Raw genomic sequence first — 62,254 nt, forward strand, 5'->3', positions numbered from 1 at the left:
CCCCAAGGCCCCCTGGGAAAGAGGGCACCTGCTGAGACCGGACTCCCCAGAAGGAAAGGGCGGTTGGGCGGGAGAGGGACCAGGAAGCCCCATCTGGGAGCGCAGCGGCCGCCTACTCAGGTCCTCTCAGGAGCCTTTCATGTCCCTCTCCCCCTCAGTGCCCGGACCTGCTGCCAGCGGCCTCCTCGGCCTCCCTTCCCTCCAGTAATTACTGCGCTAATTACAGCCCTTTGATCTGGTCCTTTTGAAGTGGCAACAATTGTCCAGGAAGGGGCCCCGGAGCAATTAGGCCGGGGAGCTCCTGGGGCCCAGGCAGGGGACCCAAGCCCGGGGATCCATCGCCCAGAGGAGCTTCCAAACCATCAACATCACAGCTCTCGAGGGACCGTCGGGGGAACCACAGCCCGGCCACAAACGGAGTCAGAATGGAGACCCAAAGCCCGGGTCCCGGTTGTAGACCCGGCCTTCGGCGCTGGGACAGGCGCAGACCCCTGGGGGCGCTGGCCCGTGGCACAAATGTCCTTGACGCAAGCTCATGAACAGTGGCCAGCCGGGAGGGCCTGGGTCTCCCCCCTCCTCCGGCCCCCCAGCTGGCCCCTGTGGGCCGCTCCGGGCTGGGAAGCTGCAGTCCTGGCGGCCGGGCCCCCCTCCTACTCACTTCCAGGGCCACCAGCCCAACCGTTAGCCAGCTTCCCCCCTTTGATGCCCCCTTTGATGGGCCTGGGGAAACAAGGGCCCTTTTCACACAGAGCCCTGAGGACAGACTTCAAAGGCCAGGCCTGGGGGGGGGGAGAGAGGGCCCATCCCCACCCACTCCCTTCCCTCGGCTGGCATCTTGGAGGGCCCCATTTATGACCCTGAGCCGGACTCCGGGGCTGTGGAGAAAGGTTCGTCCAGCAGCCCTCGGTGCCCGGGCCCTTCCAGCTCTGCAGGCGAGTCCGGCCAGATAGCGTGGCCAGCGAGGTGGGAGTGGGGCCCGGCTGGGGGGCCGGGGGAGGGGGCTGCTCCTCCGCTGCTCCCCGAGCCCTCGGGCACGATGCTGCCAGTGGTGCTGGGGCTCCTGGGCCTCCTGTCCCCCTGGGCCGCGGCGGGGGTGGGGGCTGCAGCCCCCCGCCAAGAGTGCCTGGACAGGCCCACGCTTCGAGGTGAGGGGATCCCTGAGTACAGGGCGGGGTTTGGAGGGAGAATCCATGAGTGGGGGGCAAGTGGGGAGAAGTGGGGGGTTGGGGAGAATCAGGTTGGGGGAGACTAAGGCTCAGAAAGCAGAATGAGAGTCAGGGTAGAGTGAAGCAGTGGGAGGGGAGGGGCCCCGTTGTCACTGGGGTGTTTTTTCAGCCGTGACCCCCCCGCCCGGATTTTCTTGGCAAAGACTCTGGGGTGGCTCCCCATCGTCTCCTCCAGCTCCTCGTGCAGAGAGGGAAACTGAGGCAAACGTGCTGGGGCTCTCACAGCCGGACGGGGTCGGGGGTTGCATTCAGGTCCTTCCCAGTGCGGGCCTGGGCCTCCTGCTGCCCAGGGGGAGTGAGGGCGGGAGTCCCCAGGGCAGGAGAGGTGGGGGTCGTTCAGGGCGGAGGTCACTGAGAAACAGGTCGGTGCTCCCGGGCCGGCAAAGGCACCTTCGATCCAGCTGGGGGGGCAGATGGGAGAAGGGCAGAAGTGTCCGTGGCGGCCCCTTGTGGAGTGGCGAGGAACAGCAGCCGAGGGGGGCCGTCGGTGGGGACTGGCAGAGAAGGTTCTGGCTGTGTCAGGGAACGTTGTTCTGTAAGGGAGGGGGGCCCAGAGACCGGCAGGAGCCGGGCCCAGGGGCCGAGCGGGACCTGGAGCAGCAACGAGACATACAATGATCAGTTCCAGCGGCTGTGACTCTCCAGCAGTGAGAGGGTCCGGGCCTGGGGTCCTGTGAGGGCGAGCACCTGCCCCGGGGGCCACGGGGACTGGGGGCGTGGCCTGGGTTCTGGGGGCGGGGCCGAGGGGACTGGGGGCGTGACCGTGGGTTCTGGGGGCGTGGCCGTGGGGACTGAGGGCGGGGCCGTGAGAACTGGGGGCAGCCCCGGCAGCGCCCTCCCCCTCTCCTCGGTCTGCGATCGCTCTTGGTTTTCTTCCTTTCTCGGTTTTTTTCCCTTTCGGCCTGACCTTCCTCGCGCAGCCAGAGACTTGTGGGAGGCGGGCGGGAGACTGCACACGTCTGACTTAGGTTGGATCCCCCGCCGTCGGGGGGGGGGAGGGGAAACGGAGGGGGGGGGCATCTGGAGCGCGGGTTTTCAGAGGGGAACGTTGAGAACCATCCTGCGCGCGCCGGGAAATAAAAGGCTTTAAATAAGAGGAAAAGAAAAGGAAGAAACCAAGGTTGGGGAGGAGGGCGGGAAGCCTCTGAGCCCCAGCTCCGTTCCTGCGTGGGGGGGCTCGGCAGCCGGGGCTGGCTCTTCCCCGGGGTGGCCGGCCTTGGAAGAGCCCACGGGCAGCGAGGGAGGGGGCGTGACCAGCCCCCGGGCCCGGAACGGGAGACGGCACCGCGACACAGAAGGGGAGACAGCACTGAGAACACAGAAGGGCTGACGGCACCGGGACACGGAAGGGGGGACGGCACCGAGACACAGAAGGGGGGACGGCACCGGGACACAGAAGGGGGGACGGCACCAGGAATACAGAAGGGGGGACGGCACCGGGAACACAGAAGGGGGGACGGCACCGGGACACGGAAGGGGGGACGGCACCGGACACGGAAGGGGGGACGGCACCGGACACGGAAGGGGGGACGGCACCGGGACACAGAAGGGGGGACGGCACCGGACACAGAAGGGGGGACGGCACCGGGACACAGAAGGGGGGACGCCCCTGAGAACACAGAAGGGGGGACGCCCCTGAGAACACAGAAGGGGGGACGCCCCCAGGCACTGTTTCCTAGATTAACTTGGCGCCGCTTGGGTGCTGAGCGCAGAAGTCTCTATGCTGCTTGAAAAGCAGTATCCGCTGTCTCCCCCTCCACACTTTGCTGCCCTGGGACAAAGGGCTCCTGGCTCTGTCTTAGTTCCGTTTATTTCCTCCCCCACACCCCGACCAGAGTCTCCTCCCTGAGCCCGGGTCTGGCGCTCACTGTCTGTGGGGCCTCGGGTGGGGCCGGCCCTCCCTGTGCCCGTAGGAAGGAGGGCACGGTCCTGATTGCCCCCCCTTGCCACAGCTCTGTCCGAACAGGGGACCCTCCTGCTGAAGGCCGTGCAGAGAAAGGCTTCCCTGGCCATAGAGCGGGCAGCGCGGGAGTACGGACGCAGGCTCCGGGGGTGCCAGGCCTGTGCCAGCCACACCCGGCCTTGTCCCGGTGAGCACCGCGGGGCCGGGAGCCCTTGCCGGCTGTCCCGGGGCTGTGCTCCTCAGGGCCCCTCCTCATCCTGATCCTCCCTCTGAGTCCCCCTCTGTCCTCCTGCTTAGAACAAGAGCCAAAGCCAGGGCTTCACCAATCCTTCGGGCCCTCGTCCCCCCCCCTCCTCCCTAGCTGGACCCCTCCCTTCGCAGGGGATCCCCAGGGCCCTTCCCCCCTCGGTTAGCCCAAGGGCAGGGTCAGAGGCCACTTGGGGGGGTGGGCACCGGGCTGGTGCAGAGGATTCCTGCTCAGGGACAGGAGGGACCCGGTGGTCTTGGAGGCCTCAGGGATGCTGGGATCCCGAGATGGGGCTGGGGGCTGGGCAGAGGTGACGGCCGTACCTTCCCCCATCCCCAGGGCTTCGGAGCCAGCCGCCTCACGGCCACAACCTTCCTGGGCAAGAGAAGCCAGGTGAGGGCTCCAGGGGTGGGCAGGGGGCGGGAGGGGGGGACAGCGAGACTCCCAGGCACCCCTCCCAACCCCATTCCCTCCCTGCCAGTGACTTGTGGCCTTCCGAGCCGCGGAGCCGCCAATGTGACGTGGGCCCGGGGCAGAATCGTGGGGGGCAGGGCGGCCCCCCAGGGCTCCTGGCCCTGGCTGGTGTCTCTGAGGATGAACGGGCAGCCCATGTGTGGGGGAGTCCTGGTGGGGGACACCTGGGTCCTCACCGCCGCTCACTGCTTTGCAAGGTGGGTCCCTGGGGTGTGGGGGAGGGGGGAGGAATGGGCACCCAGGCCCACGGCCCCAAACCTCCACCTCCCCCCAAACTCTCCCATCCCCCAAACTCCCCCCACCCCCACTTCAGGGCCTTAAAAAGACCACGGCAGTACAGCCTCCACTAGATGGTGGTCTTTGCTGCTCCCTGGTGGACGAAAGAAGCATCCCTCAGACCATCCAAAAGCTAAGCCAGGAAGGGGAGGTGGACCCAGGAAAAGGTTCGGACCCAGTAGGAGCTCAGGGAGAACCAGGAGACAGAAGGGGGTCTGGAGGGACCTTCGGCGCCCAGCTCTGGGGCTCCTGACTGTTGGCTTTAGACAAGTCACTCTTTTCTGAGACTCAGTTTCCTTGGCTGTAAAATGGGGATAATGATAGCTGATGTCCCCACCTCCGGGCTTGGCGGTCAGCTCGGGTAACAGAGATCTAGTGCTGAGGGATGGGCAGAGGGGCCAAGCAGGAGCCCCTTGTGACAGTCCGGATGTAGAGCCTGAGCAAGTTGACCAGGGGCACCGGCCCTCTCCCTAACTCTCCGGAACCCCATGGACACCTGGGACAGCAGGCAGGTCCTCCATCCGAGTCTGACTGCAATAAAGTCACTCATCTCCCTCCCTCCCTCCTTTTCTTCCTTCCCTCCCTTCCTCCCTCCCTTCTTTCCTTCTTTCCTTCCTTCCTTCCCTCCCTCCCTCCCTCCCTCCCTCCCTTCCTTCCTTCCTTCCTTCCTTCCTTCCTTCCTTCCTTCCTTCCTTCCTTCCTTCCTTCCTTCCTTCCTTCCTTCCTTCCTTCCTTCCTTCCTTCCTTCCTTCCTTCCTTTCTTCCTTCCTTCCTTCCTTCCTTCTTTCCTCCATCTCTTCATCTCATCTGTAAAATGAGGACATTGAGATTGCTCTGGGGTCTCTTTCAGCCCTAAATCGAGACCCCCAGGTCCTCCTGTGCCATGAGAAGGGAGCGGGAGTGTCAGTCCCTTCCTCCCCCCTCCCTGATAATCCCACTTCCCGCGTCCCTCCACAGCCTTCAGAACGAGCTCCTGTGGTCAGTGACCCTGAGCAGTGCCCCCCGGGAGGGCCAGGAGGAGGGGATCCCTGTTAACCGCATTCTGCCCCACCCCCAGGTAAGCCCCCAAGCCCCCTCCCCGCAGGCTGCCCTGGGCTCCCCGGAGTTCTGCCCCCCCCCCTCACACACCCCTTTCTCGCTCATAGTTTGACCCCAAGACCTTCCAGAGCGACCTGGCCCTGGTGGAGCTGTGGGCGCCGGTGTCCCCGTCGGAGGGGGCGCGGCCCGTTTGCCTGCCCGAGGAGCCCAAGGAGCCCCCGGCAGGCACCGTCTGCTCCATTGCTGGCTGGGGAGCCGTCTACGAAGGTGGGACAGAGCGGGGCCCTGCGCTGGGGGCCGTGGGGGCTGCCGGCTCACCCTCACGCAGCCCGCAGGGACGGGAGCCGGGAGGAGGCGGGGGCACGGCGGGCGGGAGGATCCCGGGGCGGAGCCGGGGGTCCCGGAGCCCCCGGGCCCACGGAGTCTGTCCCTCCCCTCAGACGGGCCTGCGGCCCGGGCCGTGAGGGAGGCCAGGGTGCCGCTGCTCAGCCTGGGCGCTTGCCGGGCGGCCCTGGGGTCTGCGCTGCACCCCCGCACCATGCTCTGCGCCGGCTTCCCCTCCGGAGGCGTGGACTCCTGCCAGGTAGGGGGAGGGGCCGCCGGAGAAGTGGGGCCGAGAGCGGGAGCGGCTCCCCTGGGGGGAAGGGGGGGGACGCTGCGGGGGCGGCCCAGACTCAGAGTCCCCGAGGACCCTCCCCTGCTCCGGCCGGCGCCCTCCCCGTAACTGAGGGATAGGACCAGGAGCTCCCGAGGTTCCCTTCGGCCTCGGACCCCACGACCCCCTGACCCCAAGAACCCCAGCAGGGACGTGATTATCCCCTGTGAGTCCCAGCTTATGGAAGAGCCTGGAACCCTCCGGCCCCCGCCCCCCATTTAACAGGGTGACCCAGAGAAGGGCAGCAATTGGGCCGGGCTGCCGGTGAGTGGCGGGGCTGAGGCTGGAAGCCCCCGTTCCCCACGGGGAGGAAGAGCTCCCTGGCTCCGGTGGAGAAGGGCTGGCGACGTGGCGGCCGAGGGCCCGCCAGCTCCTCCTCCCTGTGCCCACAGGGTGACTCGGGGGGTCCTCTGACGTGCTCCGTGGCGGGGCCCCCCCTGAGGGAGACCCTGTACGGCATCACCTCCTGGGGGGACGGCTGCGGAGAGCCGGGAAAGCCCGGGGTGTACACCCGCGTGGCCGCTTTCGGGGCCTGGATCCGCCAGCAGATGAGTGGTGAGCCCGTCGCCCTTCCCCCTCACCGGCCTTTCCCAGGTGTGCTTTGGCCTGGGGGTTTCCCACACCTTCCACCTGTCAGGAACTGGGACAGAGGGGGAACCTTCAAATTCATTTTTTAGGCCCCTACTGTGTGCTTAGGTCTTAAGTGCTGGGACGCAGACATGAAAGGAATCCTCCTAGCCCCAAATGGATGTAAATTCTTTGGCCTGGGGGTTTTCCATTGGCCCATTCAATGAGCAGCTATTAAGCACCTACTGTGTGCCAGGCTCTGTATGGGATACACAGACAGCAATGACCCCGGTTCTGGGCTGGAAATCCAGCCTCAGGCTTCGTTCCCCTCGGCCCCTGCGGGACAAACCCCCGTTTTCCCGGACAGACTCCCTCCCTCTCTCGTAGGATCAAGGCTCTGAGCAAAAAGGGCCTGGGAGACCACGAGTCCCCCTTGTACAGATGAGGAGACTGACCCCGGAGCGGGCTTGCGGCCGGGTCTCGCGGGCTCCGTGGGTGCATTTATGGGCGCGTTGTCCCCGCTAAAGGAACACAGGCAGGAACCGCCCGGGGTCTATAGAAAGCCGCGGACCGACTGCTTGGGCCGGTGCCCTGAGGAGGGCCCGGCCCGGCCCCTTCTGTCCTCCGCAGCCCCTCCCTCCAGCCGCGAGCCCAGCTGCCGGGAGTTCCTGGCCGCGGACGCCCAGCGGGACCCTGCTGCCGAGCTGGGCCGCCTCTGCGCCTTCTACGAGCGCCCCTGCCCCGCGCGGCCGGTGTCCGGAGCCTGCGCCCGCCTGTCTCAGAAGAAGTGCCAGCTGCACAGGAGGAGATGTGGTCAGCTCCCCTCGCTGCCGGGGGCGGGGCGGGGGGGAAGGGGGAGGAGCAGGGGGGGGGGGCTCAGGGCAGAGGGGGGGCTCAGGGCGGAGGGGGGCTGCGGGGCAGAGTGAGGGGGGGCTGCGCCCAAGTCCTCGGGGGAACCTTGGAGGCCTCCTCCCACCCTGGCCCATCCTGTGCCCCCTCCAGAGCTGCGCTCTCTGGTCCAGGGCCTGCTGAGCCTGCTCCGAGACGCTCAGGACTTCTTCTCGCGTCCCTTGAGCCGGCTTCGTGTGGCCCCGCCGCCGCCTCCGCGGGGTCCTGCGCTTCCTCCGGAGGCTCCGGGGCGGGGCCAGGGCACAGGTAGCTCCGCCCCCCGACCCGGCGCCCCGCCTCCTTGCTCCTTTACCCTCCTTTTCTGTGGCATCTCGTCTTCCTCTCTTTGTTGGGATGGGGGAGCTCCCTCCCCGTCTCCTCCCAGCTTTCCCCTTTGGCAGCCTCCCCGGCAGCAGCCACGAGAGAGAATCTCAGGGTCCTGTCCCCCCCCAGACAGGTGAGGAGCACCCCCCTCCTCCTCCCAGAATAACTTTCCTGCCTCTGGCCGTGAGCTGTGGGGCTCGCCCCACTGAGGACAGGTTTCCCCTTCCTCCTCCCATGAGCAGCTGCCTTTTCTGTCTCTCTGCCTCTCTCTGTCTCTCTTTTTCTTTGTCTCTGTCTCTGCCTCTGTCTCTCTGTGTCTCTCTCTGTCTCTGTCTCTGTGTCTCTCTCTGACTGTCTCTCTGTCTCTCTCTGTCTCTGTCTCTCTGTCTGTCTGTTTCTGTCTCTGTCCCTCTCCTTCTGTCCTTCTCCCCCTACTTTCGGACAAAGTCTTCCCGCTGTTTCCTTCTCCCTCAGCCCCCCAAGGAGAAGCCCCCCTACCCCAGGGGGAGCAGGAGGCAGGAGTGAAAGGTAAGGGGACGGGCCCTCCTCGGGTCCCCCTGAAATCCACCTTGTTCCCCTGGTTCCTTCCCAGCAGAAAGCCCAGGGAGGCGGGAGGAGAAAGGGGGGAGACATGAAGTCGGGTGGGGCCTTGAGTTGGAATCTTGGCTGAGACTCATTAACGTGCCCCTGGGTAGGTCCCTTCCCTCAGGTACCACAGGGTAGATCTAACCCTGAACTTCCTAAGCCTCAGTTTCCTTAACTGTAAAATGGGCCCATCTATATCAGAGAGTTGTAGGAAGGAAAACAATCTTAAAAAGAAACATTGGAAAGGAAAGGGCAGGAGACAAGGGCCTTGGAGGCCCCATCCTCGGTTCTGAGCCTCTGAAGCTTGGGTCCTCGGGCTCTCTGGGTCTCCCCTTCCCCATCTGTAAAATGAGGGACTGGGCTAACCAGCCCCCAGCAGCTTTCTCAGCTCCAGGCACCCGTAGAAGTGGTCTCCGGGCCGGGCCGGGGGAGGCGGCGTTCCGAGGCCTTTCTAAGCTGGCCTGTCCCCCCTTCCCAGGCTGCCCCGGGCTGGAGGCTCTGAGCCAAAAACTGGCCGGGCTTCGAGGATCCTACACCTGGATCCTGCAAGTGCCCCGTGACCAGCTGGCTATGGACTTCCAGGAGGTAGGGACAGAGCCCCGGGCCCCAGGCTGCCCCTCTCCTTGCCCAGGCTGCCCCTCTCCTTGCCCGGACCCCCCTCCCCCCCAGAGGACAGGCTCTGGTCACCCTGCCCAAGACCCCCTGCACTAGTCCCGGGGACCTCTCAAAAAAGAAGGGCCGAGAGAGGGGGAGGGAGGAGAACGCTGGGGGGGGGGCCTCTGCCTTCCTGACATGCCCTTTGCCCTGAACAGATCCTGGCCGACCTGGGCTCCGAGACCGAGCAGGGGCTGTTCCAGGCCCGAGTCAGGGCGGCCGTGGGGGGCCGGAGGGTGCTCTTTGCCGCCATGATCGGGCGGGAGCCGGCCACCCTGGCACGAAGCCTCCCCGGCCTTTTGGCCCAGGCCCTGAGGGCCTTCCGTGCCAGCCCGACCTAGCCGAAGGCCTTGGGCCAGGGCCCCTCTGGGCTGAGCAGGGGCTCCCTCCTCCCCGACGGAGACGGGGGAGGGGGGCGAGGAGAGCAGCAGGGAGGGGCCTCTTGAAGACCCCTGAGATGGGGCAGAGATTCCAGCCTGGGAGCACTCCTACCCCATCTTCCCAGCCTCCGGGTGCGGGGCCCTGGGACTGGGCCCCCGGGGGAGGCTGCGGCCCAGGGGCCTTAACTAGCGGGGGCAGGGCAGCTATCTATCAGCCGATTTGCTGGGGGCCGGGGGAGACATCACGCCCAGTCACCCCTCCCTCACCGCCACTTTCCCTGGCAAGTCGGCACAAGGGGGCGTCACTCCCCATTTGGGGGAGTTTGGGGGAGCCACGGAGGACGCGAGAAGGCCGCAGAGGCCCAGAAAGTGTTTAAAAACTCAGCGATGCACAAACTGTGGTAGAGTGTGTGTGACAGCGGCAGGTTTCTTTATTTTTCCTGAGGCAGTCGGGGTCAGTGACTTGCCCAGGGCCCCACAGCCAGGAGGCGTCAGTGTCTGAGGCCGGATTTGGACAACGGTCCTCCCGACTTCGGGGAGATTTCATCTGTTAAAGCCATGATCGTTCAGACTGCTCTGGTCAGATGTGGATCGAAGGCGCCATGTCACCTCCTTCCCCCGCCCGCCTCCGCCACCCCACGGCACCCCCTGAGAACTTCCATGAGAAACCCCGCCCATCCCCCCTGGAACCGCCCCCCCCGGGGGCTGGGAGAGCCCCGACCTCCATCGGAAAACAGAAGGAAGCGCCTCCGAGCAGCGGCCGGGCGGGGTCTCTGGGGGGGAGGGAGTCGGGCCCTGCTGGTCCTTCTGGGGGCGGCTCCCCTTGCACTTTGGTCTGTGTCCTGAGTGGGGACGGCGCCGGGGGAGGGGCTGCGGGAAACGGGCCACGTTCTCGCTGGGATGGCCTGGGGCCCGGCCTTTGTAGCCAATGGGACGTTGGGGAACATCGGCTCCTCTCCCTCTCTCCCAATAAACGATCCTGTGCCCGCGTCTCTTCTCGTCTGTATCCGGGCCCGGCACATCCCGGGCGTCTCAGGGAGTCGGGTCCCCGAGGTCGGACGGGGCGGGGGCTCGGGCCTGGCCCCGGGGAAGGGCGCCCCCCCAAGGGTCCCCGGGGTCCCGCCCCCCCGCACGCCTGAGTGACTGCCCCAGCTGGCCTGGCCCTCTCCCTGGCCCCGGCTCTGAGGCCGCCCCCCCCTCCTTCTGGAGCAGCCGCTGCCCCCGCCCCGGAGCCTCCCGGGGTATCTGGTTGCGGCTCTAATCCCTTCGTTTCCTCTGCCCCTCCTCCCCCCGGCCCCGCCACCTGTTGCTGGCTTCCTCCCCCCATCCCTCCGCATTCCCCGGCACCCTGTCTAGGACAGTGGGGGTCAGGTCCCGGGGCTGCAGACGGACGGACGGAATGGGGGGCTGGAGCCTGGGGCTGGGGCTGCTCGTGGCTCTGGCCACCTCCGGTAAGGACCCAGCCCCTCGCTGATCCCCGTCCCCCCCAGCACTTTCCCAGCCAGGGGGCCCCCCACCCCCCACCCCTATTCCCCTCACTCCCTTCCCAGGACCTTCCTTCAGCCCTGACACCCCTCCCCCTAATCCTGCTCAAGGACCGGCCTCTGGGGGCCAGCCTCAGCCCCCAGACCAGACCCCCTCAGCCCCCCAACCCCCCCCAGGCCAGACCCCCCTCAACCTCTCCTAGGGACCTGAGCCCCCCCCCCCAGGCCAGACCCCCTTAGCGCCCCCCCCCAGGGCCTCAGCCCCCGCCCCCAGCCTCCCAGCCCCTGCTTTCCCCAGGAGCCGGCGCCCTGAACGAGGAGGAGCGGCTCATCCGCTACCTCTTTGAGGAGAAGGCTTATAACAAGAACCTGCGGCCGGTGGAGCGCCAGGGGGACAGGGTGGACATCTCCTTGGCCCTCACCCTCTCCAACCTCATCTCCCTGGTGAGTCCCAGGCCCGGCCCCTGCGCTGAGAGGCTCCGTCGGGGCTGACTGAGCCGGGGCAGGGAGCGGGCCCCACCCCCCCCCCACCCCTGGCCGCCGGAGCTCCTGGGGCAGAGCCTGGTCCCCCCCACCTTCCCCTCCCCCGCACCCAGCCCAGGCAGGCACCGGGAGGGGGAGGGGGGCAAACCTGGTCTGAGCTGGAGGGAGAAAGGGGGGCAGGAGCTGGGGAAGAGCCCAGAGTTTGCCCCCTCAGTGGCTCAAATGGACTGAACAAATAATAACAATAACAGAAAGACAGAGCAGCGGATGAGCCCGCAAGGAGAGGGGAGGGGGCGAGACGGAGAGACGCCTGCTCCTGGGGGGGGGGGGGGGCACACAGAAGTTCTTTAAGGAACAAATGCCCCCCCTTCCTGGCTCGGGCGGGGGCGGGGGCTGCCGGGGCAAAACTGTGCAGGGGCCATCAGATACGGGTCCTTGTTATGGGGGGGGGCTGAGGGAGGAGCGGTTGGGGGATTACGGGTCACGTGAAAATCAATCCTGGCCAAATGTGTTAAAAGTGCCTGAATTAGTGGGTCAGAAGTAAAAGTCTGTGCATCAGTGGATGAGAACCCGGGCCTGAGTCAGAAGGCCTCCCATCTCCCGGGCTGGTGGCTTCTGCCTTAGTTTCCCCATCTGTAGAATGGGGGCAGCACCGCTTTTCCCACAAGGAGGGTCTAGTGCAAAGATTCCCTGGGTTTGGAGCCCAAAAAACATGGATTCGAATCCCAGGATTCCCGCCCCCCCCCATGCCCCCGGGCAAGGCTGAGGGAGGCGTTTGTGGAGCTAAATTCCGGAGCAAGTGAAGTAAGTCTCCTGGAACACCCTTATTATCATTATTTCACCCGGTCTGGGGCAGAGGGGCCGAGGGGGCCGGGCAGTGTTGGGAAACGCAGCCAACAGACAAGCTGCCTGTGCCTTCCTGGTCACGTGAGCCCTCGGGGCCCGCCCCTGTTTGAGCAGCCCCCCGCCCGGGCAGATCATGGCCCAGCCGTGTCCCAGGCCCCCCATCGGCTCTTCCGTGACTCTCGCTGATGGTGGTTCTGAGGGCTGCGGTTGGGACCCCTGGAGTCACAGCCCCCGAACAACCCCCCCCACAGCGGCCTGGGATCGGGGGCCCGGACCCCTCTCTCAGACCCAATTTGGGGCAGAGGCCCTGGATCCAAATCTGCCCTGAGACACCGACCAGCTGCGGGACTCTGGCAGCTCATCTACCGCCAGTTACCTCCCAGAGAAGGCCTCGGCCCCTCACCCTCGGCCCCTCAGACTCGGCCCCTCAGACTCGGCCCCTCAGCCCTCGGCCCCTCAGCCCTCGGCCCCTCGCCCTCGGCCCCTCACCCTCGGCCCCTCACCCTCGGCCCCTTGCCCTCAGCCCCTCGCCCTCGGCCCCTCACCCTCGGCCCCTCACCCTCGGCCCCTTGCCCTCAGCCCCTCGCCCTCGGCCCCTCACCCTCGGCCCCTCAGACTCGGCCCCTCAGCCCTCGGCCCCTCGCCCTCGGCCCCTCACCCTCGGCCCCTCAGACTCGGCCCCTCACCCTCGGCCCCTCAGACTCGGCCCCTCGCCCTCGGCCCCTCACCCTCGGCCCCTCAGACTCGGCCCCTCAGACTCGGCCCCTCAGCCCTCGGCCCCTCGCCCTCGGCCCCTCACCCTCGGCCCCTCAGACTCGGCCCCTCAGACTCGGCCCCTCAGCCCTCGGCCCCTCGCCCTCGGCCCCTCAGCCTCGGCCCCTCACCCTCGGCCCCTCGCCCTCGGCCCCTCAGACTCGGCCCCTCAGACTCGGCCCCTCAGCCCTCGGCCCCTCGCCCTCGGCCCCTCAGACTCGGCCCCTCGCCCTCGGCCCCTCACCCTCGGCCCCTTGCCCTCAGCCCCTCGCCCTCGGCCCCTCACCCTCGGCCCCTCAGACTCGGCCCCTCAGCCCTCGGCCCCTCGCCCTCGGCCCCTCACCCTCGGCCCCTCAGACTCGGCCCCTCAGACTCGGCCCCTCAGCCCTCGGCCCCTCGCCCTCGGCCCCTCACCCTCGGCCCCTCAGACTCGGCCCCTCACCCTCGGCCCCTTGCCCTCAGCCCCTCAGACTCGGCCCCTCAGCCCTCGGCCCCTCGCCCTCGGCCCCTCACCCTCGGCCCCTCACCCTCGGCCCCTCACCCTCGGCCCCTTGCCCTCAGCCCCTCGCCCTCGGCCCCTCACCCTCGGCCCCTCAGACTCGCCCTCAGCCCTCGGCCCCTCGCCCTCGGCCCCTCACCCTCGGCCCCTCAGACTCGGCCCCTCACCCTCGGCCCCTCAGACTCGGCCCCTCGCCCTCGGCCCCTCACCCTCGGCCCCTCAGACTCAGCCCCTCAGACTCGGCCCCTCACCCTCGGCCCCTCGCCCTCAGCCCCTCAGCCGCGGCCCCTGCTCTCCTTGCAGAAAGAAGTGGACGAGACCCTCACCACCAACGTGTGGATCGAGCATGTGAGAATCTGGCTCCCGAGGGGGGAGGGGGAGGGGGTGGATCCTTCCCCAAGGGGGGCCCCTTTCTAGGCCCCGCCATTCCTGGGCTTTCCCGGGGAGAGGGGCAGGCCCGGGCCGGGGGGGCCTCCATGATCCTCTGGCTCTCTAGGGCTGGATGGACAGCCGGCTCCAATGGGAGATGGCCGAGTTCGGAAACATCAGCGTCCTGCGCCTGCCTCCAGACATGCTGTGGCTCCCAGAGATCGTCCTGGAGAACAAGTTAGGCCGGAGACCCCTCCCCCTCCTGATGACTCATTCCCCCCCACCCCGAGCCCCCAGCCCTCCCCATTCTCAACTGGCCGGGGGTGGAGTCAGGAAGCCCAAGGCTCGGGAGCCACCTCAGGCGCTCTGCCTTCTCAGCGCCCACAATAGCGCTTACGTCCTGGGGTCCCCATGACCTCACGCCTCCCATGACCTCACCCTTGGCCCCCTCCCTCTGTGACTCTCCTCCCCTTCCGCAGCAATGACGGCACCTTCCAGATCTCCTACTCCTGCAACATCCTCCTCTACCCCTCTGGTTGGGTTTACTGGCTGCCCCCCGCCATCTTCCAGTCTTCTTGCCCCATCACCGTCACCTACTTCCCCTTTGACTGGCAGAACTGCTCCCTCAAGTTCAGGTTGGACCCCGGGGCCTCCGGCCTCCGACCCCTGGCCCCTTTTTCTGGCTAGGAGCCCTCCCCCCCCCAGGAAGGAGCAGCGTGGCCCTGGGGGACGAGGGAAGGGGTGCCCAGGGCCAGGGCGCTGGGAAGGGAGCAGAAAGGGACAAGGCCCGCCCTCCCTCAGGAGACACAGTCCTGACTTCTCCCCAGTCCCTCTGCTCCGGGGGAGATTCCCCATCGGGCCCTGACCCTCCCTCCATTTCCCACAGCTCCCTGACATACACGGCCAAGGAGATCAATCTGCAGCTGAAGCAGGAGACTGATGGAGAGGGGCGCTCCTACCCCGTGGAGTGGATCATCATTGACCCCGAAGGCTTCACGGGTACCCAGCCCCCCCTGGGACCCCCAGGAACCAGCCCCGCCCTCTCCCGCCTTCCCCTGCTCCCGTCCTGGCCCTTGGCCCAAGGGGCCCCAGTCCTCTCACCCCGTGGAAGCTGCTGCCCCCAGCGCTCCTCCCTAGCACCTGCAGCCCTCCTCCCCAACCCTCCTCCCTAGCCCCTGGCCCTCCTCCCTAGCGCCCCCGCCCTTGTCCCCAGCCCCCACCCTCCTCCCTAGTCCCTGCTGCTCCTCCCTAGTGTCCTCCACCCTTCTCCCTAGCACTTGCAGCCCTCCTCCCCAGACCCCACCCTCCTCCCCAGTCCCTGCCCTCCTCCCTAGCACCTGCAGCCCTCCTCCCCAGCCCCGCCCTCCTCCCTAGCCCCTGCTGCTCCTCCCTAGTGTGCTCCGCCCTCCTCCCCAGCCCCTGTCCTCCTCCCCAGCCCCTGCTGCTCCTCCCTAGTGCTCCCCACCTTCCTCCCCAGCCCCTGCCCTCCTCCCCAGCACCTGCAGCCCTCCTCCCCAGTCCCTGCCCTCCTCCCTAGCCCCTGGCCCTCCTCCCCAGCACCCCCCCCCCGCCCTCCTCCCTAGCACGGCTGTCTGTCACTTCCAGAAAACGGGGAGTGGGAAATCGTTCACCGGCCTGCCCGGAAAAACATCGACCAGAGCGTGTCCCCGGCCAGCACCAGCTACCAGGACATCACCTTCTACCTCATCATCCGCAGGAAGCCCCTGTTCTACATCATCAACATCCTGGTGCCCTGCGTCCTCATCTCTTTCATGATCAACCTGGCCTTCTACCTGCCTGCCGACAGTGAGGGAGGGGCCCCGGCCCCAGCCCCCCTTCCTCGGCTTCCCCCCAGCCGGCCCGGGTCTCAGCGCCCTCCAGGCCGGTCCCCTCAGTTTGCACGGAAGGAAGCTCTGACAAGCCCCGTCCCGAGCTTAGAGCGGGATCAGCCTTTTCTTTTCTAGATGAGGAAGCTGGGGCCCAGGGAGGTCACTTGTGAGGAGGTCGGGGTTAAAGGTCACAAGCCTAAGGCCAGTCTTTTCCCCAGGTGGTGAGAAGACTTCAGTGACCATCTCAGTCCTGCTGGCCCAGTCTGTCTTCCTGCTGCTCATTTCCAAGCGTCTGCCCGCGACTTCCCACGCCATCCCCCTCATTGGCAAGTGAGTGGGACCCTGCCCTCTGTCCCCTGCCCCCTGCCCTCTGTCCCCTGCCCTCTACCCCCTGCCCACTGTCCCCTGCCCCCTGCCCTCTGTCCCCTGCCCTCCTCCCCCTACCCTCTGCCCACTGCCCCCTGCCCTCTACCCCCTGCCCACTGCCCTCCGCCCACTGCTCTTTTCCCTCCCCCAATCCTCCCTGTGGTTGGATCTGGGGCTCGGGTTCGAGGCGGGCTCTCCCCACGGCAGGTTCCTTCTCTTCGGGATGGTCCTGGTCACCATCATCGTGCTCATCTGTGTGGTTACCCTGAACATCCACCACCGCACGCCCAGCACCCACGTCCTCTCGCAGGGGGTCAGGAAGGTGGGTCTGCGGGAGCCGCGGGAGAGGGGGAGACGCCGACCCACGGGTCACTTGATTGTGTGCTGCCCTGGCGCGGTGCCTGTCCCTGCCCCCGGTGTGGTGCCCATCCCTGCCCCCAGCATGGTGCCCGTCCCTGCCCCCAGCGTGGTGCCCGTCCCTGCCCCTGGTGTGGTGCCCATCCCTGCCCCCGGCGTGGTGCCCATCCCTGCCCCCAGCATGGTGCCCGTCCCTGCCCCCGGCGCGGTGCCCATCCCTGCCCCCGGCCTGGTGCCCATCCCTGCCCCCGGCGTGGTGCCCGTCCCTGCCCCCAGCACGGTGCCCATCCCTGCCCCCGGCCTGGTGCCCATCCCTGCCCCCGGCGTGGTGCCCGTCCCTGCCCTCGAGGAGTTTACATCGCAGTGGGAAAAATGGTGGGGGGTGAAATTCATGTGCTGGAGGGGCTGGAAAATCTGGAGGTAGAGGAGGGGCCCGGGAGGGAAGGAGAGCCAGGGCCAGGAGAAAAGTAATAGGAAAATCTGGATTAAAAAAAAGGAGGAGAGATGGGAAGGGGCCGGGAGGGAGGGGAGAAACCCCGGGGCGGGGAAGGGGCCGGGGAGAGGCAGGAGGAGCCGGGGGTCTGAGCCGCCCCGCCCCCCCAGATGTTCCTGGAGACCCTGCCGCGGTGGCTGCACATGTCCCAGCCCGAGGCGGAGCCCGCGCCCGGCTCCCAGGTGCGCCGCAGCAGCTCCCTGGGCTACATCTCCAAAGCGGAGGAATACTTCACGGTCAAGTCCCGCAGCGACCTCATGTTCGAGAAGCAGTCGCAGCGCCACGGGCTGGCCAGCCGCGTCACCCCCGCGCGTGAGTGTCCGGGGGGGGAGGGGGGGCGGGGCTCCGTGGGGGCGGGAATGGGGCGGGGCTCCGGGGCGGGGCTCGGGGGGGGGGGGACGGCCGGCCCTGGCTCCCCCGCAGCCCAGCCCAGCCCCCGTGTCTCCCCGCAGGGCGGCCCCCGCCCGGGTCCGAGGAGTCCCAGCAGGAGCTGCTGAATGAGATCAGGCCGGCCGTGGACGGGGCCAACTTCATCGTCAGCCACATGAGAGACCAGAACAACTACAACGAGGTGAGGGGGCCCGGGGCCCTGGGGCTGGAGAACGTGGGGAGAAATCTCCGGAGAAGCTGCGCCCCCGGGCAGCATCGGCCTGTCCCACGGAGTCCCCCAGCCGCAGGGGCTCCCCCCCCCCACCCCCCGCCCCCCGGCATCGGCCCGGCCGCGGAGTCACCGAACCGGGCGTTTGCAGGGAGGCTGAGAGCCCGGCAGAGGCTGACGGTCCGGCAGAAAGAGCCCTTGGGCACCAGCTTGGCCTTCTGCCATCTCCTCCCCACCCTGGGGCCCAGGATCCCCTTCTCCCGCTCCCCTATCCCAGCCCCAGAGTTTACAGAGAAGGAAACCGAGGCTGAAGAGTTAGAAACTGTAACTAGAAGGCGTCCTGTCACCCTCCCCGTGAAAACGGGGCCCAGGCCAGCTGTGACTGGGGCTTGGAGCCCCCTCTTGGGCGGGCCTGGCGAGCAGGAGCACAGGGAGCGGGAGCACGGGGAGCACGGGGAGCGGGGGCACAGGGAACAGGAGCACGGGGAGTGGGAGCACAGGGAGCGGGAGCACGGGGAGTGGGAGCACGGGGAACGGGAGCACAGGGAGCGGGAGCACGGGGAACGGGAGCACGGGGAACGGGAGCACGGGGAGTCGGGAGCACAGGGAGCACGGGGAGCGGGAGCACGGGGAGCACAGGGAGCGGGAGCACGGGGAGCACGGGGAGCAGGCAGCCTCCATTAGAGGCTGGGGGCGCATCAGGCGGCTTGGGTGGAGGGTGGGGGAGAAGATCAGGGCAGAAGCCAGAGTTCTGGTTGCTGAGGAGTCAGCATGGGGCTGCTGGGCAGGAGGTGGAGGCTCTGGGGTCCAACCTCAGCTCCCCCATTTGTGGCCAACAGCCCCTTGGCCTCTCTTGGACTCAGACAAAAGGAAGGGTTCTAGCTCAGAGCCTGTCTGTCGGCCTGCGGAGTCACTTTACTGCCTTAAGACTCCGTTTCCTCATCTGTAGAATGGGGGCGTGGGTGAGGCCTTTTGAGGCCTCAGCAGTCCCTTCCAGCTCAGAAATCAGGGGTCCCTGAGCTGGCCGAGGATAGAAAGAAGGAAGCTTAAGGAGGAGCCGGGGAGGTTTGGCCCGGGAAGGGGAGCCTGGTCAGTGGTCCAGGCTCGGAAGCCGAGTCCTCAGCGGCCTCGGGGGGTGCAGGTCAGGACGGAAGCCAGGCCCAGGGTCCCGGAGATGAGGCCGGCAGGGGAGGCCGTGGGGAGGCCGTGGAGCCGCCGGGGGAATCGAAGGGGGGGGTCTCAGCCCGCTGGTCCAGCCGCCGCTGTCCCCCAGGAGAAGGACAGCTGGGGCCGAGTGGCCCGGACCGTGGACCGCCTCTGCCTCTTCGTGGTGACCCCGCTGATGGCGCTGGGGACCGCCTGGATCCTCCTGCAGGGCATGTACAACCGGCCCCCGCTCCAGCCCTTCCCCGGGGACCCCTTCACCTACGACGAGAAGGACAAACGCTTCATCTAGGAGCCGCCCACCCGGGGGCCCCCGGACCGGTGGTCCCATGGCCCCTGCCCCGGGGTGGGGGGCAGTAAGGGGAGGGGAGGGGTAACTGCCCTGAAGTACCAGAGCCAGGGGGAGGGGGGAGGGACAACATCCGCAGCTCCTTCTGGGGTCCCGAAGGGCCGCCCTTCTCAAAGGCCAGGCCCTGACTCAGCCCTGGGGAAGGAGGGCGCCAAGGCCGCAGTCTGTCCACTGAGGACTGAGGAGCCACTAACTGGCAGGCAGGGCTTTAGCTAGGAAATGAAGGAAGGAAAAGGGGGAGGGAGGGAGGGAGGGAAGGAGAAAGAGAGAAAAAGAAGGAAGGGAGGAAGGCAGAGGGAGGGAGGGGCAGTGTGAATAAATAGTCATTAAATTAAGTCCTGATTGCCACACCGTGTACCCAGCTCTGCTCGATGCTGGAGTGGGGGAAAGTACCATTTCTGGAGCATGCGAGAGTTTGCAAATAGTTTTGCAGCCATTCTCTCATTTGGAGATCAATTAAATCATATTTCAAACCAAGAGTCAAATCAGAAAATTGCATTTGAGTCTCACAATAAGCCTTTCAATGTTGGTGCTGTTGTTATACCCATTGGAAGATAAGAAGACTGAGGTTTCGGGGAGGAAAATAACGCGTGCAGTTTCCTACAGGCCGAGCTGTCTGAGGCACGTGCACACTCAGGTCCTGGTGCCGGGTGCTGGGCGGGCATGTGGAGAGCGCGCCCTGGCTCACCCCCTGCTGGGCCTGGCTGGGAAGCCAACCTTCCATCTCTGGGCCTGTCTCTTTCTTTGTTAAATGAGTGAGTTGGACGGGCGGAGGCCCCTTCCTGCTCAGGAGCCCGTGAGCCTGCAGGACGTGGCTCCAGATCCTTCCAGCAGCCTCGGAAATAAGCCGTCCCGGGGCCTCAGTTTCCTGGACTGTCATTGAGAGGGCCGGGCTGGGTGGCCTCCAAGGGGCTTGGCAGCGCTAATCTAGGCTCCCCAGCGTGATCCCGATGGGCCTTCCAGCTCTCCTCACCCTCTGGGACAGAGGAATGAGCCGGGCTCCCGGCCTCCTCTCTTCCCTCGTTTCCCCTCCTTCCGTATCCTCGGCACAAAACAAAGGGACAGGATTGGAGCAGGGCAGTGAGGGTCGCCATGGTCTAGCATCCCCAGCTTCGGGGGTCCATAGAGGTCTGGGGAGCGTCTCCGCTGGTCCTCTGGGCCTTCTTTCAGCCCTTCCAATGCCTTTCCCTGGCTGAGCTCCCACTCCGGGAGGAGCCCCGTGATCGCTCCCGCCTTTCTCTGATTCTCCCACCGTCATGGCCGCTGTTCCCCTCCGGCGGTCCCCTCCTCCCGTGTCTGTGACTGACCGAGTCTAGAACCCTGCTATCTGACAGGCGGAAGGAGCGCCAAGGCCGGGGACCTCCTAGTATTAGAACTGAGAGGGCCCTTCAATGTCCTCCGACCCCTCATCGTAGAGAGCAGGAAATCCAAGCCCAGCCAAGTGAAGGATTTCCCACAACCACAGAAAGCTGGGATTTGGATCCAGAGCCAGTGTCCCTTATTCACACTTCGAATTGTCTCCCGCCCCGTGTCTGAGCAAAATGTCACCAGCCACGGCCTCCTGGGGCCTGCCTGAAGCCTGCTAGACTTGGATTACTCACCTCCCAGCCTTCTGGGTCCTCCTGGAAGAGCTCCATGGTCAGAGAACCCGCTACGGAACCCCATTTCAACTCAATCTAAAGGTTTATTTTAAATTGAAAACCCAAATCGATTTCTCTGCAAATTCTGCCTGTTGCGGCCAGTTTTGCCCTCTGAGCCAGGCCTTCCTTTTGTCCATAGGGCTAATTTCCATTTCTCTCCCAGAATCCCCAGCGCAAGGAACGGCATCTTTTTTAAGGATTTGCTTAGAATGACCAAGGGGAAGAATCAGAGTTGGAAGGAACCTTAGCATCCATCTAGTCCGACCTCTCCATCTTTTAAATTGAGTAAAACTAAGCCTTGAGTGGTTGAATCACACAAGATCACATCAGAGATAGGATCTGAACTCATGTGAAAGGAAAATTTTACAAAGTGGCTGTGACTGATCTAGATCCTCATCAAGGCTAGAACCACAACGATTCACATCGCCGCTTAGATTTTTTTTCCCATCCCCTGCCCCCACAATATTTTTATTTTTTTCGTTAACGATTTAGATGTAAAAAATTTTAACATTCATTTTTCAAAATTTCAAAATTCAAAAAAAATCCCCTTTTCCCTGCTCCCTCCGTAAGAAGACTAGCAATTTGATATGTTACCCGTGTGCAATCGCTGTTTCCGGGAACGTGTCAGCCACGTTGCAAAAGAAAAAATAGACAAAAACCCCAAGAAAAATAAAATTAAAAAAAAATACACTTCGATCAGCATCCAGACCCCATTGGCTCTTTCTCCAGCATGGGCCGCATTTGTGATCCTCTTCCTCAGAGTAGTCTCAGATCATCGAATTGCTCAGAATAGCAAAGTCTTCCACGATGGATCTTTATACAGTAGTGCTGTCGTGTTGTACAATGTCCTAGTTCTCTCACTTTCCTTCACGTACGTCTTTGTGGATTTTTCTGAACTCACCCGGCTCGTCGCGCCATTGTGATTTTTTTTTCTAGTCTATTTATTTTTGATACACATCATTTTATGAATCATGTTGGAAGAGAAAAATCAGAGCGAAAGGGAAAAACCATGGGAGACATTAAAAAAAAATAGAAAAAAGAAGTGAACGTAGCATATGTTGATTTACATTCAGTCTCCTTAGTTCTTTTTCTGGACACAAACGGTGTTTTCTAATCCCAAAGTCTATTGGGATTGCTTTGAATCATGGAACCACTGAGAAGAACCAAATTTGCTGTCACCATATACACTGTATTCCCAGTTCTGCTTGTTTCCCTCAGCATCAGTTCATGTAAATCCTTCCAGGCCTTTCTAAAATCAGCTCGAACATCATTTTTTTGTAGAACAGTAATATTCCATTACCTTCATTTGCCACAATTTATTCAGCCATTCCCCAACTGAGGGACATCCACTCCTTTTCCAGTTCTTCACCACAAACCTTTTGGCACATGTGGATCCTTTCCCCTCCTTTATGATTTCCTTGGGATACAGACCCCAGTAGTGATGACCCTGCTGGGTCAAAGGGCATGCATAGTGTGATAGCCTTTGGGCAGAGTTCCAGATAGCTCTCCAGAATGGTTGGATTCCTTCACAACTCCACCAACAATGCATCAGTGTCCCAGTTTTCTCACACCCCTCCAACATTCATCATGATCTTTTCCTGTCATCTTAGCCGATCCGACAGGTGTGATTGTCAGTTAGATTTCTAACCACACTGGCCTAAGTACAACCGAAATACCACGAGAGTCTGGAGTGAGCCTTCATCTCCCCTTCTGGCCGACTTATGCAGGGATCAAACTTCCAAAATGCCACAGGAATTGAGTAGTCAACAGAAGTGCTCCAGGACAGCCAATAGCTGGTCCCAGAGCTTGTACATTTTATTACACAAGAGGCTTTCACCCAGACAGGTGGGAATCGGTCACTCGGTTGAGTGCCGGGGATTCACTGACAGTAAGGAGAGCCGACAGCTGATCCTGGGGAAAGGAGACAGGAATTTTAAAAAGCAGACAGAACTAGTGAGGGCCGGTGGCCTGGGGCGGGGGAGGGCTAGCTTAGGGGCAAACTTCTGTACCTCTCAATAACCCCCCAAGGAATTCTAGACACGCTGAGGCTTAAAATGTTTAATATTAGAAAACTGTTGTTGCCGAGAGATCCAAATTCTGGTTATCTGGAAAACTCACTTCCATAGAAATCCTTCTGACAGGAATAAGTCACATTTTCATAGACTTCCCAGGTTTACCAAGCTCTTCCTCTATGACATCCTTGGAGGGGTGGGTCACACAGGTACTGGGTGTATTCTGCAGACAAGGAAACTGAAGCTCACAGATTTCAAATATCCAGCCCACTGACAATCTGTTAATAAGTGTATGGATAGATAGATAGATCACCTGCCCTGAAGTCAGGAGGACCTGAGTTCAAATCTGACCTGACACTTAACACTTCTTGGCTGTGTGACCCTGGACAAGTCACTTGACCCCAATTGATTTAGCAAAAATAAATAAATACATGAATGAACAAATAAATAAGTGGGTTGATTGTTGATCGATTGAGCAATTTGCCCCATGATGAGCCTGCTAGTAACTGTCCCCAACAATAATTCGATAAAAAAAGTGTCACTTGTGTAGGCTTGTGCCACCGTGTCCAGCGTTCTCTCCTAAACATTCTAGTCTCCTGACACTCATGGGAGAGCTTTAGGATGCACAATGAGACAGATATTCTTCTGTTCAGCTAATGGAGGGATGTTTGGCGGTGGGAGAGGGGAACTGGGAGGAGAGAAAATAGATTTCTGTTAATTAAAAAACTTTTTTAAATTATAAAGGTGAGAGGGATGCTGCAGATGGGGTATGTTACCTGTACTTTCAGATGTATTATTATTATTGTAATATTAATTTTATTTTATTACTTTACTTTATTACTCTCCAGGAGTAGGGCTTATATGTAAAATATTTTAAAAGTAAAATCAAAACATATCAATAAGCCTTTAAAAAATTCTCCCCTCTCTGAAGAATTGTCCATTCTTGTCTTGAAAACCAAAAAGCTTTAATAATAATAAAAAATAGAATTGTGATTATACCACTACAACAATTAGTGTTCTTAACACTTTCAAAATGTTTTTGTTTGTTTTAGTTCTACTTTGTCGTCGTTGGATAAATTGTTTTCATGGTTGTGTTCACCTTTGGATAAGCTCATCCCAAGCCAATCCATTACCTATTCTGTCTCAGAAATAGGTTGATTTTCCTTCTGACTGCTATTCTCTTCCTGATTCTTTACTCTTTGGGTATCCACTTGTTTTGCTGTGAGTTTAATAAATTTCTATACTTAAAAAAAAATTCTCCCCTCTCCCTCCTACTCACTTATCAGTCAAGGAGAATGCAGAGACCCCATTCCCCACCCCACATACTGAGCCACATCCAGGATATCCTACTATGTGCCAACATGGATAGTAGCCTGGTTGGGGATTCTTAAACAGGAGCTTTCCAAGACACAGAATCAGTCATCAGACTTTTTTTTAAAAATTAAGTGCCTACTATGTTCCAGAGGTGACTATTTCTGCCAAAGTGGAAGCAATATGGCAGAGAGAGCTGTACCAGGTGCCCTCAAGAAGTTTCCATTCCATTCTAACTTACATGCACACAGCCATCCAATAACCCACAAATGTGTGTGTGTGTGTGTGTATTATTCCCCTTCCTCAAGAAGTGGTCTAGAGGGTAAGTTATAATAAAAATTGACCACATGTTGGTTTCTAAGCAAAAACCCATTTTAAGGAAGGAGGAAGAAGGAAGATCAGGAGAAGGAGAGTTGGGGGAGAAAACAATTGAGCATTCTAAGCAAAAAAAAAAAAAAAAATAAGGAAGCAAAAAAGCACTGAATGTATTGGGAAAGCACTGTAGTGAGAAGGAAGAACCAATGTAGACAGTACAAAGAGTTCTAGATTTGGAGTCAGGATCTGTGTTCTCTTGGACAGGTCATTCCAGTTCCATAGACCTCAGTTCCTTCATCTAAAAAATGTAAGTGCAGAATCCATAAGGTTCCTTCTAGTACCAGACCTCACAAAACCAAGAAGCAGAAGGAGATAAGGCTGAAAAGGAAAGTTGTGGCCAATTCATCTGAGCCTTGAATGCTAGGCAGAGGAAATTTGGACTCTATTCAGAATTTTGGACTTTATTCAGAAATACACACTCACACACACACACACACACATGCGCACAAATGCATGCACATATACATGAATGCATGCACACGCATATATGCACTGCACACAATGCAATACACATGCACAATGCATACTCATGCACACACACAAACACATGCACATACACATGCACGCACACACACAGCCCCCTGGCCTCTGACTGGCTTCCAGTGCTCCTTCTGCGCCCGCCTGTTCTGGAGCCCACCATGGCAGCCCGTCGGTCCTTGGAACTCTCTTCTGGCAATCTTTCACTCCCTCTGTCTAGGAGGTGAATCCTCGGCTCCTGCCCCTGAAAATGGGGTGGGGGAGATAGAAAGGGGAGAGCTTGGAAGTGTCTGGGGCCCTCCCCACCCCTCATCCCCCTTCCGGTAACTCTAACCTGGCATTGTGTCCCAGGCTGAACAGCTGACAATGCTGTGGCTAGACAGCTGGGCAGGGGCTTGCGTGTATGGACGGGAGTATGAGACAAGAGGAGGGAGGGGCCTGGGATGGGGGGGGTGTTGTGGGGGGGAAGCCAGCCAGAGGAGGCGACAGCCCAGCAGAAGCCAGGATCTGCCCCCGGAGCTGGGAAGCTGCCTTCTCTTCCCCACCCCAGTCCCCGTTCACCATGTCCTGGCTGGGAAGGCTGGAGCTGCTACTGCTGGCCGGCTGCCTGGGTACCAAAACTGGAGGGAAGGGGGAGAGGCTGGCACAGGACAAGAGGGTCAGGGTTTGAGGGCAGAGCCGGAGAACAGGTACTAGGCAGGGGGCACCCCTGCCCAGGAGTCCCCTCGTCTCCTCATCCCACATGTCTACCTTGTCTTCCTTCTCTCCTTCCCCTTCTTTTCCTCTTTCTTTTCTTCTTCCTCTTCCTCTCCTTCATCTTCCTCTGCTTCCTCCTCTTTTTTTCCTATTCTTCTCCTTCCTTCTCTTTTTTCTCCATCTTCTCCTTCTTTCCTTCTTCCTTTTCCTCTCCTTCCTCTTCTTTTTTCTCCTTTGTCCTCTCCTTCCTCTTCTTCTCCCTCTTCCTCTCCTTCCTCCTCTTTGTTCTCCCTCTTCTCCTTCTTCTTCCTCTCCGTCCTCCTCTTTTTTCCTCCCTCTCCTCCTTCTTCCTCTTCTTCTTCTTCCTCTTCTCTTCCTCCTCCTGTCTCTCTTCCCTTCTCCCTCTTCTCCCTCCCCTCTCCCTCCTCTGAATCCACCCTCTCCCCTCCTGGCTCAAGACCCTTGGTTGCAGGAGTCCAAGGCCTGAACCAGGAGGAGAAGCTTCTGAACGACTTGATGAGAAATTACAACCCGAACCTGCGGCCCGCCGAGATGGACTCGGACGTGATCAACGTCAGCCTGAAGCTCACCCTTACCAACCTCATCTCCTTGGTGAGCCGGCCGGGGAGAGGAGGCTGCTGCGTTTGCCCACCACGGTCAGGGAAGACGGGGACTTAACTGGGCCCTGCTGGGGAGAGGGCGGGAGGGGGAAGGGCTCAATCTTTTGGCCTTCAAGAAAGGCGGGGGCTCATTGGCTTCCCCATTGGGGCTGGGAGCTGGCAGGCAAAGGCAGGGTGCTGAGGGTTCCTTTACATCCCCAGAATGAGCGGGAGGAAGCCCTCACCACCAATGTCTGGATAGAGATGGTAAGAACCCCTTGCCCGGCCCTGGGTTAGTAAGTTCCCCATGCCCTCCTTTCCCAGCTTTGGCTCCCTTGTCCCGGGAGGGCTGGGGTCCTGCCAGCCAAATGCCAGCCCGGGCAGCTAGCGAGGGGCCGGGCCCCACAGAGCTGGGCCCCAGGAGCTGAGGCAGGGGGAGGGTGGGCAGAGGCGGCATGACCCGGCTGCCCCCTGCTCCCCGGCCCCCGGCCCTTCGTTACCGTAGCAATGGTGTGACTACCGCCTGCGCTGGGACCCCAGGGACTACGAGGACGTGTGGGTGCTGAGGATCCCCTCCACCATGGTGTGGCGGCCGGATGTCGTTCTGGAGAACAAGTGAGTGGTTGGGGCGGGGGCCGGGAGGAACTGGGCCTGGGGTTCTGGGGGCCAGCGGATCCAGCCGTTAGTCAGGGGGCTTTCACCCAGCGCTCTCTCTGCCTCTGCCCTCACCCCGATTCCCTGCTTCTGGAATTCTGGGATGATTTGAAGGGGGCTGGGAGTGGGGGCCTGAGGGGAGGACGGTGAAGGCAGAAGGGTTAAAAGTGGCTAGGGATCAGGGTGGGGGAAGGATAGAACCAGGGCAGAGTTAGTTCTTGTGGAGACGTCGTACAATTCAGCCCCGCACCCATTAAGTGCCTGTCCCGTGCCCAGCGCTGTCAGGGGAGACGGGGGACATGGAGGACAGGCCCCGGCTTCTAGGAGTCGCCTTTCCTGGAGGGGGCAGGGGCTGGGCTGGGTGCCCATAACCCGCGACTGGGGGGGTCAGTTTGAATGAGACAGAGAGAGGCCCCCGGGCTGTCTGGGAAAGTCCAGGAGCGGCGGAGAGGAGGTGACCCCTGGGCTGAGGCAGGATGTCTGACTAGAGGGGCCGGGAACTGGGGGGCGGGGTGCAGGGAGCCCGGGAAGGCTGGGAGCCCCAAGGAGGGGAGGATCCCGAGGCCGGACAGCGCCTGGGCCCTCACGGCCCCCATCGTCTCACAGTGTGGACGGCGTGTTCGAAGTGGCCCTCTACTGCAATGTCCTCGTGTCCCCCAATGGCTGCATCTACTGGCTCCCGCCCGCCATCTTCCGCTCATCCTGCCCGGTCACCGTCACCTACTTCCCCTTCGACTGGCAGAACTGCTCCCTGGTTTTCCAGTGAGAGGCTGGGGCTGGGGTGGACGGGGAAGGGGGGCAGCTGGAAAGTGGGGGCTGGGGGAGGCAAGATGTGGCCCGGAGGCCCAGAGGCCCAGCTCCGGGCCTGGCCGGCCTCCCACTGGCTGGCTGTCCTGGGCGAGCTTCCCGAGTCTGTGTCCCCGCTTGTGAAATGGGACAGAGAAGGGGGATCACCCGGCCTGGTCAGCCCTCCCTGGCCCTTCCAGCAGGATTGCTCCAGGCCGCTGGAACTTTGATGGGAGCTGCGTGGGAGTGGCCCTTACTGGGGGGCTCCTGACCTTACACAAGTCATCATGCGTGGGTGCACCCCTCAGACCGCTCTCTCTCCCGCTTTCTGGCTCTCTCACTCTCTCAGAGTCTCTGTCTCTCTTTGTTTCTTTCTCCCTCTGTCTCACTTGTTCTCTGTCTCTCTGTTTTTTTCTCTCTTTTATCTTTTTCTGTCTCTGTCTCTGTCTCTCTATTTCTGTCTCTCTCTGCATCCGTCTCTCTCTGTCTTCGTCTCTCTGTTTCTGTCTCTCTCTATCTCTTTGCCTCTTTCTGTGTCCGTCTCTCGTGTCTGTTTCTTTGTTTCTCTGTCCATCTGTCTGTCTCTCCTCCTTGTCCTCCTACCCCCTTCCTTTCTTCCCCTCCCCGCTCCCTCCTCACCTGGTCTTCTTTCCCTCGGCCGAAGGTCCCAGACCTACAGCTCAAACGAGATCGATTTGCAGCTGAGTGAAGAAGACGGCCGGACGGTGGAGTGGATCTTCATTGACCCCGAGGCCTTCACTGGTGACCGAGCCCCTCCCTCCAGTGACTCCCCTCCGGTCCCAGTCCCCCGCTTCTCGGAGCCTCCCACTACCCCTGAGGCACTTCTGAGCGACCCCCTCCTCTCGCATGTGGGCTCCCCTCTTTGCTCCCATTTCCCCGAAGCTTCCTGGGGCGTGGTGGGCACTGACACAGCAGGCAGGTGGAGAAGGAAATCGGAGGGGGCCCCCAGCAGAGCCCCCCCTCCCTCTGCCACCCACAGAGAATGGGGAGTGGGCCATCAAGCACCGCCCTGCCAAGAGGCTCCTGGATCCTCCGGCCGCCCCCGGGGAGGCGGGCCACCAGCGCGTGGTCTTCTACCTGCTCATCCAGAGGAAGCCCCTCTTCTACATCATCAACATCATCGCTCCGTGCGTGCTCATCTCGTCCGTCGCCATCCTCATCTACTTCCTGCCTGCCAGAGGTGAGGCCCCGGCTCTGAGGAGCAGCTCCTGGCCTCCGGGCAGAGGACTCGGGGGTGGGAATCCAGGGACCCTCCGAGCCGTCCCTCCATGTCTGAGGGCACCTGCTGGGGCCGGGGAGGGGAAATAGCCCCACATAGGTAGCCAGAGGCCCTGCATTCAAATCCTGCTTCTTTTGGCTATGGGAGGTCCAGGGCAAGTCACCTTTCATTTGTAAAACGAGGAGGTGACTCCTAAACTGGTGCTGCAAAGGCCAGAGAACCCACCTGCAAGTCAAGGTCGGACGCTCCCTAAACATTTACAAGCTCCTACTGTGTGCTAAGCTCAGCATACAAACAGCATCCCGGCTTTTCTTTCTTGTCATTTTTTTCACTGATGTCTTGAGTTATTTCCATCTCCTGCTCTTCCTTTGCATTCCCAGGGTTTAGCCTGAAGCCTGCTTAGCACATCATGATAATAATAATTTTTAATCCATAGATACTTAGTGGCCACAGGGAAACAGAGACTCCAAGAGGCGAACTTGCCTCAGTTTCCTACTCTGCACAAGGGGGATAACAGCACCCTAATTTTATAGAGTGCTTTATCCACTAGGAGCTCATGGGTTGTGAGAGAGGGGAGCTCCCCCCCATCCCATCCCAGGGGGCCTGTAATAAATAAGAGAAGCAAGTTAATCCAAATGAAGCCTGTCCCGTCTGCTGCCTCAGTCATTCCATGCTGAGGGGTCCCATTAAGGGAACATATTCCAAAAATGGCACAGTTTAGAACTTTGTTCCATCCTGCTGAGGTGACTTCTGGGAAAATCCCTGGTTGGAGTGTGAGGTTAGAAGGTGGGGGTGGGCACGGGGGAAACGAAAACCACTGTGTCGGCTGCTCTGACCTGAATCTTCTCTGGGGGGCCAGCTGGGGGACAAAAGTGCACTGTCTCCATCAACGTACTGCTCGCCCAGACCGTCTTCCTCTTCCTGGTGGCCAAGAAGGTGCCAGAGACCTCACAGGCTGTGCCCCTCATTAGCAAGTAAGGGTCCCCTGGCTCCGTCTTCCCTCCTTCTCCGTCTCCTCAGGCAGGACTCCCTCCCCCACTTTCCAGGCTCCCCACTATGACCTCGGAGCTCTGGGCAGGGTCTGTGAGCTGGCTCCCTCTTGCCACACCAGGGAAGGGAAGGGGCTGGGATTCTGGCACTCCTGGGAAAGGGCTGGGATCCTGGTGCTCTTAGGAAGGGGCTGGGATTCTGGTGCTATCAGGAAAGGGATGGGATTCTGGCGCTCTTAGGAAGGGGCTGGGATCCTGGCACTCCCAGGAAAGGGCTGGGATTCTGGCGTTCCCAGGAAAGGGCTGGGATTCTGGCAGTCCTGGGAAAGGGCTGGGATTCTAGCACTTCTGGGAAAGGGGCTGGGATCCTGGTGCTATCAGGAAGGGGCTGGGATTCTGGCACTCCTGGGAAAGGGCTGGGATCCTGATGCTATCAGGAAGGGGCTGGGGTTCTGGCGCTCTTAGGAAAGGGCTGGGATTCTGGCACTCTGGGAAGGGGCTGGGATCCTGGTGCTATCAGGAAAGGGATGGGATTCTGGCGCTCCTGGGAAGGGGCTGGGATTCTGGCACTGTCAGGAAAGGGACGGGATCCTGGCGCTCTTAGGAAGGGGCTGGGATCCTGGCGCTCCCAGGAAAGGGCTGGGATTCTGGCGCTCCTGGGAAGGGGCTGGAATTCTGGCACTGTCAGGAAAGGGATGGGATCCTGGCGCTCTTAGGAAGGGGCTGGGATCCTGGCACTATCAGGAAAGGGATGGGATTCTGGCGCTCCTGGGAAGGGGCTGGAATTCTGGCACTGTCAGGAAAGGGATGGGATCCTGGCGCTCTTAGGAAGGGGCTGGGATCCTGGCACTATCAGGAAAGGGATGGGATTCTGGCTCTCCAGGGAAGGGGCTGGGATTCTGGTGCTCTGGGAAGAGGCTGAGGGCCAATCTTGACTCCTATGGCGACTCTTCCCTTAGGTACCTGACTTTCCTGTTGGTGGTGACCATCCTAATCGTGGTGAATGCTGTTATTGTCCTCAATGTCTCCCTCCGGTCTCCCCATACTCACTCCATGGCCCGAGGGGTGCGAAAAGTAAGTCTCTGTCCGTGCCTCAAAACCTTTTTCACACTGGTCTGGACTCCCAAGGCTGAACCCACTAGTGATCCCGAGGGAGCCTGGACCTGCTCCCTTTCCGACTGCCCCGTTTGTCCCTCCTTTGGGAGCTCCCTCTCACCATAGTGGCCCAGGCCCCTCACTGACCCTGACCCCTCACTGACCCCGGCCCCTCACTGACCCTGACCCCTCACTGACCCTGGCCCCTCATTGACTCCGGCCCCTCACTGACTCCGGCCCCTCACTGACCCCGGCCCCTCGGCAGCTCAAAACTCCCAAACCCAGGTGACCGGCCAGTTGCGAACTCCAGCGGCCTCTCTGTGCAGGGTCACCCCCCAGCTGCTCTGTGCTCCTTCCTCCAGTGGGGGCCCAGCGGCTAGTCTGGTGGCCCAACTCGTGCTTGAATTCCCCTCCCCACTGGTGCTTGACCCCCGGCTCACCCACCCACCCAGTGGGACGTCCAGAGCCTCAGTTCCTCAGCCTGGCACTCAAAGGCCCTCAGTCTGCCCCCTGCCCCCTGCCCCCTGCACCGGCTCCCCACTGCCCCCCCACCCCACTTCCTGCTCTTGGCCCAGCATCTCTGCCTCTGAGAGTCCGCCCGCCTGGTCCCCGTCCCCAAGGGTCGCTTCTGCCTGGGCTTCTCTTCTCAACGTCCTGGCTTCCCCCAGTGGGGAGCTCCGGCCTCTGCTTCCGGAAGCTTTACTGGACTTCCTGGGCCAGGCTCCCCCAACACCCCCTCCATGCACCCCCCATATCTATATACACTCACACACACACACAGAGTGTCATTCACAGACCCACTCACACACTCTCACACACTCACACACACACACATGCTCACACTCACACACACAATCACACACTTACACTCACAATCACACACACACACTCTCTCTTTCTCTGCCATTAGAAGTCACTGAGAGCCCAGACTGGCCGGGAGTCAGGTGGCCAGTGTTTGCCAGAGGCTCCATTGTAGGCCGGGCCCGGAGGAGCTTCTGCTCCCCGACTTTTCACAAAGTCGTACTTTCTTCTCCCCACAATCGCATGGGAAGCGTGTTTAACTCTGTGTTTTGTCCGTTTGTTTTTTAAGTTCTGCGCTCCCAGCAGCTCCGGGACAGTTCCATCTCACTGGGACTCAGCCCCGAGTTTCCAGAGACAGCCTGGGGGAGTGGGCAGGGTGGGGGGAGAGGAGATACCGAATTAACCCTGAGTGCGGCTGACCTCTGAGCCAGGCTGAGGCTGCCGGTGCCCCGGTCGCAGAGCCGCTGCTGAGATGAAATGATGCAGGAAATGAGTGTATTTTAATGGGAATAACAATAATCATACCAGCTAACGCTCACATAGACTTTCCGTTTGGCAAAGAGCTTCACGTCAGTGATCTCATTGTGTCCTCTCAACAACCTGGGAGATAGGTGCTGTTGTTATCCCATTTTATAGGTGGGAAAACGAGGCGGGCAGCAGGGAAGACACTTGCCCAGGGTCTCACGGCTGGTAGATGTCTGAGGCGGGATGCAAACACAGGCCTTCCTGGCTCCACATTCTGTGGCACCCACCCCGGCCCCAAACCCCAGGTCCAGATCCTCCCCCCCAACCAAGACTTCCTCAGTCCAAGCTCTCAGGGAATCCTCTTCCTCTCATCTGAGCCAGGTGTTCCTTTACCTGCTGCCTCGACTGCTAAAGATGCACATGAGACCCTCTGGGTCCCTGGCCCCCAGGCGCCTCACCCGCTACCTGCAGAATGGCTCCTCTGGGGGCCGGAGCCGGCTCGGGAGGAGGCCGCCCCGTGGATGCCCTGCAGCGAGCTGGCATTCCAGCAGCGCTGGCAGAGGGACGGGCTGGTGAAAGCTGCGCTGGAGAAGATAGGTGAGCAAGAGGGCGCCGGGCGCAGGCCCTGGGGGACACAGGTCCTGGGGGGTGCAGGCACTGGGGGGGCACGGGCCCTGGGGGAGGGGCATGCTCTTGGCTCCTGTCCAGCTTCTGGGACAGCAGGGCCAAGCGAGGGGCCCGGATGGGGCAGGGGGGAGCAGCCCCTCTCCGGTGGCTCAGAGGAAAGGGGAGCAGCCGGCTTTGGGGGCACACGGCCTACTCAGAACCTCAGCGGGGGGAGTAGCGAGAGGGAAGGCGGGCACTCTGCATGACCTGCTCTGGCCTGTGCTCAGACCTTGCCTTCCCCCTTGGCAGGGAACGGGCTGGAGTCTGGGAACAGTCAGGACTTATGTGCCAGCCTGAAGCAGGCAGCCCCCGCCATCCAGGCCTGCGTGGACGCCTGCAGCCACATCGCCTGGACCAGGAGACAGCAGAGACATTTCGACAATGTGAGCCGGGTGGGGGTGGGGAGGCATGGGCCAAAAGGGAGGGGCAGGAGGGAGGAGGAGGAGGAGGAGGATGGAGGTGAAGCCCCCAGGGCCCTCCCCACCGACTCCAACTCTCATTCATTCCTCTTGACTCGGGGCCCAGCGTTCTGCCGCTTTGCCACTGAGCTATGCCATTCATTCAGAAAGCATTTATAAAGTACCTGCTGATGGCCAAGCGTCGGCCCAAGTCAAGGAGATTCAGTTTCTTCCGTTCCAATCTGGCCTCAGACACTTCCTGGCTATGAGAGCCTGGGCATGTCACTTAACCCTGCCTGCCTCGGTTTCCTCATTTGTAAAATGAACTGGAGAGGCAACTGGTCAGTGTCTTTGTCAAGGCAACTCCAAGTGGGGTCACAAAGAGTCAGACACCCCTGAAAAATGACAAAGGGCCCACATTGAACAAATGAAAAAGACTGAACATGTGCATTGGATGGATGGATAAACAGATGGATGAATGGATGGAAGGATGAATGGATGGATAGATGGATAGATGGATTGATGGCTGGCTGGCTGGATGATGGATGGATGGATGGATTGATGGATGGAAGGATGGATGGATGGATAGATGATTGGATAGATAGATGGATGGATAAATGGATAAATGGATGGATAGAGGGATGGATGGATGGATGGAAGGATGAATGGATGAATGAATGGATGGAAGGATGGGTGGATGGGTGGATAGATGGATGGATAAATGGATGGATGGATGAATGGATGGATAAATGGATGGATAAATAGATGAATGGGTGGATGAATGGATGGATGGATCGATGGATGGATGGATGAATGGATGATGGAAGGATGGATGGAAGGATGAATGGATGGATAGATGGTTGGATGGATGGATGAATGGATGATGGAAGGATGGATGGAAGGATGAATGGATGGATAGATGGTTGGATGGATGGATGAATGGATGATGGAAGGATGGATGGAAGGATGAATGGATAGATAGATGGTTGGATAGATAGATGGATGGATAAATGGATAAATGAATGGATAGAGGGATGGATGGATGGATGGATGGAAGGATGGATGGATGGAAGGATGAATGGATGGGTGGATAGATGGATGGATAAATGGATGGATGGATGAATCGATAGATAAATGGATGGATAGATAGAAGGATGGGTGGATGGAGAAGAGCATTTGAGGGGTAGGAACAAGGTGGCTTGCCTCCTTGCCCCATTTTTGTCTCCAACACCCTAGGAGAATGAAGAGTGGATGCTGGTGGGCCGTGTTCTGGACCGAGTCTGCTTTCTGGCCATGATCGTACTTTTCTTCTGTGGCACCTTCGGCATCTTTGTCCTGGCCCACTACAACCAGGTCCCTGCTCTCCCTTTCCCAGGAGATCCCCGTACCTATCTGCCTTAGCTGTCACAGGCAGCGTGGTGGGGGAGGGGCCACCGATGGTCCCCTTGGCTGAGTTCTGGGCCCCTGAGGTTGGACTTTGGCATTCCGCTCCTGCCATGTTTGGGTGCCTGAGGTTCGGGCACCTCTCATGTGAAAAAAGAAGGTGGAGATGTTTGTGTAGTGCTTCCACAGAGATCTGTGATCTGGGCACTCTGGGAAAAATCCAAGGGAAATAAAGGTTCAGACCCAAACACTTGGTCTGTTTTGGGGGGCCTGCAGACAAAGGGCCCATGTGGAAGCTCCCAGAGCAAGGGGAGGGTGGCAGCTGGGGGGCACACGGCCTCTCCAGGAATGCTGAAGGCCTGGCTTTGGAAAAGGAAATCCATTCAACCAGTAAGTCAGGTTAAAGTCTGACAGACACCTGAGCCCAGCCCAAGAAGTCAGACCAAGCCTGAGAGTGTGTGCGGCTGCCAGGGCCCTGGGCCACGTCCTGATGCAATCTGTGGAGCCGAGACTCCACTGCTGAGGACGCCTTTCTGTCCCAGCTCTGTGGGAGGGCTACACAGGTGTCTGTTCTGAGAAAGGGGCCTCGCCTAGCCTCAGACAAGAGGCCTCCCAGGGCCTAGGGTTGAAACAACAGGGTTCTAATACTGCCTCAGACACTGGCTGCAGGACCTGGGCTGGTCACTTAACTCTGATTTGCTTCAGTTCCCCAGCTGTGAATGGCAATAATGGTCTTCGCCTAGCTCCCAGGATGAAATGACATAATGAATTCATAAAGTGCTTTGCTCAGTAGCTGGCACATAGTCAGTGCTATATGAATGTTAATTAATACTATTATGTAGGAAAGCTATTCTTAAAGCTTCTTTTTAAACTGAAAGCAAAATACAGAGAGGAGAGGAGAAAAAGGAGAAGGAGGAAAAGGAGAAAGAGGAGGAAGAGAAAAAGGAGGAGAAGGAGGAAAAGGAGAAAGAGGAGGAGAGAAAAAGGAGGAGAAGGAGGAAAAGGAGAAAGAGGAGGAGGAGAAAAAGGAGGAGAAGGAGGAAAAGGAGAAAGAGAAGGAGGAAAAGGAGGAGCAGGAGAAGGAGGAAAAGGAGAAGGAGGAGCAGGAGAAGGAGGAAAAGGAGAAAGAGAAGGAGGAGAAAAAGGAGGAGAAGGAGGAAAAGGAGAAAGAGAAGGAGGAGAAAAAGGAGGAGAAGGAGGAAAAGGAGAAGGAGGAGCAGGAGAAGGAGGAAAAGGAGAAAGAGGAAAAGGAGAAGAGGAAAAGGAGAAAGAGAGGAGGAGAAAAAGGAGGAGAAGGAGGCGCAGGAGAAGGAGGAAAAGGAGAAAGAGAAGGAGGAGAAAAAGGAGAAGGAGGAGCAGGAGAAGGAGGAAAAGGAGAAAGAGGAGGAAGAGAAAAAGGAGGAAGAAGAGAAGAGGAGGGGGGAGGAGGAGGTGATGGAAGAAGACAAGGAGAAGGAGGAAGAAATGGAGGAGAGGGAGAAAGAGGAGAGAGGGAGACAAGAGAGACAGGGAGGGCCTATTCTCAGGGGCTTTAGCTACAGCTGGATGCAGAGATAAGCATTTGGCAGCTTCGGGGAAGACTCTTCCCTCTGGCACAGGCCACGAGGCAGCAGCAGCAGGACGCTCTAGCCAGGAGCTATCAGCTTCCTAACGTGTCTACCTCTCCACATAACATTTCTCCCATGACTCTTCTCTCTCGGCGAGTCATTTGTTACCCTCTTCCATTTTATTCTACTTTTCTCCTGCTGGCCTTCAAGCTTCTAATCGAGGTCATTTTATAAGCAATGATCCATCTCTAATATGATTTAATCTCAACAATCTAACTTTGTGTCAGGTATGACTCCAACAATCCTATGAGATTTTCCCATGATCCCTCCTTCCCCCCGATTCTTTAATCTATATTTTCTCAGTTATAATCTTTTAAGACTCTAAAAACAACCACATGCAAATGAGCTGATGGACCATAGTGCCCTATAATCGTTACCTCATAGTGCCGTGTCTGAATCCATGTTAGCTATTATTATTATTATTATTGCAATTTCTATTTTTAAAAGCTTCTGTTTGTTTGTTTTTTAACCCCGAGAAAGCAGAAACATCTGCGTTTGGACAGGTCCATTTATCCTCCCCATTTCTTTGGTTTTCATCCTTAACTTCTCACTCTCTCCCCCCCCAGAGCCAATTTGTTGCCAAGGCCTAGTCAGTATCACCTTTGCAACATCTCTCCAGCAGAATACTTCCTCCTTCTCTCCGATACTGTTGCCACTCTGATGCGGTATCCTCTTTTCACTGCTGTCTTCTGACCGACCAGGAAATGTGAACACACCTGTGGGGGCTCCTCAGTGTAGTTTTAAATGAATGCAAAATTCATAGGCGTTTAACAGTCCTGTGAGTGGGGATTTACCCCCACCCATTATCCACCCAGCAGTATGGGATAACAGGATCATGGATTTAGAAGCTTTGGAGAAAATCTATTCTCTCTCCATCATTTAACAAAAGAACACAATTAAGGCTCTGATAAATGTGGAAATAAATTTGGAAGAATCGCACACGTTTAACCTATTTTGGATGATTTACAGTCTAGGGGAGGGAGCTGGGGGAAGGGAGGGAGAAAAACTTGGAACACAAAGTTTTGCTAGGATGAATATTGAAAACTACTTTTGTATATTTTGAAAATTAAAAGGTATTATTAAAAATTAAAAAAAATTAAAAAGAAAATTAAGGCTTAGAAAAATTAAGAGATTTGCCCATATGTACAGAGGCAAGATTCTAACCCAGGTCTAGAGCTTTCCACAATAACCATCTTTCTTCATTATCTCACCCACAGTCTTCGTTTCACCTCCACCCCTTCCTGTCATACTCAAGGACTCCGATCTATTTGTTGCTATCTTCTCAGGCACCCTGGCCTCCTCCTCCTAAGGCAGGCTCATACTTTCCATTTCACTTTCACCCATAATTGATCTACCTCCGTGATCCAGTTCTCTGAAGTTCCTTTCTCTGACCACAGCTTCCAGGTATCCAGGTATATGACTCGCTCTTAACTCTGTTCTAGCCTCATTTGCATCCCTGAAGCCTTCAAACTATAATTAACCAGTTGAGCCATCCTCTGGCCTCTACCTTCTTCTACCATCACTATTCATTCCCTTCTTCTACCATCAGTATTCCTTCACTTCCTCTGCTCCTGGCAGCATGGTGCTGAACAGCCAGTGGAAGGTCATGCCCCCTTGCCTCCGGGTCCATTACAGATTTATGTGACCGGATCTCAACAGGGCTCTCAGGCAATCCTTCTATTTTTATCTGCTGCTCTTCTCAAACCTCCCCTTCTTTCCTCAAGCCTTATAAATCCCTCCCTGCCCAAACTTGGCCAGCAGAGGACTTGGCCTCCTCCTTAGGAATTCACACTAACCCTGACCCTAGCACCCCCCCCCCCCAAAAAAAAAACCCTTTGCTGTAAGCAGCCCTTATTTTCTCCGCCTTGGAGGACTGGCTGGCTACCTCCTAACCAAAGCCAAATATTCTCCTTGTGCATCTGATCCCATCCCAGGAGCTTTAACCTTTCCTACCCTCTTCTCCTTGTAGCCTTCAGTCTCCACATATCCAAACCCAAGCTCTTCCCTCAGCCTTCCTTAGCTTGTGTCCCCTATTTCTCTTCCCTTTAACATTTAAACTTCTAGGCGAGTTCGGAAAGTGTCATAGAGGCGATGGGGTCGTAGATTTTAGAGATGGAAAAGACTTTAGACATCATAGCATTTATTAAGCATTAACCTAAGCATTTATTAAGTACCTACTGCATGCTGTTCCTGCTCTGGAGGAGTTCACAATCTAGTTGGAGCGAGAGGTGCAAGTACATGTCAGGGATCTAGAGGATAAATAGGAAGTAGGAAACAGAGGAAGGCTGGAGCTGAGGGGGCCCCGGCAGGCTTCCGGGAGAAGGGGCGCTTGGGCAGAGGTGGGGGGCCAGAGGGAATGCCCAGAGTCCGGAGATGGAGGGACTTGCAATGCCAAACAAAGCGCTTCGAGGTTGGTCCCGGAGGCGACGGTCAGACCCGAGTTCTAGGGAAATGACTTCCCGGGGTCTCAGTTTCCCCCACAGTGAAACGGAGGAGGACCAGATGGCCTCCGAAGCCCCTCCCCGCTCGGTTTTGTAAACTTGGGCTCTTGGACGCGTCATTCCTCTCTCCTCCCCAGGTTCCATTTGCAAACTGAGGGGTCAGGACTGCGGGGCTCTTCGGGGCGAAACGTAGCCTCCTGGGGCGTCGGGAAGGCCCCAGTTTGCCGCTTCTGTAAGGAGGAGGAGGGAGGCCGCAACCACCTCGCTCCTCGGCCCGACTCCCCGCGGAGTCCTCAGCTCTCTTCCTCTCTCTTTCGCCCCAGCCCCGCCCACGTGGCTTGGGAGGAGGAGCAGGCCCGCCTGGCTGCACTGCGCAGGCGCGCCTCCCGACCCAGGCCCCGCCTTTCCGAGGAGGCGCTCGCTCCGCTCCCCCTCCCCCCGCAGCGGGAGCTCGCGAGCTGCACTTCCGGCGGTGCGCAGCGCCACCGGAAGTGTCCGGGGGGACCGAGGCCGAGGGACTCGGCGGAGCGGAAGTCAGTGAGTGAGACGACGGCGGCGGCGGCGGTGAGAGGATGAACAACAAGTTCGACGCGTGAGTGGCGTGGCGCGCGGCCCCAACCGCCGCCCCCGGGCCCGGCCTCAGCCGGAGCCCGCCCCCGCCGGGGCCCGCCCGGGGCCGAGGCCGGGGGCCGGAGCCCGGAGCCGGGGCCCTGGGGGGGGGGAATAGAGGGGGGAGGGGACCCCCGCCCTGGGGGGAGGGGAGGACCCGGACGGGGGAGGGAGGCGGGAGGGGAAAGCCAAGCGGGGACACCCGCCACGTTTCCCTCTCCACCAATCGACGCGCATTTATTAAGCGCCTCCTGGGTGCCTGGCGGGGCGGTCGTGTGGTGCAGTGGCAAGGGCGCAGGGTTTGGAGTCCGAGGACCTGGGTTCGAATCCTGGCCCTGTCACTACCCTCTGTGACCTTGGGCAAGTCCCTTCCCTTCTCTGGACCTCAGTTTCCCCTTTCTTTCTAAGCCATGGAGTGGAACCTCCCTGAGGGCAGCCCCCGTCGCCAACAGCCGGCACTGATTGAGCGCCTGCCACGCGCCTGGCAGCTGGGGACACACCGGGAAACCCCGGGGGCAGCCCCAAGGCCCGGCACCTAGTAGGCGCCTAATGCATGCGCGCTGGGGGGTTGGGCTGGAGGCCCTCCGGGAACTCCCATTCTGGGGGCGTGGGGGGGGGGGGACAGACCGGCGGGTGACCTTGCAGGCCCTTGGTTCGGAGTGCGAGGTTATGCCCGAGCCCCTGGGACCGGCCGCGACCTTGGGGGCCCTCGGAGGGAGAGAGCCCGCAAGGGCCCGGGTCCTCGTGGAGCCCTAAGCTGTGCTCTCCCCTCCTTTTACAGATGAGGAAACTGAGGCTCAGAGAGGGAAAAGGACTTGCCGAAGACATTAATGAGACCCAAACTCAGACCTCCTGACGGGTATCCTGGCTTCCTTCTTTCCCAAAAGGCACTCCTTGTCTCCCGTGTCAGTGGGGTGTAGCCGCCCATGGGCCGAGCGGAGCCACTTTCCCTGGGGGCCAGGAGCAGAGGGCAGGCACAGAGCTAAGGGGGAGGGGCCCAGAAGGCTACATTGTAGCCGCCAGCATCCCTGCAATAGGGGCCCCCTGGGGATCAAGTTGAATGTGTAGTCAAAAATCACTTCCCAGGTCCAGAAGGGAAGGCTCACCTAGGGGTCATTTGTTGGCCCTCTTGGAGGATGACGGGCTCAGGAACTGCCTGTTGCCCCGTGCTAAGGAGGTCCTCGCTGGCTTCTGGGCGCCACATTGTAGGGGAAAAGTGTAGAGCCAAAGGGGTGGGGGGGAGACCCTGGAGGATGGGAGGGAGTGGGGACCAGGATGGGGAGGGGAATGGAAGCCGAGCGCTCTGGGACTTGCTTCCAGGGACTGAGAATGCTTAACCCGAGAGAAGGCTCCAGGCAGGGCTAACAGATAGGAGAGGCCCAAGGTGGGGCAGGGGACGGCTCCGCTTTCTGTCCCAGCGGGTTTCCCATCAGCAGAATCTTCCCCTGAAAGCTGGGGACCCGAATGTGGGAGATCCTGCTCAGACAAGGGTAGAAGACCTGTGCTTAAGCCTGAGATTTGGTGATTCCTCAGGAATGCTTGTTGCTTGCTTCAGGATCTTCTGGGTCAGGGGTCTTTCATTAGGAAGCATGTCCAGAGTCTCTGTTCTCCCTGTTCTCTCTTTATCTGTTTTTTTTCTGTCCAACTCTAGTTCTTTTCCCCATCAGCCCACACTGCTCCTGTGCCCTCTTAGAATGCTTACTGTCTGCAGCCTGCATCTGACGCTCACCATGTGGTGCTTGTTTTGTGCCTATGTCAGCAAGCATTTAGTATGTGCTTACTGTGTGCCAGGCATGGGGCAGGTGCTCCTGTCCTAGGTGGGGAGACAGTATGTAAATCATGAGCTCTGGATGAGATAAGTGCAGAGTAAAGGCAAGGTCCTCCCCGGGAGAAAGCACGTTACTGAGCAGGAAACGGGGGTGGTTGCTTATCCAGAGGCATTGGAACCTGAATTCATCCCCACCTTTTCCTCCTGCAAACTCCTGTATTGAATGACAGTAATCTGGAGTGTGGTTGAGCATTTCTAGTATTGGTCACGCTTATTAGCTGCAAACCTCCCGTTAGTAACAGAGCCAGGAGTGATTTCAGCGCTCCTCAAGCTGTCTGTTGGAATGTCTTTCCTTCCACACTCTGAACGTTTGTCCCGAGTCCAGTCTCCTCGAGCCAGTCCATCCTGCCTTCCTCCCATCGGCCTGGCCCGAGGAGACGTGCTCGACCTTAGGCGCCGAGCTGGCAGGGGATGTGCCGAGGGTTCAGCGGCACCAGGCTGGAGCCCTGGCCTTCTGTGACGCTGCCCCCGAAAGCTCTCCTCCCCTTCTGACCCCTGTACTTCATGGGGGCTGGCTTTCTGCTTGGCATAGAGTCCTTTCTTTGCTTTGCTTTAACTTTGGGTCATCTTCCACGTCCACACACTGAATCCAGGGGGTTTCCCTTTATCTAAGACAGTGAATCAGATAAATCTGGTTTTTTGGATGAGGAGGAGGTAGCTCAGCCATAGGAGGAACATTGTTTTGTCTTTTTTTTCCAGCTTGAAAGATGATGACAGTGGGGACCATGACCAGAATGAAGAAAACAGCACACAGAAAGACGGTGAGAAGGAAAAAAGTGAGCGAGACAAAAGTCAGAGCAGCAGCAAGAGGAAGGTGTGTTTGGAGCTATGTTCTCAGATGCATTCATCAGCAGGTTTAAGTCTTGGGAAGCTGGTGAGACGTGTTTGTTCCAAGAGTTCCAGGGCATCTCACAAATCCTCTTTTTCTGGAAAAAACCACCATCCCTTTATTGAAAGATATTTTGTGGTATCTTGATAGCTGTCATGCGGGATTGAGAAAATCTTGAGAGGGGATTTCCCAGAGTTTCTCTTATAACTTGGAACATTTCTCTTATCATAGGTCCTTGAGGTGGTGTACATTCTCCTGTTCTAGGATTTATGACTTGAATTGCCAAAAGCAGATGGCTTTTAATTATCCTAACTTTTAACTTGGCCCTTTGATTTGGGGGCAGGGGAGGATTAGGAGTGCTGAGCCCCCAAAAGCCTCTCTTTCTGGAAAGGTGTGAGTTGCCAGGAGTCTAAGTGGATTGCTTTGTTCCCCAGGCTGTGGTCCCTGGGCCTGCAGAACACCCGCTGCAGTACAACTACACTTTCTGGTACTCCCGGAGGACGCCGGGCCGGCCGACCAGCTCACAGAGCTACGAGCAGAACATTAAGCAGATCGGCACATTCGCCTCCGTGAGTTTTCTTTTGTTGGAAAGATTAGAAGTAGCGTGCTCTCCTGGCTTATGGGCTCATGTTTGTTGTGTCCACGGACCCATGAATGCAGTGACCAACCCTTTCTCTACCATTGCCTGCTTCCTGGGCTTTGGCTTCCTGGGTCACACATTGGTTTCGTCAGCTCGGTGGTTTGCAGGAGTCCCTGGGTGAACAAGAAATTTCACAGATTTTTAAAACATTGATTTATTTAGACCTAGAAAGTTTTGACTTTTGATTTGGGTTTCAAAGTGGTTTCCTTAAACTTGTAATTTTGCACATTTTTATTGGACACACTCTCTATCCTAGATATGGGGATGTATAAGACACAATCCTGTCCTCAAGGAACTTATAATCTGGTGGGGGTTTGGTTGGTGTTAAGTGGTGATATTCAAAGAAAAGAGGTCCTCTTCACTGCTAGGGCCTTTACTCCAGCTCCTTTGATGTGATTGGGCTGAAAGATCCACCAGAAATCTCTTCACGAAAGAAGGGGTAAATGAAATAGTTTCTCTTAGGTAACCCTGGCCCTCAGAGAATGGTTGCCTTCAAACAGAGCTCAAAAACGCACCTCTCTGACTTGTTCTTTGGTGAGCTGGAAGATGCTTTGAGGAAAGAAAAGAGCAAGTTAGGCTGGGTGATGCAGAGTGGGGATGCTCAGGCTAAGGAGGGCATTTCCTCAGGGTATTTAGGGGGGGTCTCGAGTGCTCAAGGTGCCCAGGAAAGACTTTGTCCTTAATCCTTTGTTCCCTAGGACAGGCCTTTGCCATGGCAGAGTGGGGAAATAAAGATGTGTAAGGGGACAAATGATACTGCGTTGCCTTTTCCACTTAGGGTCCAGGAGTTACAGTGGCCCAGAACGTTCCTCCCCACATGAAGGGGAGAGTTCAGAGGGCCTGCCCACACTCCAGCTGAGGGACTGACAGGGACATGGCTTGCCCAGTCCCAACGAATCTGGTAAAGCCCTGTCCTGGAGCTGACTTCCCAGACCTGCTGTCTCACTTGAAACAGCACCATCTTTTCCTAGTTTGGTTATCGGTGACTGGGGAGAGTGGATGGAGGGAGGGCTACTGGGCTTGGCCTTTGGGAAAGCAGGCAGGTTAAAAATCGATTAGGGTGGGCGCTGTGGAAACCACAGGGACGAACAGAATGGGTCAGGAAGAGCAGCTCAGCCTGTTGTTGCGTCCAAGTCTTTAGGGTGAAGAGGAAGAGGAGGATTTGGGACTGACTTGATCAGATTTTGTGGCAGGCTTCATGCCCAGACTGCTGGGGTAGCCCTTGCCCTTCTCAGCGCTGTAGTTCATCTGGAGGGACTGTCCCCAAAAGCACTCACTGCCTGGGGCAGGGACCGCCCCAACTCTGCTGTCTTGCCTCAGCGAGCCCTCTCTCAGGGCCTGAGCCAGGGGCCTCTCTCCAAGCCCCAGCGTTTTTGTCATCTCGGCTGCTTATGCTTCCTCTTGCTGCCAGTTTTCTTCCTCAGGCTCCTTCTGCCTCCTTTGTGTGCCCCACAGCCTCTCCTGTAGTAGTGTTGTGTGGTGGTGGTCTTCCTTGATGGCTTGTACCCAGCAGGCACTGAACATTAATTATGCTAATTTTGTTCTGATCAGTAACCTTAGAAAATTTAAAACTGAAAACTTCAGCACTCCAGAGTCACCACTAGAGGGCATGTCTTGTAGTCAGCAGGACCTAATTCGTTTGATTCAGCATCCATTTATTCCCATCTTTAAAGTGAAGATTGCTGTATGGAGGGAACTCCAGGTATCATTAGAATGTGGGCTTACCCTTCTTGGAACATAGCCCAGGCTCTGATCTGAAGGTTAGTCTTTGAAGAAAAACTTGTACCTGTGGCAAACTTGTGTTAGCGAACACTAGACATTGTATAAAGAAGAGCTGAATTCCATCTGAGCAGTCAGGATGTGCCTGGAGCTGAAGGGTCCCCATTGGCGGGTCCTCTCAGAGAAGGCTCCAGGTAGGGGTAGGATAGGGCCTATGCCTGTAGGCTGGTTTTCCTTTAAAAAGAATCATGGGACATTGACTCTTAGGAAGTGTTTAGTGCTTCATTTCCTTGGCATAATAAAGAATTTCCATTTAAGCTCTTTTTCATTCTTGGTGAGTTTTGCTGGGAAAAGAAGAAGGAGGGACACATTTGGAAATGAATGTTCTATAAAAAGTTGAAAGTATCAAATTCATTTACAAAAAATTGTCCTTCTCAAATCATACACATTTGCATTTCGTAGCGTCTTAGGCTTGTTGGAATCATTATGAACATTTCTTTCTCTTCCAAGAAGCTTTCATAGAGTATTTTCACCTCTGTATTTACTATTCTGTTCAAGAATTTGGAAATCCACATAACTGAGCATAGGGTCTTGGAGGTGAAAAAAAGAACTTCTGGTCTTTTGTAGCACTAGCGTCAAATAGGCCAGATTTTGATTAAGAAAACCACAAATTTGTATTACGTATATTGCATTACATCTTTATTGATTCTGGAAAACATTCCCAATTACATTTTATTTTGTTTCTGTGTATAAACATTTGTGAGTTTGACACCTCTGGTTTTGTCTGTTTCTTCAGCAGCTCTCTTCATTGCTCTGAGTTGTAAGAAAGGGTTCTAATCAGTACACTAAGTAACAGTCACACAGTGAAAAGGTAGGCAATTGGAGGAACCCTGTCCTTTGGACAATAAAGCTTCATATATTTACTTTGAAAGTTACCACTTAGGAGTCTGTATATGATCACCTGAGCATTGCATGCATAGCTACCACATTCTAAATCCTTGAGAGCTTCCAACTTGTGGAGGACCAAAAATTGCATTGAGGTTGTAGAGCGGGTTGTATTTCAAATTAAAATCTGAAAAACTTGCTTGTAGAATTTCGTCATGAAGAATGGTAATTTCATATATTGTAGAGTTGGTTTAATCTTAGGTGTTAACCAGAGCTAGAAAGACAGCCTTGCTCTCTGATCGTGTTTGGTGCCCGGTGAGCCTGTCCAGCAATTTTGGCGTGGGGCTTGTCAGTAATTCCTTGACTATTTTGTTGTGTTCTGCAAAGAATAAGGTAGAGCTCGGACCAGTGCTTTTGCCTGTTTTTGGATTGCCCCACGTTCTTGTTTTTCTCAATATACTTTTCTTTAAGTTAGAATTTTTCTAACACCAGCTGTTTGCAGAGTGTGGCACTAACTTTGTAGAGAAAGGCTTGACATCCTGGGAACCACTCAAACCCACTGGGAGAAAGAATACTAAGAAATATGCATAAGCACAACAGAAAAATGTTAGGGATCTATAACAGCTTTGCAGAGTGTGCATAATGGGCTTGTTGGAGTGACTGGGGCAGCTGAAACCAGGTGGAAGGCAAGGCTTCATGGAGGTGAGTTTTGCTTGAGGAGGGACTGTTGAAATAAGGGAGAGAATGAGGTTTGCCCCCAAATTAGGAGAGGGCACGTGCATGTTTTCTGACCAGGAAACAAAAGCGTTCACTTGCTTAGGTATCAGTAGGAGGTGGCCTTATGACAATCTGACGTGTTAACCTGTGCTAAACCTGTGCTAATTGGGGTGTCTCCACAGGTGGAGCAGTTCTGGAGGTTTTATAGCCACATGGTACGTCCCGGGGACCTGACAGGCCATAGTGACTTCCATCTCTTCAAAGAGGGGATCAAACCCATGTGGGAGGTGAGTATATTTTGTGATCTGGACATTAGGGTTAGCTTTGAGGAGTGTGGGCTTGCTTCTGGCAGCAATGAGGGAGTTTGGGGGTTTAAAAAGCCTTGTCTCAAAAGGATTTTGTTTTCTGAGAACCAGAGCCCAATGAATACTTAATAGGATACCTTTTGAGGTAAGAAACTATCTGGTTTGTTTCTGTGGGTTGGTAAATGTGGCACACACATCAAAGGAATCAAACCCCGACCACATAGACCAGAGGCAGAGTGGGTGAGTTGGTGCTGCTCGCTCCCTGGCAGCGGGGGGACACCTTCTCCCGGGTCCTCTGCCACCACGCTCTGCAGTCTTCCCATCTGTTGCTAGGAATGCCGTCAGTGTCTCCCGTCAGTTAGGATCAGGTGACAGGAGGAGCCGGAGCAGGATGTGGGTGTTGTTGGAATACATCACATAAAAGACTCCATGAGTAACTTGAGACTGAGTTAGTGGCCTGCTCCCTTTATTCAACTCTGGATTCCAAACCTCTCAGTTTGAGGTTCAGTAATTAATCTTGTTCCCTTCAAGTCTTTTTGTTTCCTGAGAAACCTTTTTAGAACAGAAGAGTGTTGGACGCAACATTTTGTGTTATGACTTGTAGTTTAGAGTGCCTGTGTTTTTACCTTTTTCTCCTGGAGAATTGAGTGCTTGGAAAGATGATGGTTCTTCCTGAAGTTGGAATTTTTTCCCAGGTGATCTGGGATCTTTACTGTCTTAGGTGTAAAGGCTTGGAGGCCTTTTTTTTTTTTTTTTTTTTACACATTTTCACACTCTTTTTTTATAGGATGATGCAAATAAAAATGGCGGCAAATGGATTATTCGACTCCGCAAGGGCTTAGCATCACGGTGCTGGGAGAATCTTATACTTGCCATGTTGGGAGAACAGTTCATGGTGGGCGAGGAGATCTGTGGGGCAGTCGTCTCTGTCCGTTTCCAGGTAAATTGCCCTGAGTTAGTCCTATCTTGCACGGTGCATTCACTGCCTTCGGTTTCCATGCTGTCCCCTCTTTGCTTTGATCACGTGTTCTCTTCTTCTTCTAGGAGGACATTATTTCAATATGGAACAAGACAGCCAGTGACCAGGCAACCACGGCCCGGATCCGGGACACGCTACGTCGAGTGCTTAACCTACCTCCCAACACCATCATGGAGTACAAAACACACACCGACAGCATCAAGTACGTGTTGTGGGGGGGCCGGGGATGTCCCTGAGCTCAGCAGAAACAGGCATGTGCCCACGGGAGCGTGATTGTGCAGGAGGCTGACGTGTGGAGAAGGGCCAGGCTTAGGCACCAGTGCTGTGGGGGACTTGTGGCGGCTCTCTGTGGGCAGCCACGCGGAGAAACGTGGGCTGTGTAATAGAGATCTTTTCTTTAAACCCATTTTGTATTAACCTAGGTTTATTGTTAGGTAGGCTTATCTTTTCAGTCTTTCTAATCTTTTTCCTCAAAAGGAAGGCAAGGGTCTCTCTGCTTTTTCTTGCTGCTGTTTGGAGGTAGTAGATCCCTATCCTCACCCACCCTGTAGTTTTAACTCCTTAGCTTCACTCTGTTTTCATCACCCTGGGCATTTGCCTTCCTCCCAGGGTGGTGATGTCATTTCCTTTTGTATCAAGCTGAGAGTGCCAAGGACCCCATACAGGTGGTTCCGTGGGGCCTGAATGGGGGAGCAAAGGTCTGAGGTGGAAGGGAATCTCAGGAAATGGAGCCCTTTTACACACAGGAAATCTCACTGGCCCGGGATGCCTTTTCAGAGACAGGGTATTATTCATAAGGATAGTAAAAAACCAATAAAAGCCATTAGCTCATCTCCTCTTGGGAAGGAGAGCTGACCAATAGGAGGCGAGGCTCCTGGGTGGAATGCCACCCTTTGACCATGACTTTGCTGTATGCTTTTGGTAGGTCTCTCTGCCTGTCTGTGCTTCAGTTTCCCCATCTGTAAAATGGGGGGTAATAATACTTAACCTACCTCACAGGGTTGTTGTGAGGCTGAATTAATGTCTGTAAATTGATCTGAGTTCCTCCAATGGAGGATGCTCTGGCAGTGACAAGTATTATTATTATTATCATCACCATCATGTTATTCTACTTATTAAAGACCAATCATGAGCCCACCAGTTGTTTACAGCAGTCCAGCCTCTTGGGAAATTGTCTCCCTGGGCACTGATAGAAGATGCTGGGGGTGTGGAGCTGGGTTAGGTCAGCAGAGCCCATGGGCCTCTAACCCCTCAGGCAGCCGGGATCCTGCCACCTACCTCAGCAGCAGACTGGGAGCCTTTTTCCTGAGACAGACCCTGACCCTGTGTCTGCCACTGTGTGTTGTATGTGCTTCTGTGCATTTCAGTGGCCTGCTTTCATTGAACGCCCCAGCAGCGGGCTAAGGTACCCAAAAAGGGAGTTGGTCGTTAGCCCGAGAACCACCAGCCAGCCGGTGCCCCCGTCCCTTGTCTTAGTCTTTCTAGGTTAGAGTTGCTTTTATCTAGGTTGGTTTTTCTTACTCTTTGTTTGATAATTTGCTTCCTTTGGCCAGACTGAGTATAGACCCGCACCTGCATTTGTCGGGGTACTACTACCTGTTCTGTTCAGAGAAAGATTTTTAAAGAGAGAGGAAGGCCATGAGCTCCTCTCACCCCTCTCTGCCTCTGCACTGTCCCAGTGCCCTGAAGCAGTCCCGCCTCTGTGCCACAGAGACATGTGTAGCAATCCTAGGGGAGCCGGCCTATTGGCAGGATATCTCAGACTTGCAGAGAAAGTGACTGGGTATATCCTGTCACTTCCGGGACAGAGGCCTGCCTCCACATGTTCCTGCCCTACAACCCTGGGGACCCAAAAAGCCCACCTTGGGACCCAGACGCCATTCTCCCTCTCCTTCCCCTCCCAATATGCCAACTTTTTACACTTCCATTAGAATGCCAGGCAGGCTGGGCCCCCAAAGGCTCCTTTTTCATAACCTCTGGAAGACGCGGTTGAATGTGCCATGACCCTGTCCCTTACTGGATGGCACCGTCGTCGCAGCTGGCATCATCGGAGTCTCTTGTTCTGTTGGCGTGCCACCTGGAAGACACTTCTGTCCCCGGACAACAGAGTTGGAAGAGCATCTTCTGTTTTCAGTACAGGCTGACACAGCCACAGTGACAGCTGAGATCACTCAATAAATGGTGCGAAACTAGTTTGTCTCATGATCTTGCTCTTTCTGGTGCCTCAAAGAAGCGGCCTCACTCCCTGGGCTAGGAGACAGCCTAGGCTTCTCCTCTGTAGTGCTGTCCCAGGGAACAATGCCGTGCCCCAGATGTGGTGCCCGAGAGCAGCCACTGCCTCCAGTCCCAGGGCCTGAGAGAAGGAGGGCACCCTGGGAGGCTCCCAGTGAGTTAGGTCCCATCGAGCCACCCTGGAGACTCGGGTGGTGAAAGTGATGTTAGGATCCCATTCCAGTAGATCCAGAGAGGGGGAGTCTCTCGTCTTGTCTTGCTCACTTTCTCAGCTTGCCTTCACTTTAAACGAATCACTTGCTTGGAGATAGATAGAGAAGTGCAAACCCTGCTTCACTCTGTGTGCCCTTAGGTGTCTGCTGCGTCTTGGCTTTGCGTGAGCAGGATTTTCCTGCTTGACGAAAAACCTTTGAGCCGCCATAGTGGGGGACCCTTCGCTTTGCTTCTTCGCCCAGCCCAGATCTTCTCTGTCTCCACTTTGTCCAGGTTGCAGCCTGGGAGGGGTGAGGAGGGTCCCCTTCCTTGAGCCCCTGGACTTTTCCTGCCTTCATCTTTGTCCCTTTTGAACTGGTTCCATGGGAGGGAGACCCCAGAGGTGGGTCCTGGCTTCTGCTTCTGCTTGCAGATGGGCTTATTGCTTTTGCTTGTTTGCTGAAGCCGAGGCAGACTTGCTTCTCTAAGCCCAAAAAAAGAACTTGAGGAAGCTTCCTTCTAGTTGCTTAGCCCTTTCTTCACTGAGCTCTGGTGCCATCCCAGGGCATCCCCACGAGCACTGGATGGCCTGTCAGGCAACACTTCAAAGCCTTCTCAACTGAACCACAAATTGAGTGTGGCCATAGTAGTTAACTTTCCCAAAGTGGTCATTGTCGTTTTATTGTGCTGGCTGCTGATCTACCCTGACCGGGCTGGGAGGAGCACTGGCTGTACCCAGGCCCTGGGCTCTGACACTGTGACATCTGTGTCGTTTCCATTGTTATGGTGGTTGCAGGAACCGCCAGGATCTCCAAGGCCCAGCTTCTGTTTACAGGATGCAGCAGTGAATTGGAATCCTTTCTTATGCTTTCTGTGACCCTCTCTTTCTGCCCGCTCCTCACCTTCTCCCAAGGATCATGAAGTATACGCAGTAATGATTAAATATCCTAAGTGAGGGCTGCTTTCCTCTTAAGTGTAGTTGATGGACTTGGTGATCACCTAGCAGAGTGAGACCTGGTAAGAAGGCACCACAGGGATGAAAATTAGAATTTGCTTGTCCTTTGCTCTGTTCTCTCAGATCCTTAGCCTGATGAGGCTTTGTCCTTGCTAGGCCAGGTGAATTGTGCAGAAAGGGAAGAAGAGAACTGTCCGGTGTCCTGAAAGGGACCTGGTGCAAGAACTGCCAGAAGTGGAGAAAGGAGGCTTTTGCAAGAAGGAGGAGTTGTTTTTAGGATTTTTCTATTAATTGGCTTTTTCTTCACTTTATTGTGGTTTCCCTCATTTTCTTAACTATTGTTTAATCTTTCCTTCTTCCAGGCTTCTGTTCTCCCTAATCCATGGCCTTACCACAAGCCATGAGCGGGCCTTCTGTTCTTTTCCTCCTTGACCTCATTGTCCAGGTACATTATGGTCAGCTAGAAAGAGCCCAGTGGCCCATGAGACTTTTCCCTGACTGAGCAGTCATCTTTGGTGCTCAGGAATCAAGTACTTGATGGAACATATATCTCAAGTTAAGCATGGGATAGCATCTGCACCCAGACTTATCTTTTACAACAGCCACGTGCTTTATTTCTAGAAGTTGTTTCGTTACAGGTAGAACAGGCTTGTGAAGCAATACCCAGGAGACTTATTAAATCGAAATAATGCTCAATGTCAGGCCCTTTAATTATATGGAGGTTCTTAGCTAGTATTTTGTGCCTCTTTTCAGGCCCTTGTGAACGTCAAGGGAACATTGTCCCTTTGATTTGAAGAGGATTTGTGTTTAGCCAGACAAAGAAGTATTATCAGAACCTTCCAGTTCTAGGGGATCAGAGGTGTTGGGGCAGGGCACAGGTCTCGGGTCCATGAAGTGACTTTGCCAGCACAGTTCTCAATTTCAAAGCAAGAGGGATGGTCCAGACTGATCTGCACAGAGATCAAAGGGGGATGGATGTTCTCTGGCCCCTTTGACTTTAGGGACAATAACCCAGCACGTGGAGGGTGATTCCCCTTCTCTCATCTCATGTTCAGATGGACTGACTACAGTTTCATGACAGGCTTCTTAAACCTGACCCATTTCTTCATCTTCATCTCAGATCAACTCTGTATCTAGTGCTGGGATAGGCACCCGAAGGATCCATGCTGTTACTCTGGGCTCAAATTTCTGACATTTCCCAGCTAGAGTAGTGCTTTTGAGGATGAAGGCTGGTCTGAAAGGAGGTTTCTGGTTTGGTTTGTTCTTTGTTTCATTCAAATTCAGCTCAATCTTCTCTCATTCTTTCCAGCTTTAACTTCATGATCCTGGATTCAGTTTTGGACACTATTTATTGAGCTCTGATGGGGAAAGACCCTGAGCCCTTTCTTGTTAGTGTTTAAAGACATGTAAGACAGGGCCCTAAGTCCTAGGAGAGAAGATAGATTAGAGAGCGTCTATAAGGGGCAGTTTCTTCTCCCCTAAATTGACAGATAGCATGGAATTGTTGAGATTTCATTTCCCTAGCAGATGTGGTCGCAGTGATAGTCTGGTCGTCAGTCTAGTACTGTTGGTGTTTAAAGTGAGGACTTTTGTGTTTGGAAGCCAGTTTGTATGATGCGCCAGAGAAGAGCAGCTGGAATCTTCACCTCTGCCTCAAAGGCCGGTGGGAGCTGCCAGTGGGAGGCATCATTTGGGTGTACATTCTGAGGACAGTGGCTGGCTAGCTGGCTGGGATTTGCTCTGCATTTTTGTTTTAATTTTCCTGTATGAAGACTCTAAAGAGCCACTTGGAGTACATTGTGAACGAGTTGGGGTAGACATGATAGGGATGGTTCAGACTTTGGGAGCAACAGGAAAGAGTCCCCTTTTTATAGATGAGGTAGTTTAAGTGAGGCATGTCTAACTTGGGAGGAGGGGGGTAAGACGTGACTATCTTTAGCCCTGGTAACAAGTTAAGAGTCCTCAGGATAAATTCCCAACAATTTATAGTAGGATTTCAGTCTAAGAACCACAAAATAAAAATTTCTCTGAACTATTGGATTCATTTTAAAATTCCTGCTCCACCCTTTGCCACTTTGAAAATCATAATAATAAACCTGCATGTTGGAACTTGCCTTCCTGTTTTCCCTTTAGCAGGATGGTCTGGTTGTCCTCGCTTGACGAAGTAGCACATGAGGTATCGCACATTATTCTTTTGCTCTCTCCTATAATGGAACCACAGGGCCTCGGTTGTAGCGATCAAGTTTGTTGGGACAACACAATGGCTTGGTTTCCTCCCGTTATAATTCCCGCCCAGTTACGTCCCGACTGGTCACTTGGGTGGAAATCCAGGTTTGCCTCCACCTTCCAATCACCCTGCCTCCCCCTCACCATCCTCACCCTTGCAACCCTGTGTTGCTCTGACTTGGAAATAAATGAGACTTTTGATGCAAGAGTAATGCTGGTCTGCTCAAAGAATTTCAGTCATGCAACGAATCACCGGAACGGCCAGCCTAGGAGAGATGGTCAGTGGCAATAGTAGTAACGTGAGAGCTTCAGCTCTTCTCCTTCAGCTGGTCTTAGTAAGAGACTAGGCCATGAGTGTATTGCACAAGTCTAGGTCAGTCATCCCTTTCGATTTGAACACTTTTTCTTGAGAAATCTTAATTTGATTTGGAATGGGGCAAAACGGGACTAGGCCAAAAAGCCAGGAAGTGACCTTTGAAGACAAAGCTTCAGCACAGAATAGGGCAGTGCTTTGGTGTTTGGGGCGGGGGGGGAAGCATTCACCTCCGTGCATTCAGTAGGTGCTTGGTGAATGCCTTCCACGTTTGAGGTGCTGGGCTTGTATGTGGGGAATGTGGGTACGGCATAGAGAAGACAGTTCCTGCCCTTGAGAAGCTCCGTCCTTTAGTCACACCGTTTCTTCCTTCCCCGTGGGGGATCAAGCTGTACTTGCAAGCTAGAACGAGCCGTGTTGTCACACAGCTTTGAATGCCGGTTAGGTCCAGGTAGCTTTAACGGCAGGGCGTTCGTCTCAGGGCTATTTTTATGGTTTTCCTGCCCGACTCCCCAGAGCGGGGATGCAGTGTTGCTTCCCTCCGAAGAGAAGCCCCGCTGGCCATCAGGGGCTCCTCCTGCACTGTGTCAGACGACCAACCTGTATTAAGGGCTCCTCTGTGCCACTCTGCCCTAAGCTGCAGCTTGTGGACCTCTCAGGAAGAGCACAGGGAGGGCCAGGCCGACCGACCGGAACAAATCAGGGATGACCCAGTTTTTCTCTGGAAGGGGCCGCTCAGACACGGGGAGGTGGCCCTGGTCCCTTTGGTTTCTCCCAGCCTGAGCGCTGACTGTCCGAGAGGGGGTGGGCACCTCTGGTTGGGGGCATGGGGACTGTTATCTGTTCTGTTCAAAGCTTGTGATCTGAACCGTGCTCTTATGTTTTTTTGTCTCTGGCTTGCCAGGGCCTGGGAGGAGTTTCATGGCCTGGTGAACAGCAGCGGCCGCTGATCGGACGCTCCCCCTCTCTGTCTCTCACACCAGGGTAGGGCCTCATCTGTCTTCTCTGTGACTCGGTGACATACCTCTCCCTGCTGGGCTTCTCCCGAAAGAGGGGCGCCCCATTCCTGCCCTGCTGTCCCAGGTCTCCGATCTCGTTAACCAAAACCACGGAGACCCGTCCTGGTGCTCCCCTTGTTCTGTGTATCGTTTTTCACCCTATGCATTTGACAGCATCCTGTGCTTTAAAGGGCAGCACCCCGCTTGTTCCTGGGGGGCAGGTGAGAGGTACGTCTCCCATTTGCTTGTGTTGTGTAGGTATTGTCTTGTAGCCAGAACAGTCACATCCGGGGCGTGAAAGTACATGTCCCTGGTGTTTTCCCGGTTAGGGACTGGGAAAGGTGATTCGGGGGAACGGACCAGAGCTCTGAGGCAGCTGTAGCTGTGGAGAGAGGGACCCACCGGGGGGAAGAGCTGAGCCTCGTTGCCGACAAGCATCACCTTGGAGAGTTCTTTGTATCTGTTTGCCAAGACCAGCCCTTCCATGTGTGAAAGGAAGGGCATTCTAGTGGTTCCGAGAGTGACACAGGCCCGAAGTGGGACTTGACCTCTCTGCACTGACTGCCTCCTATTCCTGCGCCAGCTCACATTAAGACTGGAGAAGGCTGGTGCCTGGGAGGGAAGCGAGGCCCTTGGGAGGCTGGGCGAGGGCATCCCGGTGGCCCCATTTCTCACCTGAGGGCCGAGAACGTGTCAGTGTTTTGCCCGCCACCCCCTAATCCCCGAGATAACTCTGTGTCCTAATGAAGCAAGCGTTCTTGCCCTGCCTGGCCCGCTGCATGCGAGAGCATGACTACGGAGGGGGAGCCGGGGGCCCCGAGGCTCCTGGTGGCTTTGCTGCAGGGAGCTCCAGTGGCTTAGATCCCAGACAGGAAAGGCTGTTCCCTGCCCACTCTAAGTGCCCTGAAAGCATGCTTCCCTCTCTCCTCACATGACGCTTCCCGGTGTGAGTGTTGTTTGCCGGGCTCCTTAGCTTTCCGGTTGCTCAGTGTCCCTCTCCTTCCTTTACCCCTGAGTAGTTCTTGATCCACAAACAAGTGAACGCTGATTTTTGTAGAGAAATCCTCTCTGATGGTAGAGAAGACTCCCCTTTGTCTGAGTTAGCATCTGAGCTCTGCCTCGTTTGCAGCTGGAGTATGGGTTGTAGCCTGTTCCCTTTTGGCCTTTACTGTGGCTCCTGTGGGACGCCATGGCTCGAGCAGACGCAGGAAGGGGCCGGCACCCCATGGCAGGAACCCTGTCTGGGTCAGGAGCCCTGGGCAGCTGTCAAGGGGGAACTTGAAGACTTGGGAATCGGAGCTGTGGGGGCTGTTGCTTCCCTCTCCCTAGGCAGGGGCCACAGTTTTTTCCAGGAAGAGAGGAAGAATCCAAGCTGGACTGCTGGATGGGAGTTGATAGCTGGAGAGCGTTTCTCTGGAGGCTGGGGCGCCCAGGACTGTAGTTAGCCCTTCCTGAGGGGCTCCTGAGAAGCCAGAACTGATTCAGTGGGAGCCACCTCGCTTCCAGGGCCGAGTTCCCAGCGGTGATCCGGGTCTCTGGGAGGAGACAGAGGGAGGGTGATGAATTCTCTGTCCCGGGGGCCTAGGCTAGGTCGGGGGGGAGATCGTTCTCGGGGATTTCTTTGTCTCCCACTTGTTCCAAGTCCTGTTTGAGTGCAGGCCCTCTGCCCTCCGAGTCCCCAGAGCAGTAGAGTGGGTCCTGCTGCGAGGGGCAGCCCCAGGCTGAAGAAGGCCCAAAAAGCCCATCCTGGATGGTGGCGCTCGTTAGCCCAAGTTAGCTTGTCCGTCTTCCACGGCCTCACCTTCAGCTCTGGGAGCTAAAGGCTTGAAAGGAAACCTAGAGAAGTGAAGTAACAGGCCATGGTCACATGGCCACGGACCCGGCTTCCATGTCGGCCTTCCTGTGTCTGCACTGCTCGTGGGAGGAGGGGCAATCAGCAAGGCAGAAGGGAATCCAACCCTCTCCCCCAGTGCCATGGAACGCCATGTCTGCGCATCTACCGCCGGGTGCCCAGGTGTCTGGGACGGGCAGGAGCACATGCCAAGTTTGGTTCTGAGCCACCCTTTAGCCTGCTGCTTCCTCAGGAAGGCCATGGAACGATCCTCCCGCCTCACTCTGTTCAGTCTGCTTCTGCCATTCAGCCATTCAGCCATTCAGCGGCAGCACTTGTCACTCCCGCCATTCCTTCATTCCCTCTCTTGTTCATCTGTTCAAGCATTTATTAATAGCCTTCTGTGTGCAAAGCCTGTGTCAGATGCTAGGGATTCGGACAAAACGAGGACCTACCCCTAAGGAGTTAATACCATGCAAAAACCGAGGAGTTAGTAAAAAATGATCTGAAGAGGACAGTGCCCCTCTAGCTTTGGAGACCTGGAAAGGGAAGGGACGGACAGGACTAGAACAGGGGAAAGCACAGCATGCCCGAGATTTCTTTCTTCTATTACAGTTAACTAGAACATGGCCCTCCTCAACGTCAGAAGTCTTTTGTTACAATCTCACATGAAAATGATAAAGATTTTGATTCACTTAAGAAAAAATAAAAGATGCTTTTGCTCAGAAATCTCAAGGAGCCAATCTTGAAGAAATAGAGGAGCTTTTCTAAAAATTAGCAAAAACTTGAAATTGAAATTTTTTTTTCATCTTATTCTTTTACCTATAATTAGATACATGCTTTCTGGCTGTTTTTCCCCCTGCTTAGGTAAAGACTTCTTAAATTATTGGGAATTTGCTTCCTTTCCCTCCCACATTTTCTTCGCAACCCAACGTAATCTTCACCCTAATTTTTTAGTATGTGTCTGCAGGCCCCATTCTGCAGATGTCGTCCTTTGTGATTATGAATGGACCTCTTGGAATGGCGGCTATTTCGTTTCTTTTCAAATTTCTCCTTGGCGAAATAGTGTGTCAAGTCTTTGTACGTTATGTGTAAAGAGAACTGAGGTTTTCAGTTTTCACTCTGCCAAACACTTCACCTGTTGTCCCTGAGAGACTAGCTGCTGATCAGTATGATGGGTCCTGGCGCTCCTCCCCTCCCCCTGGAGATAATCATCCATTCTAAAAGGAACTGGGCCTGGCACATCCTTTTCTGTCTTTTCCCCATCTACCTGTTTGAATAGAAAAATGATTGTATTTTCATACCTTCAGAAAAGACACCCCTACTCTACCCCTCCCATGTCCTCGCCTTTCTTTTCACCTTTCCTCCTTTTACATACTGACCTAAGTCAGCAGTTGGACTCTTGGGTTAGAGGTGGCAACCAGTGAAGTTACAGAGCAAGTTACTGTGCTTTAAATAAGTCCCAGCAGCAGCAGCAGCAGCATCTTTGATGGTGTTCTAGGTGTTTTTCCTCTCTTACTTCTTTGGCTTCAGGTGTAGGGTTCCATAGCGTATCCGCTTTGGTGTTAGAAGCATCGGCCACTGAACATCCATCGTGGGTTCCTGGAAAGCACGGCAGCAGTTGAAGCAACGTTAGAGGGGGCAGTTAGCCCCCCCAGATATTGGCAGGCAGGCGGGCAGCTGAGTCACATTATCGCAGGGTGGGGGCATGATAGTTAATGACGCTCTTGTGAAACTACCTTAGTCCGGGAGAAGCTCGGTGTGGCAAGCGCCTGGGCTCCAAACCTTTTGCCAACAGAAACTCACCCGGAAAGCCCGTGGCTCAGTTACTAGGCACTTTTCTTTGGTCCACCTATCTCTGTCTCTGCTTCTGTGCTCAGATCTGGTCCTTTCCCTTTCTTACCAGCTCCTCTTGGCGTTTTAGACACCTCTGTGTTCAGGAAGAAAAATCCATGAGAAGGCAAGCCCATCTGCTCCCAAAAAAGGCAACTTAGAGTTGACACTTGGAAATCAAATGGGGAGGACCTGTTTGTAATATTAGAACGAGTGCATCTAAGTTTCCAAAGTGGAGGGGCCAGACTCACTTCCTGTGTTACTCTCTTCTTCATAAGCTGCTGGGAGTTGTTGCACTAGTTCTTTGGAGTGAAGAGGGGGGATGCTGGTCCCTGTGTCTCTGGGTTAGTTTAGCAGGGAGGCGCTAAGCAAGGGCCAGGGGTGGGTCACTAAGGGCCCCAAAGCTGATGGTCACAGCTTCCCCCCACTCTGTGTATGGATATGTGTTAGATGACCTATGTATTAAATCCTCCATTCTCTCCCACTTTCTCTTTCAGGGACAATTCAAGTTTTCGAAATACAAAAATCACATTGTGAAAGTACCCAAGCTGGCAATAATCCTTTTCTGTATGTGTGTGTCTGTCTGTCTGAAACGGATGGGAGGCCTCCAGCAGCTCCCTCCGTCTGCTCACTGAAGGGACATCCCCGATCCATGGGCTCCCCTTTTGCACTCATCCCTGGAGGAAGGATTCCACTAGACGCCCTCCGGCATCGCTGACTTTATAAAGCAGAAAGACAGAAAAGATGACTTTGTAATAGACAGACTTTTTTTTTAAAAAGGGGCTCTGGGGAGAGTTGAACCTTTCATTTGCTGTGTGTGCCGTTGTCCACATGCCTTCTGGGCCCTCTCTTGCTCTCTTGTTATACTTCACAAAGGGTATTGTGAACACACGTATGTGCCAGAGCTGTTGACAGCGAGTTTATCAGTATTATGAATGTCTGTGCATCTGGGAAGAATTTCTGTTGGAGAGAGTCACCATGCTTCTCTGTAAGTGCTCCTTTCTGGCGCTGCCTTTAAATGATTGGGACGTTTTGGTTTTTTTCTCCCCCGTTCTCCCTCATCCTCACCTCTGTCCTCTAAACGTGTCAGTGGTGTGTCGGTGACTGTCCAGGGCTCCGTGTGGCCTCCTGCCAGCCTCCGCTCCTTCCCTCTCTCTTCCCGAGGACACTTCCTTTCTTCTTCAGCACGGCTGCGCACGGCGCAGCCTCTGACACGGTGTCTGCTCCTGTTTTGCGGAGGCGCGGGCCCCTCTGCTCAGGAGCCGGGCCCCATCTTGAGCTCTGGCTGTCGGGCTTCCCTGGGGGCAGGGCGTGAGACCCTGAGCGAGAGACCCGGGTCTGAGGGCCGGCTCTCCCCTCGTTGAGCAGGAAGGTGAGGGAGAGGACTTTGGGAGGCCAGATCTGGCTGCATTTTAAGATGTGCCGTGGGAGGATCCCGGACATCATCGGAGGTGACACATTGGCCGTTGTTGATGACAGTCTCGCCTTTCCTGCCTGTTTGCAGCTGGCCAGGAGAGCTCCTTCCCGGCAGTCCTCTGTGCTTGGTGCCCACTCTGGTAAATACCTGCTGGTCCACGGGATGCCCAGACGAAACCTTTGAAAGCTTCTGTCATCAAGCATTAAGATGGACCAGATCCTTGGTCTGAGAAGTTTGACCTCTCAACTCCAGAAGGACTGAATTAGGGAAAGTAGAATGAGTCCCCAAGGCCCACCTAAGCGCTCGGATTAGGACCCTGCAGCAGCCTTCCAGTTACGCTGATCCACTTAGCTCTTGGGAGCAAAGATTAGCAGTGCCTTAAAATGAGGGCCTCTCTCGAAAGCGTTCTCTAAGCCTGGGTTGGGGGAGGTGGGGCAAAGTAGGGACCCTCAACCAACCGATCTTAGAGGAAACCGATGAGAGTGACAGGCATTTCCCCATTGGGCTTAGAATCGTTTCTTCCTCTCCAGCACCCCCAGTCACCACTGGTTTGGGGATACTTTTGTTATTTTTTTTAATCATCCTAAAGGTTTTCATTAGAACAAATGGAAAAACAAATGAAATATAGAGAGTGTGTGTGTGTATGTGTGTGTGTGTGAGAGAGAGTGAGTGTTGTTGTGCATTTCCATTCTTGGCAAAATCAGGTGCCTAAGGAAATTTGGGGATGATTCAGACTTGAGAAGTGGGGAGCCCGGATCCTGGCCCTGAGCCATATGAACAGGACAGGAGAAGCCGGGGGCCGCGCAGAGACCTTCCCACTGAAACTTGGGCCCCTCAAAGGGAAGTAGCTTTGCTCTTTCCTGGGCATGGCTCGATTTGCCGTGGAAATGCCAGAGGGTGTGTCTGGGGCACCCACCGGTGTGCGTGTGGGTGGCTGTTCGTGTACACGTCTGTGTCTATGGATTTAAATCTTTTTAGGTCATGTATTTGTGGGGTTTTGTCCATGTTCCTTTTAACTCATCTGCTGTTCAGACTCTTGAACCACTGATATTTTCCAGAGCTGCTCATGTCCTCCCCTTCTCCCTCTTCCCACCACTTCTCCCCACTGGCAGTATTTAAAATTTCTCCTAGCCAAAAAAAAAAAAATTCATATATCTATATATATATACATATATATCTAAATGGACACAGTATTGATTAGAGCAATTTCTTCCCCCTTTTAGATAACAGTTTCCCCCCCATATTTCTTTGTCCTGGCTGTCCAACCAGTTTCCTTGGGAGAGCTGTGCTCTTGGCTCCTTCCACCCCCTGTTGTTGCGAACGGAGAGCTGAGGCGTCTCTCTCACTGGAGCCAGCTTCCACGCAGCGAGGCGTGACACGGTTATCGTTCCGTGGAAGACCAGTCTGCCAGGGCCAGCCTAGTGAGCAGGGATGTGGTTCAGCCCACTCCCACCCCCATCCCCTGCACCTGGCACGTTGCTGCTCCATTGTCCCATTGTCCCTCTTGCGTTTTCTTTTTTGAGGCACCTTTCCCCTTCCCGCTTTTTTTATCCTTCAGTTTTTTGGGGTGTGTTATTCCTGTGAAATCAGAAACGGCCATCATTTCTTACCCAGAGTAAAGCATATGGTTCAAGTTGTTCCCAGAAAGGGCTTGCTGGCTGTTACTAGTGGAGAATTAGTAAAGGCCATGGTAAGAGTGAGTGTCGCACCTTCAGAGCATTTGTCTGCTGCAATAATAAATGGAAAAAATGGGCAAGAACCAGGTTGTGGACTCTTTAATGTGGGAGGGGAAGTGGGAGTATTGGCCATTTGTGGGGGCCGTCTGATCCAAGGGAACGCTAGCACCGTTGGGAAGTTTCTGTAGCTGGGCTTACTCTCGGGTGATTTCACCGGTTAGCATTAGCCTGAAGGCTGCCCACTTGTGATGGGGTAGCCCAGGCGGAATGATAAGCCCCTGGTTTTCTTTCTTTGCTGGTGGAATCCTGGCTCATATTTTGGTACTCTTGACGTGTGCCGAAGGTGGTGGCGATTCTAGTCACGCTGCTTCCCGGTTGGGGTGTGAGGAGCTGTGATAGGGGCAGAATCTGCAGGAAGGAAGTGGGCTCTAGAGGAAGTCGGGCATTCCCAAGACCGAGAAGGAAGGAAATGTAGAGTGTGTTCTATTGAGACAAGGGCATAAAGACTTCAGTCTAGAGAAGAATAGCAGGAGCATAGGATCAGAGGAGAGAAAAGCAGTGCTTTTGAGTCATTTCCAGTTGATGATGCCCTGGGCATGAGTCTGTGATATGCCCACTGCTGAGTCTTGTTTAAGCTCTGCAGAAACACATTTTCTTGTTAGTGAGTGTGATCTGCAGAAAGGACGGGAGAGTAGAAGGAAGGCTCCCCCATGGAAGGGAGCTCTTTTTCAGGGTCCCATTTCTCAGGCTTATGGTGGTCCCAGCTTCCCAGCTTGGGACCCATCAGCCTAGAAACCTGACTCCCTGACAATAGGCCTTCCTGTTTGGTGCAAAACTCTTACCAGGCAGAGTTCCATGTTGCCTCCCCCAGGAAGACTGATGCTAGAGGAACGTGCTAATAGCTCTCATTGCTTTGATCTCTTCCCCTTCTGTAGCCGGCTTTATAATGGGCACTCTTAGAAGGACTTGAAGCTGGTGGTAGTAATAACCACTTTTTGTAAGTGAAGTAAACCGCACAAGAGTGCTGGGATGCTCCACTGAAGGCCACCCAGACGACAAAGCAGCATTTGAACTCAGGTCCTCTGATTCCAAATCCGGGGCTCTTTCCTTTGAAGTGACTTATCTAAGATCACAGCTATTAAATACCCAGAACTTCAACCCAGTTGCAAAGGAAAGATCTCTTAGAGTTGTCCCACCACGCTGCTAAGTGAGTCTGAACCAGATTAAAATGGCATTGAGAAATAATTAACAAAATTTTTTAAAATGTGATCTTAATTTGGTTTTCTAAGTTAAAATGCACCTTCGGGAATCCTGTATGATTGAGTGGTCCCCATTTCTATTTGCTTTCCATACCTCTGCCTGAAAACTTGAAGGAAAAGAAATTGCAGAAATCTCCAACTTTCTTATCCCCTGGAGGTTGAAAGACAAAGCGCTTAGAGAACAAATGTGAAAAGGGCATTTCAATACTATTTCCACCAGGCACTATGGAAAGAGCTCTGATTCTGGTATCTCTGAGGAGCCTGCTTTAAATGACCCTCCAGCCTTAGCCGTGTGACTCTGGGCAAGTTGTACAACTATGATTCCAAGTCCCCAGGACTCAGTTGCTAATAGGGTTAACAACTGGATAA

The 62,254-nt window shown here is 56.2% G+C and overlaps 3 protein-coding genes across 10 annotated transcripts; all 3 read left to right on the forward strand.

Annotated features, from left to right (window-relative positions):
- Positions 1-10,553: 10,553 nt before the first annotated feature.
- CHRND (cholinergic receptor nicotinic delta subunit) lies at positions 10,554-19,300 on the forward strand. The gene is made up of 12 exons (XM_051999739.1): positions 10,554-10,668; positions 11,000-11,145; positions 13,586-13,630; positions 13,779-13,888; positions 14,131-14,286; positions 14,538-14,650; positions 15,257-15,457; positions 15,699-15,810; positions 16,054-16,168; positions 16,807-17,008; positions 17,149-17,267; positions 18,568-19,300. The coding sequence occupies exons 1-12, from the start codon at positions 10,617-10,619 to the stop codon at positions 18,748-18,750; spliced, it is 1,554 nt and encodes a 517-aa protein (XP_051855699.1). The 5' UTR covers positions 10,554-10,616; the 3' UTR covers positions 18,751-19,300.
- A 5,710-nt stretch (positions 19,301-25,010) lies between these two features.
- CHRNG (cholinergic receptor nicotinic gamma subunit) lies at positions 25,011-34,642 on the forward strand. Its single transcript, XM_051999740.1, is given in 13 exon segments — positions 25,011-25,233; positions 25,791-25,930; positions 26,140-26,184; positions 26,423-26,532; positions 27,178-27,333; positions 28,022-28,119; positions 28,358-28,558; positions 29,457-29,571; positions 30,546-30,660; positions 32,329-32,437; positions 32,440-32,544; positions 32,863-32,996; positions 34,248-34,642. Coding segments are annotated over 13 exon segments (1,701 nt in total). The 5' UTR covers positions 25,011-25,025; the 3' UTR covers positions 34,413-34,642.
- A 4,274-nt stretch (positions 34,643-38,916) lies between these two features.
- EIF4E2 (eukaryotic translation initiation factor 4E family member 2) lies at positions 38,917-60,709 on the forward strand. 8 transcript variants are annotated; one of them, XM_051999747.1, is made up of 9 exons: positions 38,918-39,034; positions 39,833-39,910; positions 41,579-41,693; positions 42,143-42,277; positions 45,852-45,956; positions 46,762-46,914; positions 47,019-47,155; positions 53,776-53,855; positions 58,031-60,709. In XM_051999747.1, exons 2-8 carry the CDS (start codon positions 39,882-39,884, stop codon positions 53,819-53,821), a joined length of 720 nt encoding a protein of 239 aa, XP_051855707.1. In that variant the 5' UTR covers positions 38,918-39,034; positions 39,833-39,881; the 3' UTR covers positions 53,822-53,855; positions 58,031-60,709. The 8 variants fall into 8 exon arrangements, with proteins under 8 accessions (XP_051855709.1, XP_051855707.1, XP_051855708.1 ...); XM_051999749.1 differs by lacking the exon at positions 39,833-39,910 and having other exon boundaries at positions 38,917-39,034; XM_051999748.1 differs by lacking the exon at positions 53,776-53,855.
- Positions 60,710-62,254: the final 1,545 nt, after the last annotated feature.

Source organism: Antechinus flavipes, chromosome 4 (genome assembly GCF_016432865.1).
Source record: "Antechinus flavipes isolate AdamAnt ecotype Samford, QLD, Australia chromosome 4, AdamAnt_v2, whole genome shotgun sequence".
Taxonomy (NCBI): domain Eukaryota; kingdom Metazoa; phylum Chordata; class Mammalia; order Dasyuromorphia; family Dasyuridae; genus Antechinus; species Antechinus flavipes.

Excerpts from the sequence above, each read along its gene's own strand:
- CHRND (XM_051999739.1), top strand. The coding sequence starts at position 10,617 with ATGGGGGGCTGGAGCCTGGGGCTGGGGCTGCTCGTGGCTCTGGCCACC. Across the intron at positions 13,889-14,130 it reads GAGATCGTCCTGGAGAACAA|CAATGACGGCACCTTCCAGA; the intron begins GTTAGGCCGGAG and ends CCCCTTCCGCAG. Across the intron at positions 15,458-15,698 it reads CTTCTACCTGCCTGCCGACA|GTGGTGAGAAGACTTCAGTG; the intron begins GTGAGGGAGGGG and ends TCTTTTCCCCAG.
- EIF4E2 (XM_051999744.1), top strand. The coding sequence starts at position 39,882 with ATGAGACCCAAACTCAGACCTCCTGACGG. Across the intron at positions 39,911-41,578 it reads AAACTCAGACCTCCTGACGG|CTTGAAAGATGATGACAGTG; the intron begins GTATCCTGGCTT and ends TTTTTTTTCCAG. Across the intron at positions 41,694-42,142 it reads AGAGCAGCAGCAAGAGGAAG|GCTGTGGTCCCTGGGCCTGC; the intron begins GTGTGTTTGGAG and ends TTTGTTCCCCAG.